The 70,928-nt window shown below is 50.7% G+C and overlaps 1 protein-coding gene across 1 annotated transcript; it reads right to left on the bottom strand.

Annotated features, from left to right (window-relative positions):
* Window positions 1-20,349: 20,349 nt before the first annotated feature.
* On the bottom strand, window positions 20,350-55,903 carry LOC144270178 (glycine receptor subunit alpha-4). The gene is made up of 9 exons (XM_077826470.1): window positions 55,833-55,903; window positions 47,227-47,360; window positions 46,477-46,544; window positions 40,785-41,008; window positions 38,748-38,830; window positions 37,267-37,407; window positions 36,595-36,809; window positions 32,943-33,092; window positions 20,350-20,640 (listed from the first exon to the last, which is right to left on the bottom strand). Exons 1-9 carry the CDS (start codon window positions 55,901-55,903, stop codon window positions 20,350-20,352), a joined length of 1,377 nt encoding a protein of 458 aa, XP_077682596.1.
* Between the last annotated feature and the right edge of the window lie 15,025 nt (window positions 55,904-70,928).

The raw sequence follows: 70,928 nt of genomic DNA, 5'->3' as shown, positions 1-70,928 counted from the left end.
CAGGTTTAAGGATGAAGTTCAATGAAGGTTGGACAACAACCAAATCAACCACAATGATACTAACATGATTTGGGGGAAAATATCCAAACACATTACAGAAAGAGCAAATGCTGGCTGTGCGCAAATGAAAGAAGGGAAATTCCATGGCCGGGAGACATAGTGCTGGTCCAGTGATGTGCAGAAGGCAGTAACAAAGAAGGAGGAAAAGTTTAAGCAATGGCAGAAAGTAAGAAGGGCAGGAAGTGGTGAGGAATACAAGCGGGAGGAAAAGGCAAAAAGAGCTGTTGCAGAAGCTAAGGGCCAAGCACTTAAAGCCTTATATGCAGGGCTACTTATTCAGGAAGTGGGGAAAGGAATATATGCATTAGCCAAGATTGGGCAAAGAAGCACAGGGGACTTGGGAGTCATGAGGTGTGTCAAAAACAAAAATGGAAGAGCACTGGTGGAAGCCAGTGAAATCATTAGGAGGTGACAGCAGTTTTATGAGAAATTACTCAAAGAAGACAGTCTGAGGAAACCATTGAGGGAAGTATGCACAAGCAACGACCTTGGACAACTTATCACTGTTGTTGAGGTGGAGGAGGTGGAGGCTCAGACAGCACTACCAATTATGAAACACGGAAGGCAGTGGGACCAATTGAGGCATTTAAAGGATTAAGCCATGAGGGAAAGGGAATTCTTAGCAATAAAATTATGCCATATAAGACCATGAGTAAGTCAGCCGTGAAGCCTGGGTCACAATGATGCCTAGTGAGGAAGAAAGAACTGTGCAAGAAAACAATGGGACAGTATTGGACAGCATGATAGGCAGTGGTCTCAGCACACCATATTTTGCTTCTATTGTTAGTGGGCTAAGCACATCTTAACATGTGTAAAGTAAACACCTCCTCTTGCTCAGTTTTCACTGATTTTTAGTGGGGCCTTATCCCCGGAGACACGTAGCAGACACTTGGGCCCAGATCCTCAAAAGTATTTAGGCTCCTCACTTCCTTCGATTTCGGTGGAAGTTAGGAGCGTAAATCCCTTTGAGGATCTGGGCTTTGCTCCTTAAGAAGGTGCATCAATCCTTGGTTCAGGTGAGCTTCTTTTATGTTCCGAAGTAGCCAAAGCTGTGTGATGTGAGGGGTGGTTTTAGGACTGGGAGTTTCTGAACACTTGTAACCATTTTGATAGAAGCCTGGGGAAGAATCAGTGTGGCTGGGAAGTGGGAGACAGGGGCTCTCTAGTGTCCTATGATTTATAAGGTGTGCTTAGCCTTCACCAACTCGTGCCCCTGCTCAGGAGCAAATGTGTGGGACACAGTGTCCCTTCCCAGCTAGGACATCACCCACTACTGGAGTCCACACCTCCCTCACTGCTTGAAAACCATGATATTGCGGGTGGCTGTGCATGTGCGGAGATACTGCAATGAGAATGGCCACTGGGGTGCAAGAGCCCTGATATCACAGGAGCCCTGAGAGCCTCTGTCAACTCCTTGACCTTGTGTTTGTATGACCTGAATGCCTCAGTGTCTGTGGTATCTGGGTGTGTCTGACTCTCAGATCCTGTGCCAGCTGGTTAGGGCTGTTCTGGGCTATAGGTCTTTTATGAACAACCAGCCTGTTTGCCAGTCAAGCAACAGAGCTGATACAACCTGCTCTTTCCCTTTCCTACCTAGACCAGGGGAAGCTGCACAGTCAGATCCTGGCCCTTTTGAATTAGGGAAAGGGATTAAAGGCACCAGGTGGATTTCCATGGCTCCTGTGTGTCCAGGAACCAGCTCTCGTTCCCTTTGGGGGAGATTCCTCACCCTGATAACATTCCCTCAGGGTTGGGCAGTGTAGACTGAGCCCATTACCACTCTTGGGTGTCCCCATTTACTGCACGGGCCCCTGGCAAAGGACTCTTTACAGCAGTGATCCTGGACTCCCTGCCAGCTGACTGAGTCCCCTTTCCTGCACCACATCCTCACCTAGGAGTCCTGAGCTCCCAACATGGGACGAGTCCCTCTTGACCACACCAATTCCTAGGTCCCCAGCACAGTGCTGAACCCCCTCCAGAACTAACCCCTGGAACATACCTGAGTCCTCTTCGGCCTCTGCTCTGTGGACTGGTATCTGTGACTCCATCTGGATTTAGCCTCTGACAGTGGCTCTGGGTTCTAGCAATTGCTGCCTTTGGTTTCTGAGGCCGAAAGGCTGCAGACATACTGTAGTCTCTGATCTCCCCACTAGGTGCCCCCATATCCCAGCTCCTGGGTCTACAGAGGGGAGTGGCTGTTAAAAGTGGAGAGAACAAAAGCGCCTCTGAGCTGGGAGTTTAATAATTGCTTGTTGTTTAAGAGCCTTGCCCCTTCCCCACCATCCCCTTCAGGGCCTGAGGCTGGGGCAGAAGCTTCTCAGTGAGTCAGGCAAAACAAGCTGGTTTGGGGGTTGGAAAAAGTCATTGCCTTTGTTTTCCTTGTGCAGAACCACTGCCTAGGGGCTGGCAAGTGTGTCCCATTTATCTCGATCCGCAGAGCTCCAGGGTGTGGCAGCAAAGATCCAGCTCTACATCTAGAGAGGCTAAACCCTCCCTGCCTGGGCTGGCCCCCTACATCCCTAGACACTAAGAACTAGTCTCCACTAGGAACTGTCACTGGTCTAGCTACATCTCGCAACGGTGTGAGAAATCCACCCCCTCATGCTCCCCTCACCCCTGGTGTCAACAGCACTAGGGAATTCTTCTGTCGACCTCATTACTGCCTCTCGGGGAGGTGAATTAACTACTCTGATGGGGGAACCCCTCCTGTTCCTGTAGATATGGTCTATGCTGAAGCGCTATAGTGGCCCACCTGCGACGATGCAGGGGCACCACTGTAGCATTTTAATCATAGACATACCCTCGCCTGGAAAACGAGGTCAATGACTGTGAGAGGTCGGTCCCGAAACCTCAGGGGTTTTGGCTTGGGCCTCAGGGTTTCTCAGGGCTTCAGACCTAGAGCCTCCTACCTGTCAGGGCTGAGCACCAAGGATACAGCAGGAGGGGACTGGGTGAGGGGCCATGCAGGGCACAAAGGAAACAGCTCAGAAGCCCAGCAGCGCTTCAGAATAACTTACAGCAAGAAAGGATGAAAAGCAACGTGTTTAATGTAACCCCCCTCCGAATGGCAGAGACCTGGGAGCACAGGGCCCAGGCCAGCTGGGATGAACACTTCCACACGATTCAGTTCTCATTTCTGGCAGGTCTGGGCAAACCACTGCACTAGTTCCACAGGCTCCCTGGTTGTTAGAGACTAAAGCAGGAGAAACACCCTTCTGTTGTACTTCATGCTGGTTCGAGATCATAAATGTTAGAAATTGAAAAGCCTATTAGGTCCCATACTACGTCTCCCTTCCAACATAGGGCTGTTCTCTATGGTGCATTTACTAGTGTTTTATTTTGCTTACGTTTAAATGCAACTTCCTTCAGGATCCTATCGCATTTTCATCACCGTGGTTGGAGATGAACTATTAGAATTAGTCTCCCTGCTTTTGTGGCTAGCTATGTCTGGTGTTAAGGTGTTTGGTGGAGTGGAAGTGCCGCCATAGTTAAAGGAGCAATAGAAGTTTCATTTTGGCAGGATATACATAATAATGGAGACAGTGCTGTACCACACACCCAGATCAAGCACCCAGAACTGGGGAAGTAAAGTCAGAATCCAAATCTGGATCCAGATCTAAATTTTGTAAATTAATCCTATTTTATACTGGATTGAAACACGTTCAACACACATAGGGTGCTGAACTATGAGGTGGATTCCTGAGTTCTGTTCCCATCCCTACCATTGACTGGGATTGTGAGCTTTGCCAAATCACATCAATGTTCTGGGCCTCAGTTTCCCCATCTGAAAAATAGAAATAATGAGACTGACCTCCTTTGTAAAGCACTCTGAGGTCTCTGAATGGAAAGTGTCATATATATATATATATATACATATGTGCTAGGTATTATTATTTTACCTAAAGGGCCCCAAAGAGCTATTCTGCAGTAATTGTTGCTTCCATGTGTTACCTGTTTTTCTGTCTCCAGGGCTGTTTCAATCCAGCACTCCTTCCAGCACTAAATTCTCTTTAAACAATGTGCAGTGAAATTATGGCAATGGGGTTGGGTAATGCATGTTCCTTAGCTTGCAAAATTCCCAGCATGCACCAGCAGCAACGGGTGAAGGGTACTAAGCAGATGCAGCCCAGGGAGAATTTTCTCCATAGTTTTTCCAGAGACCCATTTGATGAGCCCCAAACCCGCCTGTCTCAAAGGGGGAAAGAGACTCTTCCCCATTGTGTGTGTGTGTGAGTGTAGATGTGTGTGTGAATGGAGCGCTGTCTGACCTTTACCTCTCAGGCCCTAGGAGTTTTGCAAGCAGTTGGGAGACTGTGCTGAAACTTGGCTGAGCCAGTGATGCATGAGGGGACATGGGAGTGATGGCGGAAAGCAGGGGGACAGATTAACTAATAGGGTTAAAATAGATTCATTTGGAGAAACAAAAGAATGTCAAATTAAAACAAAGGACACTTCCATCAAGTCTGTGCCACCCTGCCTCTGTCCCTCCTCTCTGTGAGCAGCCAAGAATACAGCTTGTGTGCCTTCTCTTCAGTTCAGGAAGGGCTGGAACTGCACACAGACCTATCTAATCTAATCTAATCTAATCTAATCTAATCTAATCTCCTACATTTACACGCAAAATCAAGCAACTTCTTATCCTTTTGCTCTGTGTTGGACCTGCAGATTATTTTTCATTAGAAGGGGTTTCCTTTTTAGCCTTTAATTTTCAGGCTATTTACCCATTTCTGGTGTTTTGCCCAAGGCTCTGTCCCAGGAAAAGGGTCTGATTGCTGAGGCAGAAGTGAGTATTCAAGACAGGGAGAACTGGAGGTAGGAGTAAGGAATAAGTCAGGGAGCAAGGAGAGTTTGGTCCCAGGGAATATCAACCTCCAGTTACAGAGCCTGTCTGAAAGGAAAGCACCAATCCTTTTCCCTGGGTCTAGGTGGGAGGGGAGCACCTAAATGAGGAAAGGATTTATGTAGAAGGCCTGATTTTCAGAGGTACTGAATAATTAGAGGAGTGAGGGCTGAACACTTCTGCCAGTCACACCTGTGGAGGCTGAGCAGAGGGATATTTGTCATGAAAATATACCAGCCCAGACACAGAAACTACTTGTCCACATTTCCAATAGTGGTGCTAATAGGAAAAACGAATGTCTTCCTTGCCCAGCCAACGCACAGTGTAACTGATTGGGGGAGTGTGCGGGAGAGCTTCCTCAGGCCAAGTTAGGGAGTGTTGAGGATGATGAGGACAAATGCAGAAAGTATGAGCCAAGAGCTAGAGGCCCCGTGGCATGGACATGCAGATGCTGAAAGGTTCCAAAGACCTTCAAAAAACTTGGAAGATATATTAGGGAGATGGAATGTTCTGCAACCACAGAACTGTATGGCTTCTCTTGCTACATGCTGAGTGTCCTGTGTGAAGTACTGAATGCTGTCTGCTCCCACTAAAGTCACAAGGAGTTGAGGATGCGCAGCTCCTTGGAGGCCCTGAATGATTTGTCTATAACGTAAACAGCAGTCAATAGGTGTGGCGCTCCACAAGCCAGGGTCTATATTATGTACCACCCTCTGCCCACGCTCAGCTAATGGCCCATTGCAGTCAATGCCTCGCTGATTCTGGAAAAGGTACAGTGTGGCGGAGGCTCTTGCTGTGCCTCTGAGAGAAACCATCCATGGGATTCTAACAAGAAGCTTGGGGGCAGGCCCTGGACCAAGATCATCTGTGAGACTGTACAAACCTGGACCACGGCCTATACCTGCTGTTTGCAAACCAAAGATGCACCAGATCCTCAGCTGTGGTGATTGGTGTAGCTTCATGGACATCAGTGAAGCCATGCTGATTTACACCAGCTGTCTGAGGATCTGGCCAATAATACCATATGTCCTGTTTGAAGTTGTCCTGTGGTGCCTGAGGCAGCCCAGTGGGCCTGCCTATGGGATCTTGTATTTAAATTAAATATTCTCTCCCTTCATTTACCTTCTCTGCCCCACCCCCAGTAGCAAGGAAAGAAAGATGCAGTAGGAGGGAAGAGCAAAAAGAGACCCTGGTAGGAGAGGTTCACTGGATCTAGTTGATCACAAGTAGAAGGGAGAAGCTGTGCCTGCAGTGTTGGTAGCTGGAGGGGACTGAGCAGTGGTCACTAGTCTCCCAGAAGGCCACCGCTGCTGCTGTGCCTCTCTTCCCTTTGCATAACCAGATCCTTCTCTACCCCTGTCAGCAGCATGGGGCGCTCTTTGACAGTCCCCTCCACAGGAGGCATCAGGGGGGCAGTGCTGCTTCCAGGTACAAGTGGGTGGTAGGATGTCTGTAGCCCACACAACAGTCACTCCTAGCTTCTGAGACAGGCTGCTGCTCAGGGCTTGCTTCCCCATGGCAGTGCTGCTCAGCCCAGAGAGGGGGCATGCCTTACACTGACAGCTGTTCTGGGAAGGCAGTGAGACAGACCTAGGGGACCTCTCCCCATAAGCCAGATTCAGGATTCAGATTTAATTACATGATCACATACTTTTCCTTCCCGGGACCTCTGCCTTGTTCAGGGCACAGGATGGACGGTGCTCACTTAGTAAGCAGCTATTTCAGCATTTTGTTTTCTCCTCCTTATTCAATGCATGGCCCTAGACCTTATTTACTTCACACGATTCAAACCCTGCTCTGACGGCAGAACTGTTAATTTCCCCAGGGGCTTTTCTATGGTGTACATCGCTAGAGTATCTGAGTGCTTTGCAAACATCAAGCTAGGAATGACTGTTGTGTGGGCTGCAGACATCCTACCACCCACTTGTACCTGGAAGCAGCACTGCCCCCTGATGCCTCCTGTGGAGGGGACTGTCAAAGAGCACCCTGTGCTGCTGACAGGGGTAGAGGAGGAACTGGCTGTGCAAAGGGAAGAGAGGCACAGCAGCAGGGGTGGCCTTCTGAGAGACTAGTGACCACTGCTCAATCCCCTCCAGCTACCAACACTAACATTTTCACAACACCCCCTTGAAAATAAGTTCATGGAGGTGGTGACATGGAGTGGCTGACCCATTTATGGGGAGTCATGGCCTAGTCTATGCCTGCCAGGCTTCTTTAGGGAGAACAAACCTGTTTTGGCCCACCTGTAGAAGTCAACTGCCTAGGTGGCTGCTTGGCAGCTAATTGACTGATGAGCATCTGGACCTGATAAAAGGCTACCAGAGCACTCAGCAGAAGTTGTTTGCTTGTTCAGCTCTCTAAGCTTAGGGAGAAAGGGCTGAGTAGGTAAAAGGGGCTAACTGGCCTGAGTTACCACCCAGCTGCAGGAGGGGAGCTGGGAACTTCTGACCCACTGAGAGAGGGACTATACCCAGCTGCAGGACTAGGGCTGTGATAATCCTGAATACAAGGTGGGTAAGTATATCTGAGTTATTACACAAGCCTGGGGAAGGCTGTGGGACTCCTGAATTCTGGAGAAGAGGCTTGCCTGGATTAGCACCTATGCTCCCAGAAGAGGAGTGGTCATGAGGGGTGGGTTTCACAGATATTTCCTGACAGCAGAGGAATGGTGAGACTTAGGAGTTCTGCGTTCCATTTCATGCTCTGGAGGGGAGTGTGACTAGTGGCTACAAACTCTTCTGCCTATTATTCCAAAGCTGGACCCCTTCTACGCTGTTCCCTTCAAAGTTGTCCTAGCCTCAGTGCTGTCTCTTCCGCACCCCTGATCCCCATCCCATCCTCCTCACCTAGCCAGTCTGAATATCCATTTCCTAGGGTTCTCATCTCAGTCCAGTGTCCTTGCACAGCAAGTCTAATCTCACCTCTATGGACTCTCCATCTCAGTCTCTGTCTCCTCCCCCCCCCCCCCATTCTGAGGATACTTGCCCAGTCATTCCCAGTTTCCTCCTTATCCCTGGCTCCTTTTTCCCTGGTCTCTTTGCCTAGCCAGTTCTGGTCTTCCTCCACAAAGCTCGTTGTCCCAGTCTCCTTCTCCACCCTCCCCCTCGATTCCTGCCTACAGGTCTGGCCATTGTCCCATTTGCACTTGAATCTGGCAGCTTCCTCTTCCATGCTGCCTGTACCCAGTAAGGGGGGCACTGAGATCACTGGAGAGGCTACCTGCCCTTAGTTCTGGTACCCAGCTTGACTGGTCCGTGGGAGCCCAGAACTGCAATTGCAGGGAGAGTCCTGCTCATCTCCATGCTGGTGTGGAACATGCTGTGAATCTTCAGTGAATTTAGCTGTTAAATTCTAGCAAGTCTTTACTGAGTATGTTCAAACCACATGTATTTCTCCCCCATGTGTCCCCACCCAAAAGTCTATAACTTGGCTGACGTTTTCTGCAGGGACGGCAAAAAGGCAAGCCCTGGCACACAGGCTACCCCCATGCCAACCTTCAAGTCCCTGCTCCAAAGCAGGGGCATTAGAGCTTCTCAAAGAAAAAAAGCTTCCAGGATTGTTTTTAACATGGGTAAAACTACATACCTTTCCTCAACATTGTTCGCAGAAACAGTTGAACCATTTTGGCTGAAATTTTCCAAAATTCCATCTGAGGCAGACACCTGTCAGGAAAACTTCAGCCCAAATAGTTAAAATTTGGCAAAATTCAATGCAACTGAAAATGGTCATTTATAATGGGAAGTGTCAGGTAACCTTAATCATAGCCAGAGCTACCAGTCCTGCCTGTAATATCTGTTTGTATCTGTATCTCTATGTCCCTAACTAGCCATTTGGCTGGCAGTCCAGAAAATGCCAGTGCTGATTAAATTCACCCTACTGCCTGAGAGCCAGATTAACCCCTGGTATAATTCCAATGACCTTAATTTACACCATCAATTAATTTGGCCCTGGCTATTGGCTCGAGGCCTGGGGCTGCTTCTCTGAGAGTCTGACAACCACTGTGATGTCTCTCTAGATTCAAACAGAGCAGGCAGAAAATGGTTTGTGTGCCTGATGCGAAGCCCAGTGAAGGGGTTATGTAAGGATTTTTACGTCAGTGATCTGAACACAGGACTGGCAGCCAGGAGTCCTGTGCTCTGCTCCTGACTTGCTGTGTGTCTTTGGGAATGGAGCATGCTTGGCACCTCAAAGGAGCGGGCCCTTACTTTCGTAATCAGTGCAGCGGTTCATAGCCTCCTGCATGGATGGCAATGTCAGGCTCAGCGTTGTGTACATCTCCCTCTGAGGAGTGAGCAACCCCCTGCAGTGCTGTGAATATGGGAACTGAGAACTGCACAAAAGTGCTTGGGCTGCCTGATGCCCCTAGGCTGGTAGTGTATCTCTAGCCCTGGAGAAGGGGAAAGGATCAGTTGCAATTTGCCATTCTCTCTCCCTCCCCCTCCACCCCCCAACGGTTACACTGAGAAAAGAATCATTCAAGCTGCTATGCCGGAAGGGCAGAAACCAAGTGCCTTCTTCTATCACTGCCTCTCTTGTAGGGAGGCTGCTCGTTGTCATGGTTACCACATCAGTCAGACAAGGGAGTTTAAAGTAGTAATTTTGGGACAGAGCTGCTGGCTAGGGAGGGAGACCTCAGGAAGCCTGGCAGGGGTGAGAAGAGTGCCCTGCTCCTTCCCAGTTCACACTGGGGGAGTGGGACCCTGGGACCTCCTGGTGCTAATGGGCAGAAGGCACAAGGGGTGCATAGGGTTTACAGGGATCCCCTAGTCAGATCTTTGCATAACAGTTCACCAAAGGGTGGCATGTGAGGTCTCTAGCTGAGAACCAGTAGCCCACTGGTTGTCATAATCATTGTGAAATACATGGATGGAGGAACTTAAGGCATCACATATCTATACTATAGCTATATTGGCCAGTGGGGACAAGGTAGGTAGAAGGGATTGGAGAACAGGGTGGATGGTCCAGATTGGGCCCAAGAGAATCAGGGAGTGGGCCAGAGGAGGCTGCAGCAGGGGCTGAGGTGGGTAGGCCTGCCTGAGCAAGTATAGGTGTGCTAGACTGAAATAGAGATACCAATCACACAATGGTCACGTTCCCTGGAAGTACTGCACCTGGCTGGAGGCCACCTCAGTCTGTCAAGGCGCTGGCGTTTTTGCTGCTTAGGTGGTTCTGGGCAACGCCAGTTTGAGCGCCAAAAACTGAGTGCCAGCTTATTTCACTTGTTTGGCCCTAAGCAATGAAGCAGGCTGAGTTGTCTGTGCCCACTTGTGATGTGGAGCCTCTACTAGGGAGGGAGGCCAGGAACAGGCCAGCATCCCCACTGAAAGCATTCCCCCAGGGCTGAGCAAAAGTGGTGATGTTTGGGAGAAGGCCGAGGTCAGGTTTGGGTGGAGAAAAGGGGGAGGCAGATGGTTCTAAAAGGTACGAGCCAGTGCTTTGCCCTGCACACCATTAGTGAGAGGCCAGGGCAGGGCTGTCACTCACAGATCAGCTCTATTGAAACTTGGCTGTGAGGACAGAGGGAGATTGATCTTAGCTCCAGAGTGGAGCGATCAGCTGTGATCTCTGCTTCATCCTGATGCCAGCTGTCAACAAAAGCACTGGCCCTTCATGGTACTGTAGAGCTGTCCAGGCTGCCCTGAGTCTCCGAGGACAGCTGGCAATTCTCTAATGTTGGCTCCTGACCAGCTTGGAGAGGGAGGGCAGATATGGGGGTGGGAGGTGAAGGGGCAACAGGGGGAGGAGCTGTTACTCAGTTAACTGCAACCCTAGGGCCGGCTATGTCCCAAGTAAACCTCACCCTTTGCTTCCCACCAGTGAAATAGCTCAGAGAAGCGGGACTTGGGGTTTCTACCAGAGATGAGACCCCTCGTTAAGATCTCTTTCTCCCCTCCTCCTCCCCCCGCGTGAGCTTGTATTGCTTCCAAAGCGACCAGAGCTACTGTGTGAGACTCAGCACATTTCTACAACTCTCTCGAGACTGGTTTATGTTCACTGACTCTCTGGGAGCCACGGAGGGGGTCAGCCTCTGAAATACATGCCCCAGCTGTAGCTTTTGCATGGGGGCTGTGACCAGGCAATTGGTGATCGTGCTGCCTGGGCAGTGGGCAAACTTTGGCTGCACCCTGGGCAGTTAATATAGGGCACTGAAGTAGGGATGAGAGAGGAGGCAAGCAGGACCCAGGGTTGACATGACTTTGGCTGGGCTGTTTATAGCTGTAGTGGTTCTGTGAACTCATTAAAGGGCTAAGTAGGGATCTGGGGAAATGTTAATTAAGTCGTTAATCTTGCCCCGGCGTATATCTCTATTAGGCTGTGTCTGTACGTAGCACTGCAGAGGAGATAGAGGCATATTTGGCTTTCCGAATGGAAAGAAGAGGAAAGCACCTTTTACCACCCTGAGGGGTTAAAAGGAGAAGGGCTCTGTGTGTTCCTGTGTGTGCATGAGGGGAAGTGTAGGGCTGTATTCATGGAATTTCATCCAGTGTGCCTAATTCTGATCTTGCACTAATGAAACTCGATTGATTCTGTGATCTGACTTACAGCGATGGGAGTGAAAGTAGACATCACCTACTTATGAGTGAGATACACATCCACCTGATTCCCACCCCACAGGTCCCACAAGCTCCACAACCTGAGGGAGACTGCCTAAGCCCCTCACTAGAAAACTGGCTCTGGTATGACAGCCTTTCTGCTAGGAGGCCATAATAACTAGCTCTTCCTGCCTGTGCATGAGGGTAGGTTATATTTCCTTTCACTGTAGCAGTGCTTGCTCTTGGCTCGAATGGAGGGTGCGGAGTGGGGGAAGGGGTCTAGTAATACTGTTGTGAGAGAGCCACAGGGTTTAGAGACTATTCATTTCTTGGAAGGGTTGGAGCCTCCTGTGGATTTTTGCTATGACAACAGGTAGGTTGTCCCCCATTCCCACTGCTTGACTGGATTCTAAGGTCAGGCTGACTGGATTCTTGAATTCAGGGAATCCATGTGCTGGGGTCTGTGGGGCCCGGGGGCAGGGGACTGTCAGGTATGTTACAATATAAAATGTTTCTGTCACAAGGTCAGGATTAACCTGAAATGAGCCTAGGGAGACAAGCTGACGTGAGAGGCACATACTAGGAGTCCTGAGACCAGAGGAACGTAATGCCAGGCCTGCTGACCACCGGACGGGCACATGGAGGACACAGTGGGAGTTCAAAGGACACTCTGAGAAGCCTGTAAGCCTAGCTGGGACATAATAACCTGTGGTGTAATATATAGGAGACCCAGGGACAAGGGGAGGGGCATAGGGCCACTGAGTGATGTTAGGATTTAGATATTCAGGACTGTCGGTAAAGGCCTGTACTCAAAGAATTTAGGTGTATTCTTATCACTTAGCTAGTTATAGAGGTATAAAAGAGAGAATCAAAAACAGTCTGCCGGTGTAAGGGCCTTCTCTTACTGTGACAGTCTGAGGCCCTGTTCTTAGGCTAAGGCCTTTGGCTAAGCAACAGAGGCAGCCATAAACTGTGAAGCGATGGGACACATCCTCACATTCCAAACTAGTCACATTGAAAGAAGGTGCTATTGGGCTGTTAGGAATACAATTCTGTCCTGATAATGCCTATCATCTCCAGAGAAAGGGAAGTGCCTAGAAAATGTAAAAGGAAACTTAGTTTGATAGCATCCTGTCTGGCAAGAACTCACTTATCAATAGCTGGGATGTGAAATCCTCACTTCTGTATTGTTTTGTCATTATAGTTCCCACTTTGCTATTGTTTGTCTGTATAATCTCTGTCTGGTTCTGTGATTGTTCCTGTTTGCTGTATAATTAATTTTGCTGGTTGTAAACTAATTAAGGTGGTGGGATATAATTGGTTACATAATCATGTTACACTATGTTAGGATTGGTTAGTTAAATTTCAGGAAAATGATTGGTTAAGGTATAGCTAAGCAGAACTCAAGTTTTACTATATAATCTATAGTCAATCAGGAAGTGGGAGGGGGTGGGTGTGGGAGATGGTAATGGGGGTAAGGAAATTGGAATCATGTTTTGCTAAAGGGGGAAATGGGAACAAGGACACAGGTGTAAGGCTCTGTGGTGTCAGAGCTGGGAAGGAGGATACTAAGGAAGGAAACTGGAATCATGCTTGCTGGAAGTTCACCCCAATAAACATCGAATTGTTTGCACCTTTGGACTTCGGGTATTGTTGCTCTCTGTTCATGCGAGAAGGACGTGGGTGAAGGAATAAGCCCCCTAACAAGTGACCATAGCTGTGGAATGTTGGGCTGAGTAATCGTGGAAGTAATAGTGGAGATTCAGTGACCACAGGTGGAGATGTACAAGAAGCTCAGGTTTTGACCGAGGCACATCCAAAACCATTTTGAGAGTCTATCCTCTGAAGTTATTAGGATTAGCGAAGGAGAAGATGCTGAGGAAACTCCAGGGGGATTCAGCCAAGGTTTTCTCATCTGCTGGCCCAATAGGGGCATCCGCACAGGGGAATGGAACTGGGTCTCCACCATCAGTTTCTGGGTCCATGGAGGAGAGTGGGGAACAGTGTTATAGATGTGACTCTTCACAGGTTTGAGATGATGGTGGGCATGTGGAGGGGGCTATGCCTCTGACTCCTTTCGGGCTATGCCTTCACTGCAGTGTTAATGCCAGTGATCGGCACTGCGCATGAGTGGCTGCTGCAAAGCTGTGTCTGAGTTACTGGGGGTGTGTTACCAGCCTGAGGGAAAGCATGACCCTGTCTCAACTCACACCCCCACCCAGGACAGCTAGCCTGAGCTGAAAGCTCCCTCAAACTCTTGTGAGGGGGTTTTGTGTGTGGATGGGAGGGGAGAAGGGGGTTAGGGGCTGCAGCCAGGTAAGAGCCCAGACTGACGCTGTAAAGTGAAGATGTCCCTCAGGTGAAGGTGCCAAGGAAGAAGCTTGGCCTGCCTCAGAGGAGAGGCTGCAGGGAGAGCTCTAAGGGGAGGACAGCTGTCGGTCTCTGGCCAGCAGGCATGGTGCTCGCTGGGCCTTGGGAACAAAGGGATATAAAGAGAAAATACCAGCCTAGCCATGGAGGCTGGAGGCACAGCCCGGGGAATTTTCCACACACAGTGTGACTGGCACTCCTGAGGGGAGCTTGGTGGCAGCTGACTGAGACAGGGCTTCTGAGGGGGCATGGGATCCCAAGCCAAGCGGAGGGATAAGTGCAACTCTACCCCCATCCCCACAATCAGCAAATGCAGGAGGCTTCCTTGCTACAGCCCTGGAGTGCTGGGCTCAGCAACTGGCTGTGTAATGGCTAATGAAACAAGACAATCACTGCCAATTATGTCAGAAAAATCACCACTGGAGATAGAGATAACGACATCCCAGTGCAATTCTGTGCCAGGGCTGCTTCCCACCTGTGGCTGCCCCCATCTTGAGTCCGGGCTGCTGCATGCGCTGTTAACAGCCCACAGCAGGGAAAGCCAAGAGCACTGTTTACAATTGATTGAGGCCAACATCGCCCTATGGAAACAATATGATCCTGAATGAGGGCTTTACTGAACGTGCACTCGCTATACCAGGCTTGAATGCCCACTAAAGGCATTCTTATCACCACCTTCCCTCCCTATGTAATGAGGTATTGTATTGCTGATGCACCTGCCACTGTGAGATCTCACTGTGGTTGACATCCCCTACCTGGTACAATTAGAACTGCTTTCACTCTGTCAGGGACCCTGTACTGCTCAGTGGAGATTCTCCTTTGGCTCTAGGGGCAGATGCCTGTTTTTTTGGAGCAGAGGGATTTGAGATCTTGCCTTGATGCTGCTGGGAAGTTCAGAGTGGCCGTGGCATGCAGCATAGTGACAGTCCCAGGAGACATGAATTTGTAATATCCCATGGGAAGGCTGCACTCAAGACAGAGCAGACCATAAACACAAGCAAGATAAGCTTCTGTGGGCCCTTCAGTTACATGTCCTCCTACTATGTGGGGAGAGAGGCCCTAGACTACTTCTGTGGTTTCCACAGTCATTTTCTTGCTCGGGGCCTTGCTGGCTATAAGGGAGGCCTCTTATCAGGAGATATGAGTGGAATGGGACAACATGCCCCAAAGGTTGTGCTGCAGGAGTGGGGTGGATAGAATCTGTGTTCTCTGCTTAGGCTGATAGGTTTCCCATCTCCTGACTTGAGCCCTCAGCACAGGAAGTTGCTCTAGCTCTAGAATTGAAGATGGGAGAAGGGGTGGGAAATTGTGTGTGTGATTAGCCCTGGAGGATGAGGCCTTCCATGTGACTCAGCACTGATCTGAAGTGAGGGGGAGCTCAGTCCTGGCCTCTGCTGAGACTGAGAAGGGGCCAAATGCACAGTGATGGGGAAGGGATTGTGATGGGGACACCTGTCCGTGGAAAAGCAAATTCATTGCATACAGGCCAAAGAGCAAACGTCAGACCATAACAAGTTTAATTCACTGCCACAGCAAGCTGGGTCTGAACAAGTGACCCCTGGCCATTACTTGATCTACACTGAACTGTGTCTGGCAGTCTCCCACTGCTGGTCTAACACAGACTTGGTTCTAACAGTGTTCGGAACAGCAGGAGCACTAGCGTGGATCAGCTACTGACTGTGTAACCACAGCTTTGAGCAGAGTTAGGTCAATGACACAGCTCTTTTATTTAAAAAAAAAAAAAGAAAAGAAAAGAAAAAAGAGCCTATGGCTGATCTACACTAGTGATCCCAGTGCTAGAGCAATGGTGGGAGGTTTCAAAGATAGCTCAGTGCAGATGCAGCAGATAAGGTGAAAGGCTCCAGTCCCCAGAGCTAGTCAGCCCCCAAGGGCCTGGATTTTCCTTAAGGAAGTCAGAAGACACTAGTAGAGGGCAGCACTACCTAATTCTCTCAGCTCCTCTCTCAGAGTCCGGGCCTGACACCAAGCCTTGTGTCTATGGCACTCCTTGTGCAGGAGCACCTGGGAAGGTTTAACTAATGAGATCCCTCACTTCAGACCCTTTCCTTTGAAATGCAGCCCCTGCACTAGCTTGTCCTCTCATCACTGCTGAGAAGGAGCTTCTGCAATTTCATTTAAATAGAGATGACTGAAAATGAACCTCTGCAACCAGCCCAGGGTCCTTGATATCCACAACACTATTAACACCGTAGGAAAACAATAATGAATATGCAATGCACTTCTAGTCAAGTGTCCCCTCTGAGGAACAGGGATGGTCAGTGTAAATAAGTCTCCTTTTTTTTTTTTTTTGGTAACAAATGAGTGTTTGCTTATTTAATTTAGACTAGTACCTGTTAGTAAATATTAACCCTTTTTTTGTTCTTATATAGTAAATTCATTTACATATTAATTATTCTCCCAAAATCTTTATGGTATTAGCAAAAAGTGTGTTTGAATTCTAAAAGTGTTGATTTTTAACCTGTGAGTGACCTATATTCAGGAACTTTATGTGGTCAAATATTAAACTGTACTTCATTATGGCTGGTGCCTCCAAGCCTATAGGAAAATAGGTGTCCGTGGAGTCCCATCAAATTCATTGCATACAGGCCAAGGAAACAGTGGTTTCTCTGGCGCAGGTTGAGGGGTGTATGCAACTTGTGTCAAGGCTAAAACGACTGTGGAGACTGAATTCCTTCAGATCCCAGGAGAGGGTGGTTTCTCTGCAACAGCAGAGTTCAGATCTGTTGGTGAAAAAGAGCAAACAAGGGATGCACAGGTTTGAATGACAAAGGAGACTAAATAGCCCTTGTGCTGTTGAAGATGCTATTGTGACCCTCTGCTTCACAGTGGGGACCAGCAATGGCGAAAGCAAGAACAGGCAAGAATGGTCTCCTCTTTGATGGGAGTAGGAGGCATGTGGGAGGTGGCAGCAGGTCAAGACTGACAAGTGTTGTTGCAGTGTTAAACTAAATTCCTTCTTCTATAAATAACACTGGCAATATTAATGAAAACCCCAGATACATTTTATTTGTGTAGGAAGATCAGTGCTGTTTAAAAATCCCTCATTTCAAAACATGACACTTCTCCAGATGCCACATAATGTATGCACCTCTGGCGCTTCAAGGCTCCTCAGTGCCAGGAGAGAACAGTTAGCAGTTTTGCAGTATAGAGGAAGTGACTTTATACCAGCTGGAGGATCGCTGGCCTCAAAGACCTGATCTGTCCAAAAGCAAGTCTAAATAGTCATGTTGGGTTGTGTTCGGGCCAAACCTACCAACCAGGACTCAGAATCAACAACAAAACAGAGGGAGAGAAATATCTAGTAAGCCTGTATGACTTATGGGGACGTTACTAGGCCCTATCAACATGGGTGGAACAACACAGTTTAATTGATTTATGGCCAAATAGGGTTCTACCATAGTTTGGCCACTCCTAAGGGAAACCCGGCTGTTACACTGACTCCTTTGAACAAGTCGATTCACCTTTCTGCCTCCATTTCCATGCCTAAAATGGGAACAGCAATATCCACCTACCCACTGATCCCAAAGGGGCAGGGCGAGATTTAATTCATTAGTGAATATTTGTAAAATTTGTGGACGACAAAAAGCGCTATGCAAGCCCAATCTCGTGAGGTGCTGAGTACCCTTGTTGGGTTAAATCCTGACGTTCTTACTCCAGTGTTATTTGGGCAACTGATGTCGGTGGGGGTAAGGCCTGAGAAAAGACTAAGAATTCTCTGTGTCTCTAGATTTGTATAAGGTTGCCCATCACTGTGGTATCTGGGCACATGATGTGACTGCAGTAGGGAGCTGAGGGCACTAGACCTTTTTCTGGGGTATTATTACAGCAGATAGAGCTGTTGTGACCTGCACTCTGCCCCTTGTTTTCCTGGTCAGCAAGGCTGCTCTCCAGTCTTTTGGCTTTGAGTCTGTATGTGCTGGGGCTGAGGTGGTGGTCTGGCACCAGCTGACTGGGGGCCTGGCTCCAGTCAAAGAGGCTCCCTTGTTCAGCTCCGTTACTGTCTGTAAAGTTTCTCAACAAGGCGGATTTGTGCTGTTTGCCCATCTGGACCAGATCTACAATAAGAGGCACTGTGAGATTCGCCAGGACCTTTCCCCCTTTCTGCAGCCTGGCGCTTGGCCCCAGGCATGCAGAGATTTAAAGGGACACCCGCTGCTCACTGTGCTGTGGCTTGCACTTGCCTGTAACAGGCTTCTAGACCAGTGACCATCCCACTTCTCCTGACAAGGCTGTCCTTGTCCACCTGGCAAACACTAGTTGCCTCCCTTGCCCCACCTTGCGTGTGGAGCGGAAGCCCCAGACATGGCTGTACAGCATGAGCACCAGCATCTCTGAGGAGGTGAGTCCTGCTTTGGGCACTGTCTGGGTTAGTTACATGTGAGCAGAGGGAACAGGCGAACCCAAAATGCCAGAGAGGGAGAATGATGGCACAAATATTTTTTGGGTTTTTTTTGTAGGACCTAAATAATGTTGCCTATTGCTTTTATTTCTTGGGGCAGAGCAGTGGATTTTTCTAAAATATTTCAGGTCTGCTCTTCCCCAGATTATTCGAATCCTTAAGATTCAGGCCTAAGTTACTTGACAAAACAACCTTGAAGCAACTCCACTGATTTCAATAGAATTACAACAGCGGTGAATTTGACCCAGTTTAAAATGATTCAGAGAGCCTAGTGGTGTTGGAAAGGGAAAACAGGTGGGGAATGGAAGGAGATTGGCGAGGGCCAATACTTCCTCCTTCTGCCCCTGTTATGGGTGAAAACACATTCACCCCTTCCTGTCCCAGCAGGACTTTATCTTGCTCTCACTGCAGCTGGAGGCAACTCCACAGGCGAGATCAAAGGAGCTGATCCAGGGACACTAGCCATTCCCAGACTCATTCCCCTCTGCTATCAGACAAGAAGGCCAACAGCACCTAAGAGAACCCTGCTGCCCAACAAAACCTTTTAAGGGAGATTAACTTTGGGTCCGACCTTGCCAGTTACTAAGCACCTCCTATTTGGTTCTGAGCACCATTAAGTTCCAGTTTAACTAGTGGAATTTAGGGGTGCTCATCACTCTCAGAATTGGGCCCTTATTTATTCTGACCTTTTAAAAACCTCTCCTTTCACTCCTACACCTGAAATCTGTGTGGGAGCTCTGCCTAACATGCAAGCTCAGGTGGCTCTGTTCACTTTGGCAAGAGAAGAGAAGGGGAGTGGACTGGCTGGATCATGAGGAGAACTGGGAACGTTTCTTCACAGAGTAAGTCAAGAACATAAATATAGCCCCCTAGACAGACCCTTGAAGCCTTTTCCTTTACCAGACCTGGCTCCAGTGCTCTCTGCCTTACTGCCATTTTCATGCCCCAGCCTTCTGACCAGTCTCCTCAGAGTCTCAGCGAAGGCTGGGTGTCTTGCACTTGACATGCTCATCAAAAGGGGTGCCCCCCAGCAAGCGCCTCTACCCCGTGGCCATAAAGAATCAAGGGTAAGAGCGAGGAGATGAGAAGGCCAAGAACGTAAATATCAGAGGAAGAGTTGATTACCCTATGGTGTCCACTGCTGCCTGGCCTGGTTTGCATGGCTGGATGGTCTTTGCCAGTTTAAGAAGAGCTCAAGATCTCATCAATAACCACAGTGGCAGCACAGCCCCCCCCATCACCATGCTAGGTTGTTGGCAGCTGGAGGATGGTACACAACCCTTCTAGCAGCATAGTGCATCCTAGCACCATGCTGAGGCTGTGTTGGGAGCACCATTATGGTGACTTTCATCCAGTCTGACCATGAATTGACTGTTGCCCACATTTCCAAAGCGGATTATGGAGAAGGACAGCACCCCCAGTAGCAGGGCATTGCCAAGGTAGGGCATTAGCAAGGTGGGTTATATCTGGGTTAAGGAGGACAGCACCTCCAGCAGCAAATACCCTCTGTCACTTTGCTGGGGTGTTGTGAGATGGCACCTGTCCAAGTTGTGCCACACAGTAGCCTAGCACCCCCAGCTCTGTGATGGTGGGGGTACTGGAAAGATGGAGTGTCCCATTTTAGACTGATACACTCCCAGCCGTACATCATCCCATGTTACCATGCTGATTATGTATTGGTGGATGGAACATGTCTCTGTTTTGGAGGGCAGCAGCTCCAGCATCATAGCACCCTCTAAAGCCATACTGGGGAGTTGGACGATGAGCTTATCTTGGTTATGGACAGCTGCAGTGCAGCACTCCCCCAACTCCTTGCTAGGAGATGGAGCATGTCTAGATGATAAAGGCCAGTGCCTCAAGCAGCACAGCGAACCCCAACGCCATGCTAGGGTATGGGTGGATGGAGCACGGCCAGGTCCTTACGGGCAGCATAGTGCCCCCTAACACCATGCAGAGTGTGCCCAAGTTTCTCAGCTGGTACTAGAAGTTCTGGGTCAGAGAGAAACAAGGTCCTGGCAAAGCTACTAGTGTCCTGACTGGTGTTGGTGGAAGGTTCTAGCCCACACAGCAGTGTGCACATGAGACCGGGAAGACGTAGCGGCTCCCCTGCCTGGCGCCATGTCACATCAGGGTGCCTGGTGGATGTCCTCGGACCGCAGCACTTTGTAGATCACCCAGTAGAAGATGTTAAACACCAGGAAGGTGAAGGGGAAGACGGCTCGGGAGATAGTGTCGATCCGCTTGGCCCTGTCGACATAGCGCCTAAGGATTGCCTCTCCCTCCCTCAGGAAGGGTGTCGGTGGAGCGGGGCTGTAGATGCTGGGACCCTCCACGGTGCTGCCATCCTTCACATGCAGGCAGTGGCCTAGGCCGTAGCCACGGAAGTAGAAGCGGCTCTCACGGACGACCTCTTCCTCCTGGAGAGATGCAGATGAGAGGGGAAGGGAATGGCATGTGAATTCAGTGTCACTGGCCACAGTTAGACACCAGACAGTGAGAGATGGTGTTGCAGGAGTGTCTATACAGGGAGTGTATATATACACATGGCTTGTTTTGATTATATACAGTGTATCTGTATACTGTGTGGAGATGTGTGTGTATATATAGTCCTACATATACACACTATCTATACCAGCACATGGATATATCGAATTTAGAAATACCAAATACCGTCACACACATTTATAAGTCTGGATTGTGCAGGTAGAAGGGTCAGGCTAGCAGATCCCATAGCAGGAAGTCCCACTGTAGCCAATGGGATTGTGCATGGGCCCAGGGGTTCACACTCACGCATGCCTTTGCTGGGCCAGGGCTGTGCTTTCCATGCATCTGTCCTATAGGCAGTGATGTGTGAGTAGCTAAGACAGTGGTTCTCAACCTGCGGTCGCTTGTGGACCCATCAGCACACAGCTGTGACATCCTCAGGGCCATACAGGTAGCGTGTATATATATATATTGTGTGGATGTGGCCCACATAAATAGAGAGAGCTTTTGCATATGCGGCCTACAATGGTAAATAGGTTGAGAACCACTGAGCTATGATAATCATAGACTTTAAGGTCGGAAGGGACCATTATGATCGTCTAGTCTGACCTGCACAACGCAGGCTACAGAATCTCACCCACCCACTCCTGTAACAAACCCCTAACCTATGTCTGAACTACTGAAGTCCTCAAATCATGGTTTAAAGACTTCAAGGTGCAGAGAATCCTCCAGCAAGTGACCTGTGCCCCATGCTGCAGAGGAAGGCGAAAAACCCCCAGGGCCTCTGCCAATCTGCCCTGGAGGAAAATTCCTTCCCGACCCCAAATATGGCGATCAGCTAAACCCTGAGCATGTGAGCAAGACTCACCAGCCAGACACCCAGGAAAGAATTCTCTGTAGTAACTCAGATCCCACCCCATCTAACATCCCATCACAGGCCATTGGGCATATCTACTGCGAATAGTTGAAGATCAGTTAATTGCCAAAATTAGGCTATCGCATCATATCATCCCTTCCATAAACTTATCAAGCTTAGTCTTGAAGCCAGATATGTCTTTTGCCCCCACTGCTTCCCTTGGAAGGCTGTTCCAGAACTTCACTCCTCTGATGGTTAGAAACCTTCGTCTAATTTCAAGTCTAAAATTCCTGATGGCCAGTTTATATCCATTTGTTCTTGTGTCCACATTGGTACTGATCTTAAATAATTCCTCTCCCTCTGTGGTATTTATCCCTCTGATATATTTATGGAGAGCAATCATATCTCCTCTCAGCCTTCTTTTGGTTAGGCTAAACAAATCAAGCTCTTTGAGTCTCCTTTCATAAGACAGACTTTCCATTCCTCGAATCATCCTAGTAGCCCTTCTCTGTACCTGTTCCAGTTTGAATTAATCTTTCTTAAACATGGGAGACCAGAACTGCACACAATATTCCAGATGAGGTCTCACCAGTGCCTTGTATAACAGTACTAACACCTCCTTATCTCTACTGGAAATACCTCGCCTGATTTATCCCAAGATCGCATTAGCTTTTTTCACGGCGATATCACATTGGTGGCTCATAGTCATCCTGTGATCAACCAATACTCCGAGGTCCTTCTCCTCCTCTGTTACTTCCAAGTGATGCGTCCCCAGTTTATAATAAAAATTCTTGTTATTAATCCCAAAATGCATGGCCTTGCACTTCTCACTATTAAATTTCATCCTATTGCTATTACTCCAGTTTAATATTAATTAATTATTCATCCGTTCCACATAGTGTACTTCCCCCAAAGATCTGGAGCAGGAACCAGTTACGTGTACATACCAGCATAGAAAAGCCAGGAAATCACTGCTAAGTGCTTATCCAGCCCTGGTAACCTCTGAATTATTTTACCCACAACGTTCCCACCTCCGTGCACACAGCGCGCAGCCTGCACCTCGGGTCGGGCGGCGGAGCCGGGAATGGCTCTTCTCAAATTGCTCAGGAGGTTGAGGGGGCGTAGTGGAAGGAAATGGCTTGCATGCATGGTGGCAGGGTTCCAGTGGATGGGTGTGTTTCAGGGTGTTGTGGCTGATGGGAGGAACGGCGTGTTTGTAATAGCAGTCATCAGGGGTGTGAGGAGGACGCGCGCTGGGTTTTAGCAGTAGCTGATCGGGGGAAGGTTGAATGTGGAGGTGGAGGGAGGAGGCCAGTGCATTGCATGGTATGCAGGTGATGTAAGAGCTGAAACCATTGCGCCTCTCCCCTCAGCTTCTCTTACTCCAGGCCTTCCCCATCCTGTCTACACACAACCCTGCTCCCCCACATCCTCACCTGCCCCATATTTCTCCTGCATAGCCCCTCGCCACCCGCCTCCCCCATGCTGCTGCTGTATGATGGGTGAGCAGAGCAATAGGAGTAACCAGTGGGCAAATGGGGAAGAGGATTGTGGTGGGGGAGGTCAGGGCCTCCACATCAGTGCTTGAAGGACTCCCCAGCGCACTGAGGCAGCAGCCCCGCTGCGAGCCCCTGATGCACCATTGCCTTGGTGCAGATGCCGACGCCCCCATTGTTTGCTGCTTGGGGTGCTTGAGAGCCATGGCAGCAGCATCCAGGAAGCCAAAGTGTCCCTGCCTGGAGACATTATCCTTGGAAGAGTTACCAGGCCAGGGCTGGAGAATATAAGAACGGCCATACTGTGTCAGACCAAAGGTCCATCTAGCCCAGTATCCTGTCTTCCAACAGTGGCCAATGCCAGGTGCCCCAGAGGGAATGAACAGAACAGGTAATCATGAAGTGATCCATCCCCTGTTGCCCATTCCCAGCTTCTGGCAAACAGAGGCTAGGGACACCAACGCTGCCCATCCTGGCTAATAGCCATTGATGGACCTATCCACCATTAATTTATCTAGTTCTTCTTTGAACCCTGTTATAGTCTTGGCCTTCACAACGTCCTCTGGCAAGGAGTTCCACAGGTTGACTGTGTGTTGTGTGAAAAAAATACTTCCTTTTGTTTGTTTTAAACCTGGTGCCTATTCATTTCATTTGGTGGCCCCTAGTTTGTGTGTTATGAGAAGGAGCAAATAACAATTTCTTTCTTACTTTCCCCACACTAGTCATGATTTTATAGACCTCTATCATATTCCCCCTTAGTCATCTCTTTTCCAAGGTGAAAAGTCCATACTCCTAATAATTTTTGTTGCCCTTTTCAGAACCTTTTCCAATTCCAATATATCTTTTTTGAGATGGGGTGACCACATCTCCACGCAGTATTCAAGATGTGGGTGCACCATGGATTTATATAGAAGCAATTGGATATTTTTGGTCTTATTATCTATCCCTCTCTTAATGATTCCCAGCATTCTGTTCACTTTTTTTGACTGCTGCTGCACATTGAGTGGATGTTTTCAGAGGTCTATCCACAATGACTCCAAGATCTTTTTCTTGAGTAGTAACAGCTAATTTAGACCCCATCATTTTTATATATATATATATATATATATATATATATATATATTATGTTTTCCATGTTTATGGAGACTCACTGCAATCACTGGAGTGTGAAAGAGAGGGACTGTAATACAAAAAATGTTAACAACCCCTTAACTCTGGGTCACTACCGATGCCTCCACGATGCAGGGATACAGTGGCAGATGGTGTAAAGGCCTGATCAGCATCCGCTTGGGATGGCTGGGCGGGCCCCACTGTCGCTATACATTGTGAGGACATGTAGCAAACGACACCCATTGTTGTGTGTCTATAGAACAAGACTTAAAGACATAAGCAGCCATATTATAATAGGATTGCAGGCAGTGCTCAGGGGCCCAGAATTGATGCCCAGGCTGCTGGGGTGAGGTAGGTGAGCTCTGAGCTGCTGTTTCTAACCCCGTCTGCTTACACTGCATTATTGTCCCATAGAGGCCAGGGCCAGAATAATCTACCTCAATGAGGAGTTCCAAGGCTGAAATATTTAGTGGGCCAAATTTAGTCCTGACATCAACAGGATCCAGCAGCCCTTCAATGGACTTGCTCCCAACTATGCCAGCGATTATTTTGGAAAGAAATATGATCTTGAGGTTAAACTATGGGGCTGGAACACAGGTGACTTGGGATCAACATATGGCTCCGCCATAGCCCTTGGACAAGTCATTTGATGTCTGTACCTCACTCCCCAAGCTTCTGTTTGTGTGTTGTAACTCTTTCTCTACCCACTCTCTTGTCTATTTAGGTTGTAAGTTCTTCAGGGCTGAGACTGTCCCGTTCTGTTCAGAATGACTGATACAATGGGGTTCTGATCTCAGCTGGGGGTCTCTGAACACTATTGTCCTACAGACAATCATGAAAAAGGTGTCGGTAAGGGGCTGTCAGATCCTCGGATGAAAGAGGCTACAGAAATGGTAAAGCATGATTATTCATCATCATCGTGCTTATTTCTCACTTTCACCAGGGTCCTCAGCACAGACCCACTCATCTCATTGCATGAATGAGCAGGGACCAAACTCCTCCCCAATGTTAGTTTCTGGGGTGGAGAGCAGCCAGCTTGGGGGCTCTCATGCAGAAAGAGCACTGACTTGGCTCTTTAACAGGTAACCTGCCTACTAAGCAAGTCTCTCCCAGGGGGGAGAACAGGGAGCTGGTAAATTATTGATATTAGTTTTCTTTCATTGAAGAGATTTATTTAGCTCTTTCTTTAGATTTACCGCTAGCTGCAAAATCCAGGAAAGCAGAGAGAGCGCTTGGAAGAATGGCGCACACAGCAGGGTTGCTAAAGGTGAACTTCCAAGCCAGACAGAGGGTTGTGCCCTTCACTGATCCTTTAGGAGCTGGAATGTTACCTCCGCTTTTTCTTACACTGCAGAAGTAGATGCGGTTTGACTCGTCCCTGTTGGCTGGAGAAGTTTGGTGCTTTTGGGAGGAGGATCACCAAACCCCAAGGCTGAACCCTGACCTGCAGTTATATTAGGCCTTGCCTAGACTGAGGCTGTGTCCCAAGAGCTGCCATTAATAGCAGCCATGATGCAACTGCAATAGAGCAAATGTCTAGTGTAGGTAAGCAAACCTCCTCTGTGCACATGTGGAGCAGCCTGACAGCCGGGTGAGCTGCACTGGCGCAAACTGCAGCTGATAGGCCAAGCTCTCTCTGTGTGGGGTTTGTACTGGTGTAACTCTGCTGGTGGGTGGAATTGGGGAAAATCCCTAGATAAGGCTCTGTCGCTGGACCGAAGAGTCGGCTGGCTGTGCGGAAGAGAGACTGAAATCAAGAGATGTTAAACTTGACATTCAAATGGAATTTCCTCCCAGGCTGAAATCCTGCTTTGCCAGTTTCATCCAGAAGAGGGAGCAACTCTTGAGTAAAGCCCTGTGTTGGCAGCAAGCTTGAGCTACATTCTGCAGCCAGGTGCTTCCATTCTGTGGCACTCTGGTGCGGCCAACTCGAGTTTCGGTGGCAGTTCCTGGTATAGTACTTGAGTGAGGGTTGGATTCACCTAGACATGAATAATGCAATCACTAGGGAGTCCTCTTGGTTATTTAATCTGAGATGACCTTCTGTTTGTTTTATGCTGCCCTCAAATTGTAAATGTCCAGCGTGCTGCAGAATTTTGCATGGCAGCTGCATAACAAGCTGGCAGCAGGCAGTGAGTCTGGGAGGTAGTCTGGGTTTCTGGGATAGGCACTAGCTGGGTGTTAAGACAATCAGCAGTGGAACTATGCTGTCACTGAAATTCGCACCATGTGTCAGATTTTAAATTGAATGCCCCCTTGAGAAGAAAGGTTCTTCTCAGTTCACCTCTCAGAGAGTTATTCTTTCAGGGTGTCTGCAGACTCAGGCAGACTGCTGCACTGGTTCCATTTGCATCTGGAAAGTTTTCTTCCCGGCCATAAGGGCTAGAAACACAGGCTGAGGTTCTCTGTTGCATTTCCAGGAAGCACTCCACAGAACTCTCAGTCCTGGGGGTGGGCAGGCAAAGGTGACTTTAAGCCGGGGGCTCTGTTACGAGGTCTCCTCATGACAGCACTGCTGTTAAAAGCAACAACATAATGCCACCTTTGTGCCAATCCCTATCCATAGACTGCCATGGGGAAAAGCAGGCGGCTGCCTCTGGCTGGAGGGCTGTGCAAAAAGCAATAATTTCTTTCTGGCTTCAGCAAAGGTTCCACTCTAACAAGTGGCTCTGTGCAAAAGGCATAGTAGTCTTGTGCAGTGGTTCTCAAACTTTTGTACTGGTGACCCCTTTCACATAGCAAGCCTCTGAGTGCACCCCCCCCGCATAGATTAAAAACACTTTTTATATATTTAACATCATTATAAATGCTGGAGGCAAAGTGGGGTTTGGGGTGGAGGCTGACAGCTCATGACCCCCCCCCCCCAATGTAATAACGTCATAACCCCCTGAGGGGTCCCAACCCGCAGTTTGAGAACCCCTGGTCTAGTGTGTCCCATGAGCCAGGAAGACTTTACTCTGTTACACCTGTGCAATCCCAACTCTCTTCAAATTAGGCCCTTGGTGAGATGTGTGCAAACTCCCCCCTCCCCCCCCCACACACACACAATGGGTTTGCCCATCTGCTGCAGACTGGCCTTGCCACTGGAATGTAGGACACAATCCTATCAACAAGGCACAAGAAGGAACAGACTCCAGCTCTCTCTGTCCCCAGCGTTGTCTACACTTGGGGGTTTGCCCCAGTTCCAGCCATTGATACCTGGCCACCAGCCTAGCCTCCCCAGTGCAAACCCCTAGGGTAGCCAGGTAAAGCTGCTGGAACCAGTGGAGCTGGAAGCCGGGTTAAGATGCACTTGGGAAAATGGGAGCTGACAGCACTTTACCCTGCCTACGCTTGGGGTTTGTACCACTGCAGCCACGCTGGTGCCTGGCCAGCAAAGGCTGAAATCAGGACTCCCTGTCAGCACAGGCAGGCCTTAGCTATGCAGGTTCTGCAGTGTTAACAGCAGTAACACTCAGCACACACTTATGATAGTGCCTCTGTCAGCAGCTCTAACTCTCCTACAGCCCAGGGGCTGAGAATGGCTGAGTAAGGAGGTGTCAGTTCTGCGCAGACCCTGTTCTTTAAACAGCTTCAGTTAGGGCCCCAACTACACTCCAGACACAGCTGTGTCGGGGGACCCGGTAACAGCACTGTAATGCTGCCAATCTGGAGCACAGATTGGCCCTTATGATGGAAACTCCTTGGAGCAGGCAGCTGGGCCCAGTTCTGCTCTTTGCGAGGCTGGGGAAAATCACTGGGTTCAGTAGGTTTGTCCCAGATTTACACTGGGGAGACAGAGCAGAATGTCTCCTCTTGTCTTTAATGGCGCTTTAAGTGGAAGGATTGCATACACTCTGATGGCACAAAATATGCCGGTGAGTAATTATGCAGAAGGGAAACCAGGAACATCCAATCTAAGTTGGCTTCTATTATCCTTTTTGAATTATGGAGCCGTGAATTCAGAGTAGGGAGGTGGTACAGGAAACTGGCTGTGCCGAGGGAGATGAGTGGGGCTGAGGCAGCTCGGAGGTGTGCACGGATGACTGGTAAGACAGCTGGACTTTCTGGGACTGGTGGGGATCTGCAACAGGATGCCTAGGGGGGCTGCGAGAGATCACAAAGGGAGAGCAGCAGCGGAGGAGACATGCAGGGTTGCAGTGCGTTGTTGTTAGTAGCAAACATGGGCATTTTATTCTGCCTGACAGTGAAACTCTTTAGAAGGTTCCTTTGAGGATGTTGGGGAGTCCAAGAGCAGCACTAACAAAAATACAGGAAGCCATTCTGACCTGCCCCGAGTGTGACAGTCCTGCGTGCGCATCCAAATACACCCTCCCCACTTGGACCTGTACTGAGTTTATTAGTCTTGTTTCCACCCTCACCACTCTGACCTGCACCGATCCCTGTTGTTCTCACTGAATTTAGCATTCAGGTTAGAACACTGTTTGCTTGCCCTGCACTTGCCTGCCACACCTGCCTTCACCTGTCGCACCTTTCTGAACACCATATGCATGTCCTCACTGTGCTGGACTTTGTGTGTTTATGACCAGAGTGTCTCTGCCCAGGGGTTCTCCAAGGTCTTCTTACGCCACCCCTCTCCCGGTGCACTGGCCTGTCCAGCTGTAGTCACTGTCCTCAGGCACGAAGGCTCAGAGGAGCTGCTGCCACTCCTGGGAGTGCGTTTGGAAGAAATTCCCAGGATCACTGGTAAGAAAGCTCTGACTCAGGGGTGGGCAAACTTTTGGGCCTGAGGGGCACATCGGGTTGTGGAAATTGTATGGCGGGCCATGAATGTTCACAAAATTGGGGGTAGGGCTGTGGGAAGGGGTGAGGACTCTGGCTGGGAATGCAGGCTCGGGGATGGGGCCAGAAATGGGGAGTTCAGGGTGTGGATGGGGGCTCCAGGTTGGGGTGCGGGGTGGGTGGGTGAGGGCTGGAGTTGCAGGGTTTGGGGTGCAGGAGGGGGCTCCAGGCTGGGACCAAGAGGTTCAGAGGTTGGGAAAGGGTCAGAGCTGGGGAAGGGGGTTGGAGTACAGAGGAAGAGTGTGAGGGCTCTGGATGGGGATGTAGGCTCTAGGGTGGGGCTGGGGATAAGGGGCTTGGGGTACAAGAGGGGGCTCTGGGCTGGGATCGAGGGGTTCAGAGGGCAGGAGGGGGATTAGGGCTGTAGCAGTGGATTGGAGTGCAGGGGGGAGCTCAGGGGTGCAAGCAGCTCCTGGAAGCTTGTCCTCCCTCCGGCTCTGAGGCGTGGCAAGGCGGCTCTGCGCGCTTCCCCGTCTGCAGTTACCACCCTGCAGCTCCCTTTGGTCAGGAACCACGGCCAATGGGAGCTGCGGGGGCAGGGCAGGGTGCAGAGCCACCTGGCTATGCCTTCGCTTATTACGTAGAAACCGGAGGGGGGTCATGCCAGCTGCTTCCTGGGAGCCATGTGGAGCGGGGCAAGCCCCCGACCCCACTTCCGGCTGGAGCTGAGGGCCGCATTAAATGGTTTGATGGACCAGATGTAGCCTGTGGGCCGTAGTTTGCCCACCCCTGCTCTGACTGGACATTCTTCCATGGTCCCTAGAGAGCTGCTTTGTCTGCCCATGGGGAATCCGTAAGAAGCAGTGACTGGCATGCAGGACAGGAGATTGCCCTTCTGAGGAGAGATGCGGAGTAGAAGCCTCAAAAGGAAGAGGGGGAGATGACTAGACACAGGATTGGGGGTCAGAATGCCTGAATTTTAGACCCGGCTCTGCCATTGTTTCACTGTGGGGCTTCAGGCAAGATCCTTCATGTCTTAGTCCCTCTGAGGGATGTTTGCAAAAATGCTTTGGAGAAGGTGCAAGTCAAGGAATGTGACAGTGTTGCTTCATAGATCAGCAACACATCTTCTATACATCAGTCACCCCCGCTCCGAGGTACTTCTCATTACCCCTATTTTACAGAGAGGGAAACTGAGGCACATAATGGCAGAATGCTTTGCCCCAGGTCAGACAGTGACAGAGCTGGGATTGGAACCCAAAAATTCCTGCTGTGTCCTAGTCACTATGTACACCTGCCCTGAACAGTGAGATTGTTTCACTCCCTTTAAATCCGAACACCACCCACTCCCCGCAAGTACGTTTGTGGCTCTCATCTTCCAAGCCTTTGAGCATCCCTGCAGGATAACTTTGCTGTGGCGCCAGGCCTGGCCACGGATGCAGCTATCCCCAGTGGAAAGGCCTACCCCATTTTTCCGTGGGTGAGGGTGCAGGTGTGAGCTTGGTGGGGTTGGGGGAGGTTAACATAAAAGAAGGGGACAGAATGGGCTGAGCCAGGGAGGTTTCTCACGGTGGGGGGTGGTTGGTTTGCTTTTACCCTGGAGCTGGAGCTGCAGAACTGAGAGAGTGTTCTGTAGGTGGGCTCATGGCTGCGCAGGGTGTTCAGCAGCTGCAAGGACTCCAGGCTGGGCGTCTGGCTGCTCAGACCCTTTTGGAATCCAAGAGTGCAGACCAAACAAAAGCAGGACAATGGATGATTGGTGGCTCCACCAGCCAGCACACGTGCACAGAAGCTTTGAGCAAAGGCTGTAGTGCCAGGGAAAAGGAGGTGGGATATAATGGGCAAGGGTGAAGGGTGCCCACCTGGTGATGCAGTGCTGGGGAGAGTGAAGTGGCGGGTTATGGAGGAATGTATCTTGGGCAGCACAGCGCCTCTAGCATGGGTGTCTGGAGAGGTGGGATAGCAGCACTGTGCCCACAAGCAATACGGATGTGCCAGGAACATGTCCAGACTGAGGGTCTGATTCTGGCAGGTGCTGAGCACCCTGATCTCACATTAACTGCAACAGAAGATGTGGACGTATGTCCCCTTTCAGGATGGAATGAGGGAGTGGGGCTGATGGCCTGCAGTCAGGCTCTGCAGGCCTGATTCTGCCATGCAGCTTGGGTCGTGCATTCACACCTGGGCCAGGTGGCTGTCATACGCTCCCCTTCTGGTGAGAGGCAGGGAAGAATCAGGCCCCTTATTCACCAGGCTCCATTGAGCCTTTCCTTCTGAATAATCAGGATCTGCAGTAGTTCTGTTATCCACCGGAGGGCACCGACCCAGCCCCTCTGAATGTAATGAGGACAGTGGAAAGTGAGAAGCACAACTTAATTACAAATTGAATAGGAGAGCTGCAACGTGCCACCCCTGGAGCTGGCTGCCTGGGCTTGCCAATCTCATGGAAATCAGGCCTCATCTGTTTCTTCCAGGGGACGCTTTATTTCTATCTGCCTTTTGCTCCCTGCCTTGGAGCCCCCTGGAAGGCAGCAGGGAGGCTCCTGCTGATGATGGGGTGTTGGCACAACCTCCACCTGAGCAGATTGCCGCATGGCCCGGGCAGCTGGCTCGGCTGGAGGAAGAGGAGCTTCGGTGAGGGCTGGTGTCTGAGCCCAGGCCCCACTCAGCTGTCGCAATCCACGGCCAGTTGGTGCAGAGACTTGGGGAGGCTGGTTTTCTGCCTTGGCCGGGGTCGCTTGCTGGTCATGAGCAGCAGCATATGGGCCTGGCATATGGGCACTCCCCAGCCTCTAGTGCAAGCAGGCAGGGGCCCTTCACTTCAGATCAGAGCTCCACTGATGAAGTGAGCTGTGGCTCACGAAAGCTTATGCTCAAATAAATTGGTTAGTCTCTAAGGTGCCACAAGTATTCCTTTTCTTTTTACTATTAACAAGCACCACCTATCTGGGCTCGGTCACTAGGCAACCAACACGCAGCTCCAGCTCGGCAATGCTGCTTTTACTTATTTAGAGCCTGTTTGATGTCCTGACTGTTGATTAGCAGCATATCCTCTGTTGCCATGACAACATACTGATAACCCTGCCCCTGGGACAACACACCCACACCTTAAAGCACAGAGAGTGATGGCATTTCCTGCAGGAGGAAAGCGGCTGCCCTGGATTAATCCCTGTGCCCCCGCCCAGCCTGCTGGCCCAGGATGGGGCTCCAAGGGGAGATCTCTGGGGACCACACACACAGTCCTTTCTCTGCTCCGTGTATTGAGGCCTTCTGCTGGCAGGAGTGCGAGGCCCTAGAGGAGGTTTTACCAGGTCTCCTGTTTCCACCCACTGAGTCTGGGGTTAGGATGGGCAGCGTGACTGAGCTGGCGGCACTGTGCCTCAGGGCCTCCCCCATCTCGGGCCTGATCTGGTCCCAGCCACATCAATGATAAATCTCTTCTTAGCTTTAGTGGGAGCAGGACTGGGCCTCGTGAGGCTCATACTGAGGGCAGCAGGATGCTTCGGGGATATTTTACAGGTGTCTCAGGGCTGTGGGATTCCAGAGCTGGCTCTGCTCAAGGCAGCTCGCAGGTAACAGAACCCTCCGGCCAGGCCTGGGCCCACGGGCCATAGGCGGAAGGAATAAGGTGCCATCAGGCCTTTGGCAGGCCACTGTCTCCCGCAGCTCGATGCTATAACTGGGCTCCATGCCCCCCGGAAGGAGGCACTGCCTGCTCCCAGCCCCCTGTTGTCATTCTAAGATGGCTGGGAATTTGCTGGGCAGCAGGTTTGCAGGTTGGTGAGTCTCGTAAGGCTCATTGCCTGGGTGCCCCAAGCCTGGGTGCATCTCGCAGGGCAGTCCCCTGGGCTCCCTGGAGCAGAAGCTCTGGGACACGACTGAGAGAGCCTAGTTAAACTCCCGGCGCAGGCCTCTCCAACCACTCAGGGCTCCGGGGGTGGTCGAGTGCAGAGCATGGGCCTGGGAGGGCCAGCCAGGGAGATCCCCGCTGGCCAGTCCCCATGGTAATGCTGAGGGTGTTGTGTGTGCTGGAGGGTGTGGGGGGACTCACCATCCTCTGGCGCCGCTGCCTCCTGCGTAGGCGTATGAACTCCTTGTGCTGGCGGGAGACGAAGTTGACGGCCGCGTATTCCAGCAGGGCGGCGAAGACAAAGAGCAGGCACACGGCCATCCAGATGTCAATGGCCTTCACGTAGGAGACCTGCAAACCGGCATGGAGGGGGAGTCTGGTCAGAGAGCACAGGGCCTGGGCTGCTCCCGCCTGTGGGGACATGGCCATCCTCTGGCCCCAGGCCTCCCACAGCCTTCTGCTAGACAGAGCCTCTCACCATCTCCTCGGGCCTGCCCAGCCCCTTTCACTTCTCTCTCCTCCCTTTTTCAGCCACACTTCCCCCTCCCCCACCCTCTCTGTCCTTCTCTCGCTCTGCCTCTCCCTCTTTTCATTCCCCGCATCTCTGACCCCAGAGATGATTATGCTAAGGCAGTAAGGAGCGGCCCCGTGTGGGGCCGACCAAGGGGCCATGAAAAGAGGGAAAGAAGAAAATCAATTATGCAGCACTTGACGCATTTTCCACCCATGTGCCTCCTCCTGGCTCCTGCTTTTATTAACCCAAAGCAGCTTTCGCCTCCTGTCGTCGCTGTCGCTGCTTCACTGGGCCCCTGGCAGAACAGCCGTGGGGCTCTGCTGGCTTGGCCAGCAGCCCTCCCCGGCATGGTGTCCTTCCGAGTGCTGCAAGAGACAAGGAGGGTCTTGCTCCCCCTTGGCCCTGAATGACCCAAGGGCAGGCCCTTCCCAGGCTGGCTTCTTGTCCCTTCCTGAGGGCTGACTGAATGGGAGCCCCTTAACCAACGCCACAGTAGACGATGCCAGTCCCAGACACTGCTCATGCCTGGGAGCGTGAGGGGGGCTTGGTGGCCTGAGTCAGTCTTTTCTTAAGAACGAAGAGTGGATTCGAGAGCTGGTTAAAGTCAGGGGCTTGTTGCATCGTTGCCCATACACGGGGCTGGCAGGAGCTGAGCTAGCTTTGCCAAGGCACCTCTGTCCTGGGCTGGAAATCTGTTTCTCTTCCAGTCCTGCCCCACTCCTCACACAGCTCTACCGATGCCCCTCACTCCTGACCTGTGGCCCCCTGCTATTCCAGCCTTGAATCTCCCTTGCCAATCATGCAGTTTTATGATGTGTGAATGGTCAGCAGGACAAGACATCCCAACTCACTTTACTGGTGATCTAAACAAAACCCTCCAGCCTGTGGAGCTGAGAAGCTGGTGTTCTGGTGCACTGCACCACTCATTCGCTCTCTGGGGCAGGGACTGGCACTTACTATGTGTCTGTACGGCACCTGCCGTTAGGGGGCCCTGCTCTCAGTCGGGGCTTCTACTGTCATGCGAATACTGAATAACTCATAACTAGCTCTTGCCCTGTTTGAGCGGAAAGAAGAACCCTTAGTACAATCTCCTTTCCCCTGCTAAAAACTAGAAAACCTCATTTAAATTCCCCACAAAATCTGGACACTCTCCGCTCTGGAAGAACATGGAGCCAGGTTTACAACTAAGCTTACCACCCAATGTGCATCCAGCATGCTGTGATCTTTGGCTCACAGTTAAGCAAAGACTTTTCCTTCCCTGACCCCTTAATAGCACAAGAGAGAGGGCTTGTAAAACTCCTCTGGAGCTGACCCTGCTTATGGTGGCTGTCCTTTCTGTGTATTTCTCTCTGCTTGGATGCTGGTGCTCAAGGACATCAGAGTCAGTGGTTTAGAACTGGTTTTACTCTCAGTGAGTCAATGGCAGGGTTGCAAATGCTGCCAGAGGATGTTTGTTTGCTTTAAAAGATGGTGGTTTCTGCTGGAGTCAGAACAGAAAGGCCTGGGAATGTTCCCTCTCAGTTTAGCTCTTCAGGGCCAGGTTTACCCTGTCAGCATCCAAAACTGTCTCCATCCCTCACTCCCCTTCACGGATCCCAGGTGCTGCAGCTGGGCTTCCTCTAGCTCCTGCAGTCACAGGGACATCACCAACATCTAGGGCGGGACTCTTGGAACATGTGCTTACTGGCTAACAGCATCATTTGGTAGCTGAAAAGACCCTAGCATCATCCTCAGGATGTGCAGGAAGCAGCAAGAAACATTTTGCTTCTGAATTAGGAAACTATAAATAGTTGCGGTGAGCAGATGGGCTGAACGTGTTGGCAGGAGCTGGCCTGGCCGAAAGGGATCTTTTCTGGCAGCAGGAAGCTAAAATTTGAAACACCTCCTTCAACTGCACCAGACAGTGCGAAGTGCTTGTCACCTGGGGACTCAGAGAACAGGCTGGCGCGAGGCACAGTGCATGCTGGGGAGGAGCAAACTGCTCCTGTGCTCAGCTCCACCAGAGTACCTCAACCTCAGCTGCAGAGCCCCCTGCTATTCCAGCTCTGGGCTCCCCACACCCACTCTGCCAATGCCCCTCTCCTCTCCTGACATGCAGCCCCCAGCTATTCAAGCCCTGGGCTCCCCACACCCACTCTGCCAATGCCCCTCTCTCCTGACATGCAGCCCCCAGCTGTTCCAGCCCTGGGCTCCCCACACCCACTCTGCCAATGCCCTCTCCTCTCCTGACATGCAGCCGCCAGCTGTTCCAGCCCTGGGCTCCCCACAGCCACTCTGCCAATGCCCCTCTCCTCTCCTGACATGCAGCCCCCAGCTGTTCCAGCCCTGGGCTCCCCACAGCCACTCTGCCAATGCCCCTCTCCTCTCCTGACATGCAGCCCCCAGCTGTTCCAGCCCTGGGCTCCCCACAGCCACTCTGCCAATGCCCCTCTCCTCTCCTGAGATGCAGCCCCCAGCTGTTCCAGCCCTGGGCTCCCCACAGCCACTCTGCCAATGCCCCTCTCCTCTCCTGACATGTAGCCCCCAGCTGTTCCAGCCCTGGGCTCCCCACAGCCACTCTGCCAATGCCCCTCTCCTCTCCTGACATGCAGCCCCCAGCTGTTCCAGCCCTGGGCTCCCCACAGCCACTCTGCCAATGCCCCTCTCTCCTGACTTGCAGCCCCCAGCTATTCCAGGCTTGAGCCTCTCAGTTCCATTTTTGAATGCAGCGATTGTAATTACAGCGTAGTTCTGCTTTTCCATCCTTGCAATTGCTACTAAATTCACATTGTTGAGAGGTTAACAACCTGACTGAGAGTGATCCTGGCATAAGGACAGTTTGCTGCAGCACAGGGGAGGAAGCAAAGCTCCGGTGAGGCCCAGTGGTGGAAAGGTGGGATTTTTCTCCACAGTGCATGCTCCTGTAGGTTCAGCAGGTCCGGAGCACACTGAGAACAGGGGCAAGCTCCTCAGCTGGTGTAAATCAGTGTTGCTCCATTGACTTCAGTGGAGCTACATCACTCTACTGCAGCTGAGGATCTGGCTCTTGGTTACTGGTTTCTGCACTGGGTTCTGCCCCACACAAGATTTGAGCCCTCTGTGTGTCTGGGACCTGACATACAGTTACTGTCCAGTAACGTGAGTGGGGAGAGCACTGGGGTACATGGCTTGTGCTCAGGAAATTGGGACAGAAGGAAAGAAGGTCCCACAGCTTGCCCTGGGCCTGCTTTGCTCCAGATCTCCCTCCATGACAGCTGGCTGAAACCGGAGGAGTTGGAGGAGCAGTGGTGTTGGAGCACGGAATAGATGATATGATGGCACAGGCAATGCTGACATGATCCGTAACCCCCTTCCACTGACCTTTGGCAGAGAGGCCCGGGAGCCCGCGCTCTGGGTGGTCATGGTCAGCACTGTGGTGATCCCCAGCCCTACACGGGCGGGTGCAGCATCCATATTGATCCAAAAGGAGACCCAGGAGAGGATGACAATTAACAGGCTGGGAATGTACATCTGGATCAGGTAATAGCCCATTTGTCTCTCTAGGTGGAACTTCACCTCGATGCAGGTGAACTTTCCTGCAAGGAGAGAGACACGAGATAGGTCAATGCCACAGATGGTCACTAGGTCTGGGCAGCCCTAAGAGAGGTTGTGGTGACCTGGTCAGAACCTCCTAGCTCATGGCTGGCATTCTGGGGAGACACAAAACCAAGGCATTGGCCAGGTGTGGCCATTGGCGGCCCCGTGACACTCTTTGTAAGAGTTGGGGCATTAGCCCTGCTGGTCTGGTAAGTGATAACTCAGGGAGATACGCTCCCAGCTTCCCCTGCTGTTTCAATTGGAGACAATCTCCAGGCGCACTTCCAGTCCTAAACGGTTGTTCCTGGGGTGGGATCAGGACCACCCTCCCTGCTCTGATTGCTTGCAGAAACCCCAGAGTGGAGTTATGCGTGGGGTAGTCTAGCGGTGTGGTTTACCTGTGCTCTGAGGCTGTTGGAGCAGACTTCTACTCTGTGTGTGTGTGCGCGTGCTTACCTGTGTTGTAATACTTTGTACAATAGCCCAAATCCTTTTCATCCCTCAGAATAAACTGTGGGAGCGTCAAGCCCTCTGCCACTTGGACAGCTTCTTGCTCTTCCAGCCACTCAAAGATCAGGTCATTCATGGTGTAGCCAACTGGCAAACAGAGAGAGCATGAGAGAGAGTGAGGGTGGATGGAGCAAGGGAACGAGGGCAGAGAGAATGAAAATTGGGAGACGATTCTGAGAACCCTCAGGCCAACTCTAGAAACAGGATGATGGAGAAGCAGACTTGAGGCTGCTCTGTGTTGCTGCCCCTGGGTCTGTACATCAAGTGTGCTGGCACAGGGCATTCCCGCTGAGGTTAGCCCATTAGCCCGCAGTAGCTGTGAAGGGCTATGGTGCAACTGAGAACTTCCCAAGGAGGAATTCTGCCCTGTTCTGTGAGCTCCTTGTTTTGGAGGTGGGACCTGCCCTGCATAGCTGGACGTGTTGAAATGCTGCCTGCAATGCGTGCTGTGAGTCCATGCATTCGCGCCTTGGGACTAGAGTGGCGTAAGGACTTGGAAGTGCTCCTGTTTGGAAGGGAATAGCCACAAATGCGTAGATAGGCATGCCACATAATAGACACCACAGACAGGCATGCACTGACACAAATGCATGCACATCATGCCATAGAGATGCATGCCTTCACAGAAATTCGTACTCATGCAACCCTACTGACAAGCACACCTGGGATATACAGGCTATTCGCACAGTCAGAGCACTCACAAGATGGGTACAGCATTATCTCACGCACCACACACACACTCTGACACTTGTAATCATTCCCCCAAACATAGCATTAGGAACACTCACTCTCTCTCTCTCTCTCTCTCCTGGAACTAGATTACGGCTGAGCTTTTCTAGCAGCCGTGATCCTCCCGCCAGGGGCTCATATACAGTATTAGGCCCATCATCTCCCCCCCTGCCCTCCCACTCCTGCAATCTCCCAGTCCCAAAGTGAGGGCCACTCACCCCAGAATTTCCCCCACACGGTGTCTCTCAGCTGCCCACTAATCGCGCCCCTTTCCCTCCTGTGCCACAGCCCCCCTTGGCTGTGTCCCCATAGCCTTCCTTGGCTCATCTTCTCATTGCTGGCCCTCCTTTACACCTTTTCCTCCCCTTCTTCCCCCTCACCACCATTCACCCCTTTCCCCATCTCCCTCCATTGCACCTACCCCTACCTCATGTCTCAGTTACCCGGCAGCTTCCTCAGTCAGAAGCAGCGGCAAGGCCCAGTACGCAGGAGAAGTAGGGTTACATGGAGCCGACTCTGGAAGGGGTCAGCACGGGAGACACATACAAAGACAACTGCTGGACACAGCCTGCTGAGTGTCCTTCCCCTATGCTGCTGCAGGCAGCCACCACAGGAGCAGCCTGGAGAGATGGTAGGACACGGCCCTCAATCCCGCTTCACATCCTTATCCCTGCTCGTCATTCCCAGGGGGTACTCACAGCTCTCCAGCTGCATGGTGCACGTCTGGATGTCCATGGGGAAGTTCTTGAGATCCATGGGGCAAGAGAGGATCAGCGTCAGCCTGGGAGGAGCAGAAAGAATGGAGCAGGTTTGTCTGAGCCTACAGCATTTGGATAAGCCCTTCCCGCCCTTTGTCTTCCAAAGCAGCCCTGGGACTCAGGGGTGAGAGAGCTGTGCTGCTGGCCCATGGTTAACAGCAGGTGTGGAACCTCTTATTAGTTCTATGTGTAATGGCTCCCCCATCAGGGGGCTTGAGTCAGGAAACTTCAGCACTACAGGCATGGGCCTGTATCACTCCAGCTAAAGGAGTAACTCCCTGAGCTGGTAATAATAATAGGCTATTCACCACTGGGAGGGACATGAGCAAATCAGTGGGGTATACATGCCATGTGTGATGGGGTAGTGATCTCACATGGGTAATGAAAGGGTTAATGTAGGCCTGAGTGGCATCTGGAGGATGCACTTGGTGTAATTAAAGATGAGGCCCTGCTGGGGAAGTGCTGGGTGAGACTATAAAGAGAAGTCTGGCCCAGAAGGGGCTGTAGGCAGAGTTTTGCAGTTATTCTCTGGAAGATGCAGAATTGGAGCAAGTTCCTGCAGCTGACCCTGACAAAAGGACAGGAACTAGACCCCTGGGGAGAAGCCCTGGGAGGTGCTGCTTGTTATCAAGTGCCAAGGAAAGGGCTGGGGTAAAGGCCTGAAGAAAGGCTAATGGAAGAAGTCCAGGGAGGCAGCTTTAAGGCTTCTGACAAAGCAGACCTAGGCTGCTTGTCCAAGGGTCCCTGGACTGGAACCCAGTGCAGAGGACAGGCCTGGGTTCCCCTACTAGCCACTGGGAAAGTGGCTTGAAGCCCCTGGCTGTAAGAGGATAAGGATGATCTAAAGTCCTGAGAGAAGTATATAAGGACCACAGGGCTGAGGGCCTGATGCAAAGATACTGGATTATCTGTGAGACTTTGTCATCTTGGAAGGGGTAGAACTGAAATGTGACTCTCCCGGCAGGCCAAGTTGTAAGATGAGGCACCACCACAGGACCGGAGTGACCAGTGGCAGGGGATGCTGGAGAGGAAAAGGATGGTACACCATGCCCAGCCAGGCCAGGGGGTGCCTGCGGTGAGGCTCCCTTCCACACCAGTCAGTGGATCAAGAGTTGAGGGAAATGTGGTCCTGATGAAATTACTATAAGGTGGATGCACACCTGGCTGAAAAAACATACTTGCAATAGTTATCAATGGCTTGCTGTTAAACTGGGAGGATATATCTAGTGGATCACAAATTGTTAACTCATATTCAATCTGATGCTGGCAGGAAAAAAGCAAATGTTGTCATTCTGGGGTGTATTCACAAGAATGTCCTATCTAAGAGATAGAAGGTAATTATTCTGCTCTACTCGGCACTGGTGGGGCCTCAGCTGGAGTATTGTGTCCTGTTTAGGGCACCTCACTTTAGGAACGATGTGGACAAATTGCAGAGAGTCCAGGGAGAGCAACAAAAATAATAAAAGGTTTAGAAAATATGACCTATGAGGAAAAGTTGAAAGAACTGAACATTGCTGAGTTAGACGCAGAAAGAAGGCCTGATAAGTCTTCAGATATGTTAAGTGCTGTTATGAAGAGGACAGCGATCAATTGTTCTTCACACCCACTGAAGGCTTGCAGCCAGGGGGATTTAGGTTGTCTATTAGGGAAAACCTTTTCAACTCTAGGGTAGCTAAGCACTAGAACAGGTTACCTAGAGTGGTTGTGGAATCCCCGTCACTGGAAGCCTTGCAGACCAGGTTAGAGGACGAACAGCTGTCTGGTATGGTCTAGGTATATTTGGACCTGCCTCAATACAGGGGGTGGCCTAGATGACTTCTTGAGATCCCTTCTATCCCCATGTGTCTACGATCCTAAGACTCGTTCTTCATCCCTTTTTCCCTGGATGACCCTGCCTTGTTTTCCCCCCTAGGTAGCCAGAATCTTCTCCTCTCCTGCCTTCCCTGCCCCCCTCATTTCTCCCTGCCCCGTGCATACCTGATGCTGTAGAGCACGTTGCCATTCTTGAAGATGCGCAGCAGCTTGTTGTCGGTGGTGACCTCATGGAAGTTGGCCCCCTTCTCGTTGGCAAAGAACAAATCTGGCTTCCAGATGGAGTCCAGCATGGAGGGGTCCAGGTCCAGCGAGTCGTCTGGGTACTCCCTGTACGCCAGGCGGGGGTCGTTCCACTGCTGGCGCAGGAAGACGTTCACCCGGTAATCCTAAGGGGAGAGGAGCACCCATCCCAATCAGCTGGGGAGGAAGGATATTCCCTGTTATCAAACACCCACCGTGCCTCAAGGGACTTGGCTCTAGTGTGATGAGTGGGGCTGGAGAAAGAGGGCCAGGCTCCTGGGGAAGAGCAGTCAATCGGAGCTGCTGCAGGAAGCAGGCAAAGCTCTCCTTCCTCTGCTCGGGCGAAGAGGAGTTCTTGGGAAGGGTTGGGTGAGAGGGAGCAGCCAGTGACAGGTGCTATGGTATCCTGGAACAGTCAGATTTTTAACAACACTATTGAGATATCTAGAACGCTTCTAGTGGCTGTGTTCCTGGCTTCATGGATGTGTCTTACAGGAGCTAATGTCAATCAGAGGGACTAATGCAAATCCCCAGTTACTGAAGATAATGCAGGTAACAACCAGGGCTGGCCTTATCATGAGGCGAACTGAGGCGGCTGCCTCAGGTGCCAGACTGGGGGGTGGGGGTGCCACTAGGACTCAGAATGTAGAAAATTGTGTTTGCTGCTGGTGCATATGTATTCTCTCTGCTCTACATGCACAGAGATGGTGGAGTGCTGTGCTGGAGGAAAGAGGGCACGAGACATAACAGGCAGTCAGGAGAAAAGGTGAGAGGCAATAACAGAAAGCAGAAGGAGCTGCAGGGAGAGAGAGGCAGAGGAGCCTCTTATGTACCTCTCTAGCACTCCCAGGAGCCTGGACTGATTAACACCAGCTTCTCAGGGAACTTCCTGTTTCCTGCTGCTTCCCTGAACCCACTTGAGGAGAACAGGCAGTCAACTGAAGTAGCAGGAGCCAGTTAGGCCCTTAAGACGCTGATACCTTCTCTCACTCAGGCCCTGCTACCAGCCTGCTTATTTGTCCCCTTCTACTGAGTGTTGAGAGCCACTATAGCTGGCACAGAACAGCAGTCATGAGTGAAAGCAGAAAACGCCCCTCTGGGGCAGCATTCAGAAAAAGAAAGGAAGCTTTTCTATCTAAGCAGGAAGGAGCTCTCCTGAGATACATAGACACAAATGTTCATGGTGAGCCTTCCGGCCCCAGTGAGGATGTGAATAGTGAGGAGATGCCTGATCTTCCAGTTAGTCAGAGTGCAGGGAACCTGGCAGCTACTGCAGCATCTATATCTCCATCTCAAATGGATGCATCCATGCACATTCCTGAAGAAAAGTGTAGATCAGAGGAGAGTGTGGTGGAAGTGCAAGAAACAGCTGCTGCTGAGTTTAGTTCCATAAGTCTAGATGATCCAGGACTGTGGACCCACTTAAGCAGTAGCCTGAGGGACTTCCTTGTACTGCATGGGCCACAGCAAGTGAAAAACTTCATGTTCCCCAAAGACAATGAAAATAGAAGTTTCCATCCAACACATTACTGGCGTGAAATCCCCAATGGTGACAAAGTGGAAAGGCCATGGCTTAGGTACTCAAACCCAGAGTGCTGCGTACTGTTTTTATTGCAAACTCTTCCAGTCTAATGTTCCAGCCACAGGGGGTTCTACAGGAACAAAGGACTGGAATAATCTGGCATGCCATGAGAAGGCAGCAAATCTCCAGAGAGCATTCCATAGGTGGAAAGCACTCAAGGTGAGACTAAGGTTAAAAGCCACCATAGATGATCAGCATCAAGAGAAGATTGCATCGGAGTCTCTTTACTGGCAAAATGTTCTGAAAAGGCTCATTGCCATTGTGAGAATGGTTGCTACCCAAAACATAGCACTGCATGGCATTTCAGATCAGCTGTATGTGCCAAACAATGAAAACTTCCTTAAAATTGTGGAGCTGATGGCTGAGATTGATGCTGTACTCCAGGAGCATCTAAGAAGAGTCACCATCCAAGAAATGTACACACACACACCACTACCTTGGAAAAACAATTCAAAATGAGATCATACAGTTACTGGCAACAAAATTCAAACAGAAAATTGTGGCAGATCTGAAGTCAGCAAGATATTACTCCATTATTCTGGACTGCACACCTGACATCAGCTATACAGAACAAATGAATTTAATGGTCCGTTTTGTAACATCAACAGAATCTAGTGAAAACATCCCTGCAACTGTGACTGTCAGAGCATTTTCTAGAATTTATTGACATTGATGATGATACAGGAGCTGGTATTACAAATGTGCTTCTTAAAAAGCTGGAAGATATGGGAATTGCGAAAGCTGATATGAGAGGTCAGGGCTACGATAATGGTGCCAACATGAAAGGAAAGAACAGAGGAGTGCAGACACGGATCCAAGAGTTAAATCCTCAAGCTTTTTTTCTCCCACGTACTTCTCATTCATTGAACTTGGTGGTCAGTGATGCAGCATCAGCTTCTAGTGAGGCTGCTGAATTTTTTAATGTAATTCAAAGCATCTGTGTATTCTCTGCATCAACTCATCGATGGCAAATTTTGAAGCAACATCTGGGCACATCCTCTCTGACACTGAAACCACTGAGTGCCACACAATGGGAAAGTCAAGTGGAGGTGATAAAGCCTATCAAACACCAAATTGGGAAGATAGATGATGCCATAGTTGCCATTATGGAGGATAATGCTATGACAGGAACTGTTCGTGGGAGAACAGTGGCAGAGAGAAATGGAATCACCAGAAACATACCTAACTTCAGATTTCTGTGTGGCTTAGTGTAGTGGCATGACATACTGTTTGAAATAAATGTTGTAAGCAAGAGACTCCAAGATGTTGACCTTGATATATCTGGAGCAAGGGAAAAACTGGACAAAGCAAAGTCATACCTACAGTCTTACCGGTCAGATGAGGGATTTCAAAACGTTCTGAAGAATGCACAGAAGTTGGCAGAGGAACTTCACACTGAAGCTATTTTCCCACCCATTCAGGAATACAAGAGTCACTGAAGAAGAAGACATTTTGATTACAAGGCATGGGATAATCCCATAAGAGATCCCAAACAACAATTCAAAGTTGAATTCTTTAACCAGGTGCTAGATTGTGCAATACAGTCAGTTGAATGTTTCCTGCTGCTCAAGGAACACAGCAGTATATTTGGGATGTTGTAGGATATTCCAAAACTCCTCACTATACCTGAAGAAGACCTACACCAGCAATGCAGGGCACTAGAGACAGTGTTAACACATGATGACATGCGCGATATTGATGCGAGTGATTTAGGTGATGAACTGAAAGCCCTTTCAAGATACATTTCAGCAGGATCAACTCCAAAGGCTGTTCTGGAATATATGTACACAAATAAGATGACCACCCTCTTTCCAAATGCTTTTGTTGCTCTGCACATACTTCTCTAACACTTCCTGTAACAGTTGCCACTGGAGAACGCAGCTTCTCCAAGCTGAAGTTAATAAAAAGACATCTACGCTCCACAATGACACAGGAGAGGCTGGTCGGCCTTGCAGCCATCTCAATCGAGCCTGAGCTGGCCCAGACTGTAGACCTTCAGCAGGAAGCAGTTCAAATCCTTGCAGCCAAGAAGGCACGGAAAGCACCACTTTGATTATTCAAACATAAAAATGCCAGTGTTTACTATGCAGCCAAGAAAAGTTACATTTGCTGTTCAGGTGTTTAAAAGTTCAGTGTTACTTAATTTTTGAACAAGGCATTTTAAGTTCTCCTTTATTGGGGTAGGTAGCAGAGCAGTACCCTGAGAGGAGTAGAACAGGAAGAAGGCAGAATTGAGACCTTTCAAAGTTTGGGCCCGAGTGAGGGGGTATGGGGGTTGTATTTGAGCTCCCCGGCTCAGGTGCCAAAATGTTGTAGGACGGCCCTGGTAACAATCCTCTTGTAGCTGGGAAGAGCAGACCGAGTGACCTGGCTCAAAGTTCCTGGCAAACAAAGTACTTGGAACCAGAAAGGGACAGCCCTGATTAGGTTGGTGTCTCATGTTCAGGCCAAGAATTGGCAGGAGTTCGTGACCAGAGACAGGCCTTGTGAGAGGATTTGGGACTGTTTCAAACCTGCCAGGGTCTTCCTATGGAAGATGGGTAAGCCAGGCCTGTGCATAAACTGTCTAGGGTTTTAAAGATCCATTTCTCTGAAATGCTTTTTTCCTCTGACAGTACTCGCTTTCACAGCTGTTGGCACTTACTGTAAATTCACAACTGTCCTAGGACTCCCTCCTCCCCTCCTTCTCCCCCCCGCCAGCAAAGAAGTCATAGTTCCTGTACTAATCGTACCTCTGAAACCGTCCTCCCCGTTTCTGTGAGGGCACTGTACTTAGATTGCAGGCCTCTAGCCACAGGGTGGGATGATCCACTCCCTCCTGCCTGAGGCTTAGCCTGGGCCTCCTATGATAATATATGTAATAAAATTTCAGCCGCTCTGACGTCAGTTCAGGCCCTGCAGCCCTCTTCTCTCAGGGTTGCATGCCAGAGTTTGCTCGTGCCCATTCAGCTCTCCTAAAGCAAAGATCTGTTTGTTCTGATCAGGAGCACCGCTTTCTCTGCCATCCCAGTGCAGCCTGCTGCACCTCACGCTGCTCTGAGTTCCATGTGGGTTGCTACTCGCTTAACTCTGGAACTGGGGCGGTGGAGAAGGGGAGTTGGCAGCGTTAACGGTTGTGCACACTGAGGTGGAGAGAGGGAGTTCAACAAAGAACAGACTAAAAACCACAATATCAGCTCTCACCCAAACATCATGAGGGGTTTTTAGTCTCATGATTTTGGGGGAGTCTGACTCATGGTTGTAGGACCTTGGGAGTTGGCCCCGCTGCATATGGTTCATCCCCTCTGCTGGCAGAAGGTACCCTAGGGTCCTCAGTGGCCAGGAGCAACCATGGCCTTTCAGTTCAGTCTCATCTACAAGACTGACTGGGTCTGGCCAAAGGACAGGGCTTCTGGCCCCTGCTGCTTGGCATGTCTTAAGGAAGCCCACCTCAGGTGGGGAAGGCAGCATGGGTACCTGGCTGGACATCGCTGCTCCTCAGAGAGGGACTGAATGTACTGTGTCAGGCAGGGCTACCCCACCCCATTGGGGATGAAACACTCCTACAGGAGCCAGCTCAGAGCAGCCTTGCACATCCCTGGGGAACAACAAGACTTGCCTGGGGAAGGGAGCGAATACTAATCTCTTTCCTGCATCCATCTCTGGACCCTAGAAGGCTCCAGCTTCTTACGAGGTTCCTGCCATCCACCTCTCCCCACCACAAAGTGATTCCTATTCCATTCTCACACCCTTCCCCCAAGGCCCCCCACTGGTTAGCCCCTTGTCCCACAAGATTCCCACCACTTCCCCATAAGTTTCCCAGTACCATGGGCAACATATCTCTATGTTAGCTACAGTATTAACGCTATAGGTGGGTCTGAACAAACCTTCAGGTGGGCTGGATCTGACCCCAGATCTCCTGGAGTTGGCCCATTCCAAGGGCCTGGTGCATGCATAGCAAAGAGGGCCAAATTCCCCAGTTGTTCCCTCCGGAGGCTTCTAGGGGAGTGGAAGGGGCTGGGAAGGAGGGTGGGACAGATGGTGAAGTCTTACCATGGTGGTTTCTGTGACGGAGCCGAAGCTGTTGATGAAGATGTTGCATGTCACGTTGACAGGCACGCCTGAGGAACAACCAGACAAGGTGTGAGCCCTCCTTAGAGCAGGTGGTCAGAGGGGAAGAGAAGATGTAAACCAGCCAGTTGCTCCCCATCTTCACCCCAACAGTCACTTGCCCCCAGTAAATGCACAGGCATTTGCCTAGATAGATATACAGTCATGCACACACAGATAACCCCCGTACACGTGCATGCATACATGCAATCTAAAGGGATGGGGGATTCCAGACCCCCCCATGGGTTCATTTACACCAGGGATTAGCAAACTTTGGCACGCAGCACGTCTGGGTAAGCCCCCTGGCGGGCTGGGCCGGTTTGTGTACCTGCCACGTCTGCAGGTTCGGCCAATCGCAGCTCCCACTGGCTGCGGTTCGCTGCTCCAGGCCAATGGGGGCTGCAGGAAGCGGCGGTCAGCCCATCCCTTGGGCAATGGCAGAGCTGTGGCGGGTTCGCCAGGCTGGAATAACAGGGGGAGGCAGGACAGCACAGAGGGGTGTTGGCTGAGTTGTGGCAGGTTCCCAAGGCTGGAAAATCACGGGGGTGGCAGGTCAGGGTGGAGGGGCATTGCCAGGGGTCCTGCACCGAATCCCGTGCTCACACTGTCCCTGGTTTTAGTCCGTGCTGTCTGAGAGACTCTGGGTTTCAGTTGCTGTTGGGTTTTTAAGCCTTATTCGTGCCCCATTTTTACCTTTGAAGTTAGGTCGAATCCGGGCGTCGTATCCTGACGTTTTTCCCATGAGCTTGTCCAGGAAATCAGAGGGTGACATAGGCTGGGTAGAGCCTCTGGAAGTGGATTGAATCTCCTCTTTCCCTGAAACCAGCCTGAAGGGGGAAAGGATGGAGGTTAGCAGGCTGAGATCCTCCCTCTTGGGCCAGGAATGCCTCAGCATCTGCCTCAGTGCTGTGTGGAGGGCTGGGGAGCAGGAGTCTTCAAGGCCATGCTGTGGTGGAGCTCGTAGAGCCAGAGACCTGCCTGGCGCAGACAGGGCTCCGGGCTGAAGAAGCTTGCTGTCATCCTGGCTGGTATTGCCAAGGCACTGCTTTGAGGAAGCTCACAACCTGCTACCATGGTTATTGTCAATGTCAGGATTGGGCGGGAGTATTGTAAATATTGAGGAATTGGACAAGCAGCTGTTCCCCCTTGCGGTGTGTTCAAAATACTGTACATAACCAGTGCTAAACAGTCACATGCAGCTGGGGAATTGCACTGCCAGCAGCAGGGAGGCGTTCGCTCTTTGCTGGAGCTGTTCTTTCTCCTCTTACCTATAACAGTGTCTGGGCCTCTCTGTGAGGCGTGTCTGACCTGGGGGAGAGCAGCTGCAGCATATAGCCCTTGGTGCCAGGTGAAGCACAAGCTTTGCAGGAGGGACAGAATAAGCGGTGGGCCTCTGTCCTGCCTGTTTTCACACACCACAGATGCCTTCCACTGGCAGCATCAGCTTGCTTACCTATGCGTGGGCCCAGGGTCCTGCTGGTCCATGGTTGTGGGCTTGTGGTCATCTTGTGTCAGGGTGGATACCCCATTCTGTGCACGCTGGCTCTGTGCCTCTCATGTAAGTAGCTGGAGTTGGCTCTTGGCCTGAGATCTTTAGGGCAGGGCCTATCTCTTTGTTATGTGTTTGTACAGTGCCTCACACAACTGCTGGAATAATGCTGGCCTGAACACCAGACTGGGAGCCAGGCCTCTGGAGTTCTACTCCTTGGTCTGACATATACCCTCTGATCTCAGGCAAATCATTTAGAGTCTGGACTTAACATAATGAAAATTGATACAGACGAGTGCAGAGTACTGCACTTAGGAAGGAAAAATCAAATGCACAACTACAACCTGGGGAATAACTGGCTAGTTGGTGTACTGCTAAAAGAGGATCTGGGGATTATGGTGGATCACAAATTGAATGAGAGCCAACAGTGTGATGCTGTTAGGAAAAAGGCAAATGTCCTTTTGGGGTATATTAACAGGAGTATCGTATCTGAGACCCGGGCACTGATGAGGCCTCAGCCGGAGTGCTGTGTCCAGTTCTGGGGACCGTGCTTTAGGAAAGATGTGGACAAATTAGAGTCCAGAGGAGAGCAATAAAAATGATAAAAGGTTAGAAAACCTACCTATGACTATATGTTACAAAAACTGGGCACGTTTTGTCTTGAGAAAAGACTGACGGGGGAGGGAGCCTGATAACAGCCTTCAAATGTGTTAAGGGCTGTTCTGAAGAGGGTGTTGATCAATTGTTCATGTCCACTGAAAGTAGGACCTGAAGTAACTGGCTTAATCTGCAGCATGGGAGGCTTAGGTTAGATTCTAGGAAAGCCTTTCTGACTCTAAGGATAGTTAAGCAGTGGGATAGCTGTCCGAGGTGTATAATCCCCATCATTGGAAGTATTTTAAGAACAAATTAAACAAACTTCTGTCAGGGCTGGTCTAGGTTTACTTGGTCCTGCCTCAGTGCAGGGAGCTGGAGTTGATGATGTCTCCTGGTCTCTTCCAGCCCTGTATGTCTGATTCAACCTTTCTCTATGGGTGAAATCCAGCCTCCAGTGAAGTCAATGGCAAAACTCCCAATAACTTCAACCAGAGCCAGAATGTCACCCTATGTCTCAGCTTTCCCATTAGTACGTATCCAGTATCTCTGCCATCTTTACCTGCCTCCCAGGGCACAAGGATGGACTGGTTGACAATAAAGCAGTAAGTGCTAGTAAAGCTTGTCTGCCTCGCTGTCTATGTAGGCATTGATACCTTCTGTAGTATTTGAGCACCTCCCCCAATGGCCATGTAGTTTGACACCAACAGGACCCCAGCTCTGTGACCCTGGCTCTGCTGGGGTCATGTGCAGTGGGTCCTTTCACTCCCCCAGGGCTGTGAAATGCCTCCTAACCCTGTTGATAAGTGGTCTGGTGCGGGGACTCTTTGCTGCTTCTGGCTGGGCCTGGACCAGAGCAGGGAGAGGTGAGTTCCCCCAATGCACAGATCATTCAGGAGGGGTGGTGCAGCAAAGGTGGGGGCGCTCTGTGTCCAGCCCACTTGCAGCAAGGGCTTAAAGTGACTAGGGGCTGAGGAAAGCCAGGAAGTAGGAGGGTGATGGATAGAGGTGTCGCCTCCTGTCTAGTTCTCGGTCAATCAGCTGTCAGGAGGTAAAGTCACTGATTAGAGGGACGGCTCTCCTGCTGCTGCTGTCAGTGGGTTCGCCCTGCAAAGGAGGGAGGGTTACAGACCAGCTCAGTCTGCCTGGCTGCTGGTGGAGCGGCTCCAGTGGTGGGCTGTGGGTGACCGGGTGGGTGTGAATGGAAGGATGAAGAGGCCGCGCCCACATACAAATACACTGGGGTGGCAGGGGGGAGTTTGCTGCCTTCCTGCTTTCTTCCCTTTCCCAATGATTGTCCCTTTGGAAATAGCAGCACCTCCCCGCTCAAGGGAGGCCGATGTCTGGGGTTAAACTGTAGCTGGGATTCTCCATCCAATCTACCTGCCCCTTCAGCAGCCTGCAAGACCCTGCTGCACATCCACCTGCCTGGGGAATGTCCTCTTTTGTGACGGGCCAGTAAAGCATCATTCCCTCCTCATCTCCTTCCTGGTGCAGCTGGGGGGCCAGATCCTCAAGGCTACTTAGGCTCTGAACTTCCAGTGGTGTCCTGAACCCCCAGCGCCAGGCACTCTGCTCCTAGACACTCCGACTATGTCTCACTAGGAGCTAGGGGTGTGATTCCCCAGCTCGTGCTAACGCTCACCGCACTAGTGTGCTAAAATTGTAATGTAGTCATGGCAGTACCGGCAGCAGTGAGTGGTGGGAGGGGCTAGCTGCCCTGCGCCACACTGGCCTGAACCCTGTGGGTACACACTTGGCCCGGCTAGCCTGTGCTGCCCTCACTGCTGCCCTTGCCACGGTGGCCACGCTACTATTTTTAGTGCGCTAGCTCGAGGAGGGCTAGTGTGTGAGCCTGTCTCCTCGAGCGAGGATTCACACCCCCTAGCTCTGCTCCAACTGAGGACATAGCCTCTGTTATAAACCCCAGCGCTGGGCCCTCCCATCCCTGACACACAGTTAGTCAATGACCAGACACATCACTAATGCAGAGTTCAGGTTGCCCAGAGGTGTCTTGGTTTTGTTTTGAGTTCTGTAAAACGCAAACTCTTGAGAACCAGGAAATGAAGAGTTAGGGTTCACCCGCACAGTACCTGAATTCTGTCCCCCTGGAGCTGGCCATAGTCACTGGGAATTATCTGTATGCAGTCTGCTCAGGGTAGCTGTACTGGATGGTGGAGGGATTGCTGGGAGCGACTTGACAGAGCTGTGACTGTGATGTGAGGCAATCTGGGGACTGTGTTCCTTGGGAGGGAGGGATGTGATCCAGTACTTAATTTGTGCCAGGGCTGAGCCCCGGCACCTCTGGGCTTGCTGCATCAGTTATGAAAATAAAAAAATTGCTTGAGACCTGGCACCTCATTCATTACAAATTAAGCACGGATGTGACCCCTCTCCCTGACCCCTGGGTGTGTGATCGTAGGGAAGAGGCTCATGTGTACTTGAGAAATCCAGTATGGCTAACGTCAGCACTGTGTTGCGTAGGCTGTGTCAGTAACAATCCCCATGGCAAGGAGTTGGGTGGGAGACGAGGGTGGTCTGTAGGTCTAATGAAGGGTAAATGAAAGTGCAGTTAGATGGCATTGTGTGCCTGATGGCGGAGGGCTGTAAAAGTTAGTAGATGTGGGGTTCTTTCTGTGGAGTAGGGGAAGTGTCTGAGTGGAGATCCACTGTAGGTACTGTAGCTTGTTTGCTCCAGTGCAAAGGCAGAATGTGAATGAGTTAGCGGTGTATTGAGGCGAAGAGGGCCGAGTAAAGGTTGAGTGGGTGTGTACCTTAACTCTGCATTTCCTAGCTATCAGCTGTTTGAGTTTTGCTGAACTGGACATTTGGGAAGGGCAGCAGATACCACTGGGCAACCTGAATTCTGCACTTATGAAGTCTGACATCATTGAATTTCCTAGGTTTGATTTTTGTTTTAATGAAAGAGAATTTTTGTTTGTAGGAATTAGTGATGGTGTATGCAGCTGCAGTGAGCATATAGGTTTGCAGTTGAGATGTTATTGTGGCTAGGTAAAGGATGCTACATGATTTCTGAATGCTTCTCCCCACTCCTGTACCTTTTGTTATAGTGGAATGGGGCTTATGGTCATACTTCAGGGTTTATAACTGAGTTTTGGGGGTAGGGAGGTAATACGAGGCATGGTTTGAGCCTCAGTTATGTGCAAAAAACGTTGGTAGAATCTGTGAACCTTGAGAGGCTTTTTGGTTTTGTTTATGTTTGTTTTGTTCCCCCCCTGTATCTTGGGAAATGACCTCAGATTTAGAACACTAGCCTTACCCTGTACCCCCAGGAGGCACAGCAAATGTCAGTCCAATCCAGCTATACATACAGTTTTAGAGCATTTAGAAGAATCTATCTTTAAACAGAAAAATCTTTTCAGCCGTAACTGTAGTAGAGCAGCTGCTCTGCTATAATGTTGCATGAAATTAATCATCAGCAACTGCTTTGCTAATGCAGATCGCCAGCACAGGGGAATCCTGAAAGGGGAACTTCTTAGCAAGGACACAGGGAGTTTGGAAGCAAGTGGCTCTACACATCCAGCTGCAGCACTGGAGGTTCAGAGAAGCATGAAGTGGCCCCATCAGCTCAATAAGTTGTGCTCAGCTGAATGAGAACACTGCAGGGAGACGAACACAGCCTGAGATGATGGCTCCAAAGCAGATTGTAGCAACCTACCACATTTCGCCTTCAGATTTCTGCCCAGGGTGTATTCAGACTTATAGTGCTCTGGGGTAGCGCAGGTTCCGTGGCCACAGTGTGAAAACTGGCTGTCTAGCAAGCCCGTGGGCTGTCTGTCTGCACATATGCTGTGTATCCACTTGGCTTTTGAGCGTTAGGCTTGATCCTATCTGGAGAGTAACTCTGCTGAATGATGTTTTCAGTACTGCTTCCCTGCAGGGTCAGTGGGTGCCATGCGCTAGCTGGGGTAAATATGGATCCACTGAGGGCATGATCAGAGACAAGACTTGAAACACGCCCCGCCCTCCCAGGTGCGTGCAAAAAAAAATGTTGATAGAATCAACCAACATGAAGATATGCCTTTCTTTTTGGGAGGAGGCTGTATCTCAGGAACGTCTTGCTCCAATGATGCCAAATTTGGATCATGAACCTACTGTCTGCCCCCATGCGGCACTGCAAACATCAAGGCAAACTGAGTGGGTCTGGGGATTCTATAGCACGTTCTTTACACAGAAAGCGCTTCTCTACGTTATTTATAGAAGAGTTAATGCCAGTGCTGGGCACTCAGCTCCCTTAGCCTGTTCCAAACCCCAGTCCTGGTGATTGATCTCTGTCAATGCATAGTCTCTTCAATGATATTTCCCCTTCAGTGTTGTACGGCAGTTTCCTGCCTGATTAACTGATGCTCACTGATTAAATGGGCCTGCAGGAGTGAAACAGCACGGGGTGAACATTTACCCCAGGAGAATAGGAGAATCGGACATGAATTATTTCCTGAACTGTTTCTATGGATGATGGAGACTTATTCAAACTGATCTCAAAGGGTATATATTTATGAATCTACATTTGCTTGTCAGTTTCTCTACCTCCGTCAGTCTGTAATGATCATTGGAAGGAACAAAATAAAAGACATTGACTAAACACATCGCAGGGCGTGCTGTAACACACAAGAAATGGCTTTAAAACTCTGGGCCCAAGGGAGCTCTGGCAGTAGCTCTTAGCGATGCTACATCCTTGCTTGCTATTGTGTCAGATCTAGGCACATGTGACGCTGCTGCCCCTACTTGCAGCTGCAAATCCCATTTCCTAAGAGCAGTAAAACGCTGCATGCTGGGTCTCTGGGAAAATAAAAGTCAATCGGTTGCCTCATAGCACCGCCCAAGGCAAGTAGTAACCCCTGCCTGTGCTATAGTCACCCAAAAGACACAGCCTGGGCTAGAGTCACCCAGGAAAAACCCTGCCTATCAAGTTATGTTTCCTATGTGCACCTGACAATATCTCTTTTCATATTAGTTTGCTGTTGCATGAGCAGCTTGGGTGAGACCAAAAGGCTGGGAGAGAATCTGTGGGGAGTGGGACAGCCCAGTGACAGGAAACCTGCTGTCTTCCAGAAACCAGGTCAGCAAAGAGTTAAGTCAGGCCTTTGCCAGACAGACCAGTGACCTGAGCCCTCACTTTAGAGGAGGATGAAAGATTCTTCCCCCTCAACAGTGCAAGTGGAAGGATCACTCCATTAGTGCTGTTGCATGTGCAATAGGGAGCTGCAGGGAACAGGCCATTGCCTCTGGAGCCAGCTACATGCCCATTCTGCAAACACTGCTGAGCACCGCATACTGTCCTGGAGACAAACGTTCGGTTTGCAGTCAATGAGCAATAGGCAGTGCCTCCCTCCCTCAGTCATAAACCTGAGTGCTGAGCATTCACCTCCCAGACCATTACATACCCCTGATGCTCGGTTATAAACCCTGGCGCTGGCTTTGTGCTTACCAGATCCTCAGGCCTAGGCTCCCAGCTGTCTCCAAGTTTCTCTCAGTGCATCAGTTGAGAGAAGAGGAAAAAGGTGACACAAAGTTTGCTGCAACTTGTACTGAACTCTCCATGACGCAAGAGGCTGTGTCCTGTGCATCCCCTTCCCCCCCCCCTCTCCCCCATAACATCTGAATCATATAGGCAACCTAGCCATGCTTCCTTTCCTTGCCACTCCCACTACACCATGGACTGGGAAGGGGTGCTATGTCCCAGTCACCTGGGAGCATCCCTCATGAAAGAGGAATTCCAGGGTAGGCCCCTGTGTTGTTTTTGCAGCTACCTTGTGCCAACAGATCTGCCATGGGGGAGGGAGGCCTTTGGTTACAACCCCTCTGTTTGGCAGTCGCTTCCCAGCCCACCCTGTCCTACTTCTCCTGTCTCTCCCTGTGCACTCAGAGCTATGAATCGCTCCCTCCCTGCCTAGGGTGACCAGATGTCCCAATTTTATGGAGATGGTCCTGATATTTGGGGCTTTTTCTTATATAGGTGCCAGTTACCCCCCACCCCCTGTCCCAATTTTTCACACTTGCTATCTGGTCATTCTATCCCTGCCCCGCAGTGTGGCCTGTTCTCTTTAGAGCCCTGCCTGGGCCCCGGGGAGCAGGGGTGTTGGAACAATTTGTAACATGGGGGTGCTGAGAGCCATTGAACCAAACTGTAAACCTCTACATGATGGAAACCACTTCAAGCCAGGGGGTGTGCAGCACCCCTAGCTCCAGCACCTATTCCCTGGGAGGGTTTCTTGAGCCTCTCAGCATTACCTCGGATCCTTCCCCTCATGGGTTGCTGCCAGAGGGTTTAGTGGGGCACGCAGCCCCAGGTTGGGTTGGGGGCATAGGGCATGGGAGAGTTAGCTGGAGGCTGGTGGGGTCTGGAATTGCTGGCTGCAGCCCCAGTTCCCCTGTGTCTCCAGCTAATGGCACTTGTGGGAGAATAGCTGGATGCTGAGAGCAAACCCGAGGCCAGGGCTGGAAGGCAGGCTGGGCTCAGACTCCCTGTGCCCAAAGGCTAGCAGGTCTCCCTGTTACAGGGAAGGCTCAGAGGACAGGGAAACCACCACCCTGCGGGCACACCCCTGCCCAACGGCTGGTTACCGCCCCAGGCGCTGCCCACTAACACCGGGCAGTCAAAGCCTGGGGCAGGGCAATCCTTAGGGGGATGCTCAGTTATGAGTCTCTCTAGCCTCCCTGTGGGCCCCAGGCAGCCTCGCCCAGCCCTCCCCAGGGCTTCTAGGAGGTGCCTGGTGTATGTCCCGCAGCCCGCGGCAGCCGAGCGGCTCCGGCTCCTGCCCTGCACCGTGTGGACAGAGCTTCTCAATGCTGCGCTGCACCCCCCCCCCCCCACCGCTGCCTGCCTGCCTGCCTACAGAACCGCCTTTAGTCCTTGTCTGCGAGCGGGCTGGGACTCGGCACCTTCCATCTCCACTGTGCAGCGCCATGCGCCCCTTGTCCCTGCTGGCCAAAGGCTAGTGGGTCGGCACCGTTAGGAGCCCCAGGGGGAGACCGCGTGGCGTGGCCCCCAGACCCCAGCACGCTGGAGAGGGCTACGTTCCACAGCCCGCTGCATTCCCACGCCCCTCTCCTTCCCCGGGGCTACACTGGGTAATTCCTATCCCCGGTGGTATTTGCAGGTACGGACCCCCCGCCCGCAAGTCAGACCACCAAACCTGCTGGTCCCCGAGGCTCCTGCATGTTCCCCTGCCCTGCCCCCGACCCTGCTCCTCACCTGGGCGGGATGTGCTCTTGCAAAAGGCAGAAGACGAAGAAGGAGACGGTGCCTAGGGCGAGAGTTTTCATTCCTCGGCCAAGCTGAACCCCCCTTCTCTGGGTGCGAAGAGGAGCTGCTAGGGGACGCAGGGAGCCCGAGACGGAGAGCGCACCCCCTCTGCCTCATCACAGACATGTCCTCCCCCTCCTCCGCTGGAGTCTCCTCTCCTGTTTCCCCCACCCCCTGCCTCGCTACTAGCGCCTGGAAGTCTTCCCCGGAACCCAAAGCTGCCAGCCCAGGGCTCCTAGCAGGCTGCGCTGTGGGCTGCGGTCGCTCTCCGGAGCCTGGAGACTCTCGGTGGGCAGGTTGAGAGGAGACCCCCCTGCCCGTATTGTGGGAGCAGAGGTAGAAAGGCGCAGCCCCCAGCCGCGGGGAGCAGGGTGAAGAGCAGCTCAACTGTGCTGGGGAGCCGCTCTGGGGGGAGCAGGGGGGTCGGATCCAGCCGGCAGCTGTTTGATCCGGGGGACTCCCACCTAGCAGCTTCCCTCTGGCTGAGCCGGAGTCCTACCGCAAGTGCCAACGCCGCTCGCTCTCCCAGCTTGGGGAAAGCCAGGGCGGAGGAGCTGGGCGTCTTCCCGCTGCCGGCGAGGCCAGTCCCGCAAGTGCTTTAAGAAGCCCTCGCTGTAGCCTAGTTCTGAAGGATCTCTGCCCGCTCTCCGCCTTGAGCGGTGGGCTCGGCCTCCCCTCCTAGCCCTCTTTCTGGGAGTGCTCCATGGAGAACTGCACAATGCAAGGCTGGCCCCACACCCAAGGCAGCTGATGACATCAATCTAACCCCCCCGGGGTCCAGCCTGTGCTGGACTAGAGCCGCTGTGCTCTACCGCAGAGCCCCTGGGACACAGGACTTTCACCTGCAGCCCCCTTCCCCTTCCCTTTCAGTTCCTTCCCCCCTCCCCGCCTCGGATTTCCTGGCACTTTCCTGTCATCAGCATTTTCCTTCCGTCTCCCTAGTAAGGCCAGCCCAGCAGCGTGGTTTGGCCTTGGAGGGAATGATTGCCTTCTGGCTACAGCACAAGACCGGCTGTCAGATAATCTAGGGTCAGATCCTGCTCTCAGTGACACCACATATACCCCAGATCTCTGCAAGAGAATTTGGTCCTTGGGTTCTGGTCCTAACCTTTTATATGACTTTGGGCAAGTCACTTCACCTCTGTGCTGCTGTTTCCTTGGCTTGCCCAGTTCTCATTGTTGAGTTATTTCATTAAAGTTCCACTGGGAATTCTAGACACCACAGAAAATCCACTCTGGCCCTGAATAAATGAAACCCAAGGTCAGCCTGATCCAAAGCCCACTGAAGTCAGTGGAAATATCTCCAGGGTCCTGACTGGGAATTGGCTCCAATCCATAAAGCCTTCTAGCATCTTCCCTTTCAAATGGCACAATTTCCATCCCATGAGTCCAGATGGTCACAGATTTCGAAAGCACGGTGCTCTGTCTGTATTGGCTTCTCTTTCTTAAAAAAAGCCAAATCAGGGATTTTGAAAGCTCCCTGCTGAGTTTTGGGGTTTTTTAATGAGGAAAAATGAGCGATAGATACCGAAAATGTAGATCTTTGTCTATAGTTTCCTGTGAGGTTTTTTTTCCAGTGAAAAGGGGAGAAGTGTAGTCCGTTGGTAAGGGTCACTTGACTAAGAGGCAGGCTGCTTGGCTTCTAGTCCCATTGCATCCACTGACTTGACATCTATCCTGGGCAAGTCTCCTATAATTGTTTGCATTACAGAAGCGCTAAGAAGCCCCACCATACTAGGTGCTGCACAAACACTTAGTAAAATACAGTTCCTGCCCCCGAGAGTTTACAGCCTAAATATACATGGCAGACAAAGGGTAGGGGAAAGGAAGTAGTATTATTCCCATTTTACAGATTGGGAAACTGAGGCACAAAGAGAGGAACATGATTTGCCCAAGGTCGCACAGGAAGCCTGGGACAGAGACAAGCACCGTATCCAGCTCTGTGAACTCAAAGTCCAATGCCTTACCAGCAAGGGCCATGGGAATTAAAAGGGAACTCTAACAGCCACCGAAATGCTGTTGGGTCTTTTGGAGGTTAGGAGATAGGCTGGAAGTGCTACAAACCCTGCCCCTGCTCCAGTCAGTATCTGTGGGACTTAATCAGGCCAGGCGTAGCATCCAGCGTGGATGATCTTCTTGGACAGTAAAAATGAGCTGCTCGCCACTGGTCCCTGATTCCTTTTAGCCCTTTCCTTGTAAACAGTAAAGGACACCCCGTGCACAGCCCAGCTGTGCAATTGAAGCTCCTAGCATTCTGCAGACAACAAGCACCTGGAACAGCCAGGGCCCTGCCTTTCTCCCTGTAGTCCCCAGGCCCAGCCGGGGCGTGGAGGGCTGAACAAGCAATGTTGTGGCCCTGGGGAGGGAGATGGCTTGCTGCTACTCAAGCACTCACAGTGGCCAGTGCTCTGAATGGAGCTGTATTCCTTAGTAACAAAATTCTCCAGGAATAGCCCCAAGCACTGGCAGTATCCCTCTAGTGAACTGCAGGGTTTGGGATCCTTGCTGTACTGTTGTAGTTTTGTGCAGAATGGGAGCCATCCTTTTTTGAAGACAGCCTTATTTAAAAAAAAAAATACTGGAGCAATAGTCTGCAAGACCCATCCCCCCTAATTATACTATTGCAAATGGGCAGAATTCCAGACTATCACGGTAGGATATTTGTCATATTCTTTTAATAAGGGGAGAGTCAACACAACATGAGGATGAAAGGTGCTGATGGGGGCAGGAGGAAGAGAGCATCACACCTCAGGGCGTGCACAAGGCAGGGCAAGCATGGGCCCATCCCTCCCATAATCGGCAGGGGCACAGAACTCCTCAGGCCTCAGGGCTGCAGGGGGCACAGAACATGCTCCTCCAAAAGCCGTCAATTTTTTATTCCTGCACAGGCCCCTGTCACCCCTACCAAAAAAAAAATCCCCCTGGGGCCAGATCCTTAGCCGGTGTAAACCAGCCTAGCACCACTGTTTTCAACAACGTTGTGCCCATTTAAACCAGCTCAGGATCTGCCCTCCTTTGCTAGGCTGGATATTTTTTTGGCTTCACCCATTTTTTTTTTTTTGGAGTATATCTCTTTAATCCAGGCAGGTAAATGTGCTGAGTGCTCAGCTAACACGGTTTAAAGTGGCTGAATGTTGAAAACCCATGATTTCTGGAGGAAAGGTTGGCAGGGCACTTAAACTGTGCTGCCGAGTGAACCATTGCTTCACAATCAATGTGGTGGTGGTGGTGTTATGGCAGGGAGGAGGTGGTTGGATGTGATCTCAATATATGGCCGCAAGTAGTTCCCTAGAAACCTCCCCTTAGCCCTCAACCCTGCTCTGTGCTCCCAGGCTGCTGGGGGCCTGGCCCCATGCGCCTCTCAGGTTTATTTAAAAGGACGGGTGCATTTTTTATGCAAGCAGTGATTCCAGGGAGACCCTGAGGGTAGAGCCACTCTGTGCTGGCAGTGTGTTTATTTCACCTGGGGGAAATTACAGGGAATTTAGCTGATTTCATAGAGCCTCTCAGTCCTGTTACTAAATGTGCTAACAGGGAGGGCAAAGCCTCCCGCGTGTCTCTGGGGAGCAGGCTGTCTCCTTCTGTTGTGGTTTTCCTTGCAGGTAATTTTCTCTGTTCAAGGTGATGCGGTTCTTCCAGCCAGGCTGCGGAATAGGGTTTAGGGCCAGTGGAGAGCAGCTTTCACACTGAACTAGGCTTCAGCACTTGGACAGCGCTCAGTGTCCAACAGCAGTGCAGCCCTCTGAGGAATTTCCACGCTTGTGTGCTTGGGGGTCAAGAGACTCAGCTCCCAGGGGGGACTAAACGCCTGGCAGGAGTGGCCCCTTACTGAGCACTTAGGGGCAGATTTTTGAAGGTATCTAGCTGCCTAACTCCCTCAGTGCACTCAGGCAAATGCTACTCTTTGTATGGGGATGGCACGTGTTACCCGAGTCAGGAGCTGGGCCTTGCTGGGCAACGGGCTGAATGACCTGTGGTTGCAGATCCCGCACCCTGTTTCTTCCCCCTTCCCAACCAGGCTGGAAGCAGTTTGGCCTTAGTGTAGTCAGACTCACGCTGTTTTCCACACCCACTGCAGGAAGCTTGCTCGGTCCCCTTGCTTTTTGAAATGGGTTAACTGATCACAATAGCAGCCAAACCACTTTCCAGCCCAGTTGAGGGGAAGACACTCATTCTCAGCCACAGGTCATTTTTGTAGGGAGAGAGGATTTAGGTGCTAAACCTAGGTTGGAAATGCTCAGCCTGGGCGATCAGCTTCAGGACTCAGGTCTTGTGCGGGCTGGGCCGGGTGTCTGAACAATAGGGATTTCTCAGGATTTTCTGAGCTCAGAGGGAGAATTAATTTGAAGGGGAAACACTGGCTTTTGCCAGGGTGGGATGATACCAATTTTATATTGATGTAACACCTTAGATCCAGGGGGATCCCGAAGAGCCAGCTCATTGAATAAACTATCCCCAAACCTTTACTAAGGAAGAACTCCCACGGGCTGCAATGGATGGAGGACAGAGTAAAAGTTAGGCAAATTAGGAGATGGATGGAGGACAGAGTAAAAGTTAGGCAAATTAGGAGACCCTTATATCTCTCCATCTAACCTTTCCATAAGGGGGGTCAGCCATGCCAGTTACAGACCGAGACAGAAATTGAGAGAGCTCTGAGGTGGGGGAGTTCTGGTGTGGGATGCTGAATAGACAGGGAGCTCAGCCCCAGGCCATCTCCACCTCAGGGTATTGTTGTTCTGTATGTTTCCTGCTCTTGTCAGAACATGCTGCTGCTAGCAATGTTTCCACACTGCCTCTGAGCAGAATGCACAGGAGACAGGTATCATGTGCATTTCAGGTTGGAAATACACTTCATGGGTGCATTTTGTTTTCTCCTCTGACATGAATTCTCATTGGCCATCCTGCTATTTTTAGGTTGCAAACTACTTTTGATATCTAGTATTAAGAGCAATTCCCTGACTTTCTCAAAGGAAGCAACATGTATATGTCACTATTGCCCTCCACTGGGTGGAATGGGAACTGCTCTGATGTGTGTCATAGGCCCTATATTGCTACTAGCTGATGGAGATTCTCCTGTAGTTCAAGTGCTTTTCGAGAAGGAGGTGCTGACTTCTGTTCCTGCTGCTGCTATGAAGTTCTACATGTGCAGAATAGTGAGAAGCATGAAGTCCTAGATGATCACAGATTTGTTGTGGCTTTTAAACAAGCTGTCTAAGCTGTAAATGTTAGTCCCAACCAGAGGGGGGAAAAATTCCAGTACCAGATCCCAGCTTTGCCCTGAGCATGCACATGCACACACACTTTGGGGAACGTTGTGATTCAACCCTTGTCCTATAATAGATTTAACTGGATGCATGAATCCACAGACCCTTTGAATTTTGGGGATTCTGATCTGATTCCAAATTCACATTTACACCTAGGGCTCCATCTCTAAAATAAATGGTGTTGAAGTGTCAGGCAAGGACAGCCCCAGAGTTAAGCCTTGCCCACCACTAAAGTGCAGCCACCTCTGGAGCTTGGATGCACATGGCTGGATCAAAAGGGTTGGAGTGGGAGGAGTAGGTGCTTTGAGAATTGCAGAGGTTGACAGCAGCACGCAGTGAGAATTTCAAATGGCTTCAATTAGAGTGTTCCCAGCCTGAGGGAGCTGAGCTTAGAGAGGAGAGAATGTAAGAGCAATTTACAATGCAGCTCTTTCAGATGGCTCAGGCTGTGGAGAAAGTTCACAGAGACCCTTATTCTAAGTCACATGGCACCAGAGTGCATTTGGAATGGCCCCAGAGAGGGCAAAATGATGAGGCAAACCACAGACGGGATAATGGCTATGCCATTAATCAGTGGCAGAGACAGATGCTTCAGGAGGGTGTTGGCTTATTTTAATTAAATGTCAGAGTCGCAGGCATGGGACAATTTCCTTCATCAGGGAGTCTAACAACCAACCCCACAACTCTCTTCTCTGTACCCGCCCAGCCCCCTTTTACAGGGTCACTCCGAGCAGGTGAACCCATTGCCTGCCATGCAGTGATATTCTCCTGCCACTCTGACACTGGGCAGTCATAGCCACTGAGGAGTCTTGATTAACCCCTTGTTAGCAGGATGCTGACTCTTGGAGAAGGTTAGCTAGGGAGCAGCCATTGCCCCTGTGCTAAATGATTAGGAGTCCATCCTGGGATAACAAGTAGCTGCAGTGCTCCTAAGAGCCAGCTGTGACACACACTGCATTGGCCAGATGCTGCTACTCTTCAGGGCTGTTCCTGCTGAATCCAATGGCCAGTTTCGCAGAATCCCCTATTCAGGATCTGAGTCAAAACCCATGGAAATCAATGAGGGTCTTTCCACGGACTTCAGTGAATTTTGCATCAGGTGCTCAGTGAGAGAGACGCTAAAGCTCAGTCTCTTTCATTCAGGCTCAGATTAACATTAGAGATGGGGCCAGAACCTGACTCCTGGGGCTGAACTTTGGGGTGTCCCAAATCCAGACTCAAATCCCAGTTATGTAGCAGGAGCTCATCTCTAATTAGGACTCACAGATGCAATTGCTGAAAAGATTGTGGTTCCAGAGCACCAGCCACCTGAGGGGTCAAATCCCCCCAGCAACAATTCATGCTGCATATGAATCTCTATTGAAACAATAGTAACCACTTGCAAGGGCATTTCCGTGCAATGACAGGTGAGAGTTGGTTGGAGACTTGGTTTGCTTCTTTGCAATGTATAAAGGAGGCTCAGAAGATCTTGTTTGTGGAAGGGCTGTATTTCACATTAGAAGCATGTAGACTTTCCTGTCCATAGTATGTATATGGCTCTTGTTACCATAGGAGCTGAGCACCTCACAATAGTTAACATATTTACCAGTACCACATCCCTGTGGCAACAGGAAGAATCATTATTCCCATTTTACAGGTGGGGAACTGAGGCTTACCCGAACAGAGCAGAGAACTGAACCTGGGTCACTCATCTGCTAGGTTAGTGCCCTAATCACTAGACCTCTCCCTTCTCTCTGTTTTATTGGAGGACTGAGACTTTATCACCAGAAACAAGAGCTGGAAACCTGTGTCAGTGAGAGGGGGAAGGATTCTGAGGCAGTGTTTAAAATGCTGTTTTGAGTTGATCTGGTTAATTATTTTAACCCAAACTCCTAATGAACCATTAGGAGGAAAAGAAAAGGAGTACTTGTGGCACCTTAGAGACTAACCAATTTATTTGAGCATGAGCTTTCGTGAGCTACAGCTCACTTCATCAGATGCATACCGTGGCAGTTTCCACGGTATGCATCTGATGAAGTGAGCTGTAGCTCACGAAAGCTCATGCTCAAATAAATTGGTTAGTCTCTAAGGTGCCACAAGTACTCCTTTTCTTTTTGAGAATACAGACTAACACGGCTGTTACTCTGAAACCTGTCATTAGGAGGAAAGAACCTCTTTGTGAAAGGTTCAGTGCCTTCACTCTACCCCAAGGCTATGAAAGCTCCCTCTGCTGTTTCGTAGTCCTCATGGGACTTCTCCTCCAAAACTGGAAAAACCAACTTGATATTATGCATATTTCTAAGGAAAACCAACAGATTTACATCACAGAAGAGGAAAAAAGGGCATAGGTCCCCAATTATTTCCCTTCCCCTGTCATTCATGATGGGCTGGAAGGGTGGTGGGCTTCAGCCACTTAGCCATTCGGGCTTAACTCTAATTACCTAACTCTGCCTTGCTGACAGTCTCTAATAAATCATGACATTATTTTAAAAAGGAAAGAGGAAAAATGGGTTTGTGTCAACAAGTCCCAAGCTGAACATCATGCTGCCATGGATACGATGACCTCATTACAGCTCTTGGTCAGGATGCTGCTCAGATTTGTGTGGGTTTACACCTGCATTACACCACTGACCTGATTTACACCACAGGAGGAACAGAACAGGCCCAGGGCTGTTCTGAGCCATAGAAGACTGGCCTAGTAGCCAGTGGCAAAGGAGGACTTTATTCTTACTGTTCCGTTAGGTTTGTAATTATCCTTCAGGACTGCTGCAGTGTGATGTGAAACACAGGCCTGAATGCCCTGTGTCTCCCAACAGATCCCAGTTTAAAAGCAGTAAAACAAACCTTTGCCCTTCTCTAGTGCCTCTCAGCAGAGGATCTGGTGCACTTTACAGACATCTGTAAGTCTTACAAAATCTTCCAGACTCTCCCCACAGTGAAGAGGGATACTTTTAGCCTCATTTTACAAGTGGGGAAACTGAGGCAGAGAGGTGAAATGACACTCCAAGGTCACACAGTGAGTCGGAGGCAGAGTCTGGGGTAGAATCCAGGGGTCTGATTCTCCTTTGTTTTGCCTCTTGTGGTCATTTACACATGTCCTCTTGTGGGCAGTGTAGTGGTATCACGGTGGGAGCATTTTATGCCCTCGCTACACTCACTTTGCCCAAGTGTAAATGCACAATACTGTACAAGGTGCAAGTTAGGGGAAACTCAAGCTCAGTGTCTCCCCTGTGCTCACACTGTAGCACACTAATGCAGCCTTAAGCACAGAGCCATTTGCTGTCTTTTCTCACCCTCTGCAAGGGAATCCCTGGGTTAGATAATAGCAAGTGACTTCCCAGTAAGCACACATCTGAGCAATCCAGTCGGGTCACGGGTGTAAAATTAATGTTGCAGAAAAAGAAGTCTTAGAGGCTGGTTGTGGGTTTATTTGTTTGTTTCTCTTTCCCTTTGCTCTCTGCATGTGCTGTGCTGGGGCGTTTATTTCTTATTTATTTTCCTGGTTTCTCAGATTTGTGCTGGTCTCTGTGTTTTCTCTGAAGAAACAGCACAGATATGCTGCGTGCACCTTAATGTCCCAGCATGGGTAATAATAAATAATCCTAGTGTAACATACTGATGAGTAAGTGCTTACATACAGAGTAATTGCTACTTTGCCTTCTGAGAGGATCTGAGGATCTTGCAGTGCTTTGCACACATTCATTAATGAATGGGGCCTCGCAATGTCGCTGTGAAGTTGGTATCATCCCCCATCTTACAGATGGGGAAACCGAGGCACAGCATGATTAAATGACTTTGTTCAGGATCACATAGAGAGACGGTGGAAGAGCCAGAAGTAGAATCCAGGAGTCCTGACTCCTAAACTGATCAATAAACCACCAACCCATCTCTTCTTGAGAAGGAATGGTCCATCACCTGTTATTAAACGTGCGTGCAGTACAGTTATATAATCTCAAATATGCATAACTTTTAAACCTAAAAATTCCTCTTTCAATGTATTGCTTAAAATCATATCCTGACCCCCCAACTCTCACTACAGTTTCTTAGCAACACTGAGATTTCATAGACATGGAAGATGAAGCCTTGAACTTTCTCACAGGTACAAGAAAAGAGACCTTCGGCTAAAAAGGCAAAGCCTCCAATTATCTTAGATTAGCCCATCCAGTTATATTTAGCCAGGAGCCAGATACACCATGTAAAATTCAGCAATCTTCCCACAACATTAGCCTAATAATGCCATTTACCAAGAACATCATTCCCTGACGCCCAGTCCTAGCTTAGCCATGCTGCTCCACCAATGGGTCTCCAGGTTGGCTTATTCCACAAGGCCCACTGGAGGCTGGTAGTCAGAGGCATTCGTTCTCCATGTTAATTCACTCTGGCCTTCCTCCCCATCGTCTTGCTCCACCAGCAGGCCCAGATATTGATTATTTCTTCTTCTCTGTATTACAGTAGAATTCAGAGACCGCAGTCAAGGTCAGGGTACCATTGTGCTAGGTGCGGTGCTCAAAAGTGGCTAGTGATTTTTGGTGCCCAGCTGGAGACACCTTGCCAGAATCTAGTTTTCGGAGGGAGGATGCTGTGATGGGGTGTCCACCCCACACAAGGCGTGGAGTGGCTGATGGGGCCAATTAACTGCCCAGGCTGAATCTGGGGAAGGAGACAGGGAGCAGGGATTTAATTAGAAGAGGCTCATCTGGGCAGAAACAGGCAGGGCCTATATAAGCCAGGAAGCTAGCAGCAGAGGAGGTGGCAGAGAAGGAGCCTGTAGTCACACCCTGGGAGAAGGAAGGGAAGTCTGGGGCTAGAGGCGAGTAGCCTACAGTTACTCCGGGGCAAATACAGACAAGGGGGAGAGCCAGAGAGAGAGGCAAGGCTCAGAGGAAAAGCAGCAAGGCATGGGGTAAGTCAGACCTTTGCTGCTGATGAGAGGACCCCTGAGCCAGGACCTGGAGTAGAGGGTGGGTCTGGGTCCCCCTACCAGCCACTGGAGGAGTGGCATGGTCAGAGCAGTAAAGAGAAGACTGCCATTTTGAATAGAGGGAATTGGATATACTCCCCTGGAAAGAAAATGGTGGTGATCTGGCTGAAGGGCTGAGTCACAAAGAGGAAGCCCCTTTAGTGGCAGATGGTGAGAGGATGACAGGAGAGATGCTGCCGGAGGAGGGCACAAGCCCTAGCCAGAGCTGATCCCCAGAATGGCCAGGAGGAGGTGCCACTAGCGGTGGGTGCACCCCATGACAGACGCTTGGACTTTCTGAAGAACCAGCCCCTTTCAATGTCTCAGTCAATGGGCCTACCACAGGTGAGCTCTAGGACAGTCACAAGAGCCCAGAGATTTTTGTGCAGACTGCGGGCCAGATACGGGGCTCCTCTGGATTGGAAGCGATTGTTGTATCTCCTTGCCCAGGCAGAGCTGGAGGCGGGGGATTTCAACTGCCCCGTTTATCTACTTAGTTATGATATCTTCTGAGACAGCCTCTCAGGGCCCATGGCTGCATCTCTGCCATTGTTTCACTCCAGCTGTGGAGCGCTAACCTATCACACTGGGTTTGTTTTTTCCACCCAAACCCAAACAAGTGTGACTTTCTTGCTCTTCAGTTTGCTGCTGGGGAATGTTCCCGGCTGGGAAAGCAGTGTTGGGAAGCGGGAGGAGAGTCTGAATGGTTGCTGGGATATTAAACACAACTGAGGGAAATAAAACGAACAGCTGCATTGAAACAAATTAAAAGCAGAAAATTCTGTGGAAAGGGAGAATTTGCCAGGCACCGAGTGCCACGGCAGGGCCACCAACCTCTTTATTACTTCAGACTGCTCAGCTGTGTGTCATGAGCTCTACACTGCTAGGAGCTACTAGAGATCCTCCTATAGGGGTGGTAGAAGCTGGGGCAGGAGCATGTGAGTTCTGTCCCCTCTGCTGTGATGAGATCCTACTTGGAGAAGTCGTGTAGCAAGCACAGTGATGACGGCAAAGACCTAGGAGACGTTGTCTCTCTCTCTCACACACACTCTGTCCCTCCTTGGCTTTTGCTCTGAGGTCTCTGTTTTCTCTCTGAAGAAGGCAGGGGTTCTAGATGGCGGAGGAGTGGGTGAGAATGTCACACCCCGACGGCCCCCTCCCTCAAGGAGTCCCCTGGGAAGGCAGATCAGCATTGTATATTGCTAATGCTGTTGCTCGCATCACAAAGCATTTTGGGGAGGGTTAGAGGTGTATGAGTGGGGAGTGGAAGTTTCCTTTTCAGGTACGAGAGGCTGAGGGTGGGGAGAGAAAGAAGAAAGCAGAGAATGGGTTAATTCAACACTGCAGCTAGCAAGCTCAGTCCAAAGATAAGAAGCTGATTCCAGTCCAAGGCCAGCTACTACCTGCCAAGACAGAAAAGTGGGAAGTCCACCCCACCCCGACCAGCTGTGAGAAAGGAAAGTTGTTAAACAAAATGCAGGGCTGGGAAGAGGAGCAAAATGGCAAAGGCCAGCCAGGAACAAACAGAACTGTCTCACAGCCCTGAAACCGGGTGTTTTGGGAAAGGGAAAGAGACCACAAAAAGCCGGTTTGGATTAACACAAAGAGGACCAGGAACAGAGGTAATGAAATGGAAAACCCACAAAGGAGCCCAGGACTTAAAACCCTCCTAAGAGCTGGATCAACTCGGAGAGCATAGCAGATCCTTGGACGGCCTGAGCCCAGGACAGCACTCCTATCCACCTTCCCCCCGTCCCCCCCACTTTTTCTGACGTTACATTCAGACTTGGCCAGTGTGGGTCGTGCGTGTGTGAGTATGAAAGTGGGTTAGGGCTTGGGGCATTAATGCTTTCTTTCTTCCCCTGAGTGACATGGGCATGTTCCCAATACTCTCTGCTGTTATTTTATTATTTTATTAATAAAGCTTTAAAATTTAAACACTTGGTGTGAGTTGTCATCTCCTCCCCAAAAAGATCCTGTGGCCCCAGCCTGATCAACTGTGGCCCCAGGCAGATTGGTAGCAAAAATCTGTCACAAGAACACCCTCCTCTTCCCTGTTGCTCACTGGGACGGATCCCAGCTAGATGGGAGGGGAAAGCTGCTCTGGAGAAGGCTGGGAAACACTGGCATAAGGCAAATATAGTCAATCAAATACTGGAGCAGACCCTGCTGCAGAAAAGCTGCAGTGGGCATGGTCGTTCAAGGGCAAGGAGGACCGGCTGAGAGGAAGCACTGTCTATTTGTGAGAGCATGGGACTGGGAGTTGGACTCCAGGATTCTTTTCCCAGCTCTTCCACTGACTTGAGGGGTGACCCTCGGCAATTCACTTCACTTCTCTGTGCCTTGTTTAACAGGTGGGGATAAAACTACTTCCTTGCCTGGCAGGAAGGCTTGAGATTTAATTCATGTCTGTGACAGTGTGTTGAGGGGGGTTATGGAAGTACTACGTGTCCCATGTGTGTAGGTAGCTGTGTGCAAGGACGGGTGGGTAGGAGCAGGAGCAGGCCAAGGTCTATTCATGGGAGGGAGGGAGGGTGTAGACCCTGGTAAGTGTATATGTGTGTACCCAAGTACATGTGTGAGTGTGTGTGCAGGTGAGTGGGTGTCTAGGTGTGTAGGTGCAAGTGGGAGATGCATATGGAGGCACATGAGTGTGGGTGGTGCATAGGTGTCTGTGGGTGGGGTGGGTGCTGGGGGGAGTGTAAGTGAGTCTGCCTAGGGACAGAAGTGTCCCTCTACAGGGCAATGAGGACATGTGCTAGCCTGGGCATTGGCACACAGTTCTCCTAAGCCCAAGACATCAGTTTCTGATCCTAGCCAGCTCCACCAGCTGCAAAACACCTCGGGCAGCACTTGTCTTTAGTCCTGTGCCTCCCTCCCTCTGGGAACCCAAGGGCTCCTAGCCACTGTGAGCTACCTGGCCCGGGATCTGGGGCCTACCCATGAAGGCTCCAGTTCCCAAGCCAAAGCTAGAGATGCTGTCTGGGGAGCTTTTTTATCATGCAGCCTACAATGGTGCATCAAGTGTTGTTCACTTCTAAGTGGGGTGTGTTAACCTGCAGTAAGCCCAGGCCCTCCCCTCCCACTGCTCTCCTTTGGCTGGCATATCTGCCTTGCAGAGTGGGTGCTAACTGCCTCAGGTCCTCAGCCAGCAGGACTCTTCCTGGAAGTTGTGGAGACACATCCCTGCCCATCACATGCAGATAGCGTCGGGCCTCGCTGGGACGCGCAGGTCAGCCTGGAGAGGAGATTGCAAGGTGAAAGGAGACTTTTGTCAAAACTGCATTAAATGTCTCTCTCCAATTCTGTGGCTCTTTTCCAGGGCTAAAAATATCCTGCTGTTTATATGGGAGCAAAGCGTGAGCCGCATGCAGGCACTGGGAAGCAGAGCTGCTTATACTAGCTTGTTGCCCCGCTCAGGGGAGGAGGGTCTGAGAAGGAAACCAAACCTGGGCAGGATCCAAGCGAGAGCTCAAGACTTGGATGCCCTCCACGGGCTACAGTCAGGACATGGCTCTTTGCTACTGAGCAGTTCTTGCTCTGCCTGGCTGCCTCTTCCTCTGTCGTGCAGCTCCCCTCTGTTCCCGGAAAGTCTTCGGTGGGCCCTGACACACTGCTTCCCATCCTGGTGAGGACCACACTCCCTGCAGAGGTATGGCTGAGCCTGGATCCCTGACATCACACACCAGGGCTGTTTCAGACATTGCTGACAAACCTGCTGCTGTGGGGGGCCCTGGTTCTGGGTGCCCCATCCTTCCAGTGGCAGGTGGAGATGCTGGGGTGATGTTTATTGCTCATACTCCAGTACCATGTGGGGTGGTATGAGCTTCTTTGTGCTGACAGAGGCCTGGGGGTAGCCTGAGTCCACCGAGGGAATTGGGGCATCTCTCCTATTTATCACAGCCCTGGGGCACCTCCCAGATTCCCCCTCCTCCCCACACCTTCCTCCTGTTTAGCAGGAAATGTCCACGTGCCATTCCCCTACCTCACCACACGAGCAAGTTCTAGTTCTGGACACATCCCCTCCTCCACCCACCCTGGCTTGCTGGGCCTGAATTCCCCTGTAGCTGGCATGGCATAAGAGTCTGGGGCACATTGAGGGGATACCAGGACCATTCTGACATGGGAGCATCTTCTCTCCCCTTTGCCCAGTTGCAGATGATTCCACCGGGTACAAGGTGATGGAGAACCAGGGGCCCCGGTGCCTTCCTCTGGTGTGATGTGCCATGTGGAAAGCCCTAGTGGTTTGGTCCTATGCCACGCCCCCCTTCCCTTCTAGTGTAAGGACAGTCTCACCCTGTGTTTTTAATGAGAGCAGTTTGTCATGCCTAGGCTGTGGGATGAATAATTCAGCAATGGCAACCCATGCAATGTTATTCTTTCAGCAAAAAGTCCACAGACTGTGAGGATAAGCAGCGAACAACGGCATCTGATTAGGGGAGGGAGAGAGACAGCGAGTGCACGCCGCAGCACCAGCAGCTTTCAAAGGGAGCCTCTTAAAGCCCCTTCTCCAGTCGGGAATCCGAAGCTCCAGTCGCCACCTCTACTGGTGCAAATCCCCAGTAATCCTTCGCCTATTGCTTTGTCCAGAGGGAATCTTTTATAATTGATGCCTTTTATTCTTGATAACCCTGTTTTAATTTGCTGATTGCTGCAGTATGTTCGCTTTCGGTTGCGGTCTTTTAAAAGATTAAGAGCAGGGAGGGTGTTGGGGGCTTACTTTGGGCGCCTCATTTTCGATGAGCGGAATGCCAGGAACCAAAAAGCAAACCCCCCTCGGGAAGTGATTTTCCCGGTTTGCACAGTCCTTGGCCCTACACCTGCTGTACTGGAGCACCAGGT

This window comes from Eretmochelys imbricata, chromosome 9, assembly GCF_965152235.1.
Source record: "Eretmochelys imbricata isolate rEreImb1 chromosome 9, rEreImb1.hap1, whole genome shotgun sequence".
NCBI classification, from domain to species: domain Eukaryota; kingdom Metazoa; phylum Chordata; order Testudines; family Cheloniidae; genus Eretmochelys; species Eretmochelys imbricata.
Note: the sequence above shows the minus strand (reverse complement) of the source record. Positions and strands in the feature narration are given on the sequence as shown.

Coding starts and splice junctions, on each gene's coding strand:
- LOC144270178 (XM_077826470.1), bottom strand. CDS start 55,903: ATGAAAACTCTCGCCCTAGGCACCGTCTCCTTCTTCGTCTTCTGCCTT. Junction 41,009..46,476: donor CCGTCACAGAAACCACCATG/GTAAGACTTCAC, acceptor CTCTCCCCTTAG/GATTACCGGGTGAACGTCTT. Junction 20,641..32,942: donor GGCAGCGGCGCCAGAGGATG/GTGAGTCCCCCC, acceptor GCATCTCTCCAG/GAGGAAGAGGTCGTCCGTGA.